This window comes from Calidris pugnax, unplaced genomic scaffold, assembly GCF_001431845.1.
Source record: "Calidris pugnax isolate Ruff unplaced genomic scaffold, ASM143184v1 scaffold24, whole genome shotgun sequence".
NCBI classification, from domain to species: domain Eukaryota; kingdom Metazoa; phylum Chordata; class Aves; order Charadriiformes; family Scolopacidae; genus Calidris; species Calidris pugnax.
Window position 1 is genome coordinate 33,375,274 of NW_015090922.1, and position 67,814 is coordinate 33,443,087.

General features: G+C 43.9%; 1 protein-coding gene across 1 annotated transcript; it reads right to left on the reverse strand.

Moving 5' to 3' along the window:
- Positions 1–651: 651 nt before the first annotated feature.
- Positions 652–41,191, reverse strand: FNDC1 (fibronectin type III domain containing 1; the record flags this gene model as incomplete). Its single annotated transcript, XM_014951188.1, has 19 exons — positions 652–2,477; positions 3,940–4,062; positions 5,137–5,298; positions 6,172–6,201; positions 8,295–8,374; positions 15,624–15,732; positions 15,913–16,143; positions 18,111–18,275; positions 19,965–20,030; positions 24,740–25,120; positions 26,078–26,189; positions 27,940–28,061; positions 29,632–31,998; positions 32,704–32,892; positions 36,182–36,289; positions 36,937–37,124; positions 37,801–37,915; positions 39,071–39,169; positions 40,900–41,191. Coding segments are annotated over 19 exons (5,055 nt in total), but the record flags the coding sequence as incomplete, so codon positions are not given.
- Positions 41,192–67,814: the final 26,623 nt, after the last annotated feature.

The following is a 67,814-nucleotide window of genomic DNA, read 5'->3' on the forward strand; positions in this document are numbered from 1 at the left end:
TGCCTCCTCTAGACTCATAAAAAGTAGCTGAATAATTTAGACTGGAATGGATCTCAGGAGTTATCACATTCAATCTGCTGTCCACAAGGACCCTCAAGTCTGCTTCTGCAAAGCTGCTCTCTGGACAGTCACTCCAGCCTGGATAGCTGCAAGGGGCTATTCCATCCCACCTGTGGGACTTCTCACTTCATGCTGAACTGCATGAGGTTCCTGGCAGCTCATTTCTCCAGCCCGTGAAAGTCCCTCTGATGAGCAGCTGTGCCCTCCAGCACATCAACCACTCCCAAGTCCCAGTTTAGTACCAGCTGCGAGCTTACTGGTGACGCACTCCATCCCATCATCCAGGTCATTAGACAGTCTTGCCCTCAGTACTGGTTCTTGTGGGTTGCAGTTGCAACCAGCTGTCATTTGGATGTTGCACTATTTTCGATCACAATCCTTTGAGCCTCACAATGCAACTAATTTTATGTTCACCTTGAGTTTCAACTACCCAAGCCATATCCCACCAGTCTGTCTACAAGCAAACACACTTCCAGTCCCCTAGAAAAAGTTGACACCTACTGCTCTCCCAAGGAAGACTTTTTGAAAACTAGCAATTTGTCACTTTTTTAGATTAGTTGACACAGATGATCAAAAAGGATGAAATAGAAATGGAACCATGTATCATAGGTTTATTAGGGAAAAAAGTTATACTTCAAGACCATATATTTGGCACTGTACTGAAGCAAAAGTATGTGAGAATAATTAAAATGTTAAAACCCAAATCACCATGAAAAATAAAATGCTCTTTTAATCATTTTCATTCCTTTTTTGTCCCCATACAATTTACAATAACTACAGGAAGCAACTGATAACGTATTAGTCCTACACTATGTGTAAGTTGGAATGAGAATGAGAAATGGAACAGAGACCAGATCCATCCCCCTGGTATGCTGCTACTCTCCCAGGCTGTGGGAGTGGGGGAGTCTTCCTAACATGAGCAAAGCCTGTTGAGATGTTACCATGAAATGGCAAGACCATGAAAGTTACTGAGTAAATAATTAATGCTAGATTTCCCAGGAGGACTACTAAAATCCTACATAATTGCAAGCTTCCAAATGCCTGCTAAAAAAATCATCATTACACCTTTCATTCATGTTAGCTTTTGCTTTCTGGTCTGGATGGAAGAGATTTTGGTAGTATTTTAAATTAACTGTATCCCAATTTGTCCCCAGGACGGATCAAAATCAAATAAGTTTCCTGCTAGTTGACTCTTCTATTGGTGGCTTGGGCTTCTTTTTGGAGGGCAAATAAGTTAAAAGCAGTTTCTAATTTGCAAGTTACTCATCCCATGCATCTGCACAGTGAAGTGGAAGATACTGACAAGGAATAAATAACATACAAAATAAGTTGTGGATTGAAGAAAAGAGTGGATTGAAGAAAAGTTGCGCTAAAACTTTAAACAGTAGAGGATAAAAGCTTAACTGATGGTGATAAACTGCTGAATATGTGGTTTTGCTGGACTATACAGTGCCACTCTAACATGGATAGAGGGGTAGATTCCCATTGAACGTCCAGTCCAAAGGCTGCCAAGGAAGTGGGACACAGGTCTTTGATCAATATTTCAAAAGTTAGATCAACAGTACTCACAAGAAGAATACAGCTCTTTCCTTGGTTAATATATTGTGCATAACAATATCTCAAAGAATTAACAGCACCTTTTACATAAAAATTCCAAACATATTTATCTAGTGAACAAGAAAAACTCAGCATCTCTAAGCAGTACTTCTGCAGATGTACAGTACTGTATTTATATAGATATAGATATAGGTACCTCAAAGTGAATTTACACTGTGATGTGGTGATTAGTCCAGCAGTGGGCAAACCCACAGGGCAAGTCTTCAGGAGCATATATTGCCTTTGGTGGGTGGCCAGTTACATGGCACGATTGCATAGGAGAGCCCCATTGGGCAGCAAAGGACAGTTCAGCATCCCATTAAGCAAGCACAGCATGCTTAGGTCGTTCCTGCAAGATATAAGAAACTTCCAAATTTTCATGGCTAATACAGTTCTAGTTTTTACAGGTCACACACGTTGCAACCACCTCTCCGTGCCTTAAAGACCCAGAGGAAGAAGGTAGGACACCAAACTTGTATCCTGTCCCTGCTTCCAAGCAGAAATCAAGCAGCACCACAGATTCAGGTTGGTAAAGTGGGAACCATGTTTGGCTTCACAGGGGTTTCTTAAGCAGCCGGTCTTCACTGGTTCGCCTCATTTTTATTTTTTATTTTTCCTTTCCAAATCAGTTGCTCACAGTCCGCTGGCAGAAATCTTTTGAAAAGGAGGGTCAGCCTGCCCTGCCTGAGACAGGAAAGCAGACTGCTACCATTTCCCTGGGATAGGCACACCGCACTCATACCAGCCCACGTAGTAGTAGGGTGTTGTGTATCCAATGCGTCCAAATGAGACAGGCTCCTGGCGGTACTGGCGGTAATACCCTGTCGGGAGAAAAAACCCCATTTGCACTTCAAAACAGAGACATAATAATTTAACAAAAGTGACAGATGCAGCAAGAGTCAATCCCGCAGCCCAAATGAAAACTTAGAAGCTGTCTGGTAGGGAGTTTTGTCAAAAGGGTATTTGCTAGCCCTGGTATTTGCTTTAGATCTTTCTTGAATGATTTCACTCTGGTCCTTTATATTTCTTGAAGTTTTGGTTCGTTTTACTGTCCAAAATTTCTTGAACTATTGTGTAATGCTGTAGTCTGCCAAAGCACTTCTGCATTTCACTCCAAAAGGTGGCTATATTTCAGCTGTGTTTATGAAGTTTGCAAGTCAGTTTAAATATATGAAGGACTCTAGGGCAAAAAATACCATCAAATCCTATTATCTCATAGGGCTCAAGAGACTATCAACAAACATCAGCTTTTCACAAAATAAAAAAGGTATCATTTCATGCAGTAAATGTGGAGTTAAGCCTTTTCTCCCTCTTCCGATAGCCTTTTTCTTCATCTGCAGAAAGAATGTGACTGCTTAAAGCATTAGGAGAGGTGCAGCATTCTTCCCTGCATAGCTCGTGCACTGGACAAAACACTCATGTCTTGTGCCAATAATATAATTTCTGTGTGCTCTCTATCTCTGCCTCCTTGTCCTAATAATACACATCTGGATTAACCATCCCTCTTTTAAACTGAGAAATGCAGTACTTCCCAGTGATATATATCAGTGGCTATTCTTCCTGGTAACACCACCATGAAAAGAGTATCAACAAACAACCTAACATAGAAACCATTAAAGCCAACTGAATAATTTAAATCAACTGACTTATTGAAAATATTGGCTGACTTTCATGATTGAGTTTGTTCTGGGGAGAAACCCATCACCCTCTTGGGTATGTGAGCTGAGCAGTTTACTCAGAGGAACTCCGTCAAGTTGAGAATTTTCACTCGGAGGAAGGTATCTACCAGGCCAGAGTGAACATCCTGCAGTCCTACCTTAAGTCCCTAGACATACTCCTGTGTGTTTTGCATTGAACAAACTGGTCAGAAACCATTTGCAAAAGCCATATTTGCAAAGATGCAGCTGGTCCTTTGTGGAAGAGTTTGCACCTCTGTTCAAAGAGATGTCTTATAATTCAGAGAGAGGTTTTACAGACCCATACAATTATTTTTTTCTGGTTTTACATTTTGTTTCTGTAAATTATCTACGTCCTATGCCCCTCCCGTTTTTTCTGCCTCTCTCTCTCTCTCAATACCCACAAGTCCTTCTCTGACTTTCAGAACCTGTCCAGCTGGGCCTGACTACAAGACCACCTCATCACCTACTGCATCAGCAGGACTCCTCAGAGAGCTGCCAGCAGCCGTGGATGAAGAGCTCCTCGCTGTGCCCTGCTCCCTACCCCTTAACCCTATGGCCAGGATGAGAGGCACCTGGCCAGCACCCAACTCCCACATCGTCATACCTCGGATGGTGGGCAGGGCTTCAACGTACGACTGAGGTCCCGTTCTTCCATCCAGGTGTGAATCCACAAACTGGCAGTGGTCCTCACCCCTTCCCCAGCTATCCCCAATGCTGTAGAAGGTGTCTGAAGGGTGATACAGACAGATTATTTGACTCAGCAATATTTTTGTTAGGAATGCTCGTTAGCACCAGGAAAACAGATGTGGGAGAAAGCAGGATAAGTGCTACAGTGACAAACACAGTATTTCCAATGAACAAACAGTGGCTGAAAAGAGGCAGAATGCCACCTTCACAGTATGGAAGGAGATATTATGGAAAAGAGAAACAGCTTATAGCTTGGTAAAGAATATTCCCCATTTTGCAAGTCCATGGACACTGCACCACAGGTAACAGGGGGAGGGAATTTCAACCAAACCAGTCATTTCAGTATGTCATGAGAAAGTAAAAACTACTCCATTTGTCAATACCATCAGCTTGACTGCAGTCTCAAATGAAAATTAAAAGCTGTGGAACTCTCTGTCTAGCAGATGAGGTGGGTCCTGCCACCCTGACTATCTCTTATTGTATATTCAAACACTGCCTTTAAACTATATAAACGCATTGCAATAAAAATAACACACCACCATAATCTGAAAAGCCATTGAGATAAACCCCAGATCAACAACACGGAAAGTTTTCTTTATTAACTTTCATCAAATACACTTGTGTAAGAGCTAGTTATAACCCCTAGGATACTGCTAGTACCCAGTCACTGTAATACCAGTTTTTCCTCCACCATTCCCCACTTCCATCTGCCCTGGGGCTCTTTAGGGTTTGTTGCTCTGTCTGACCAAGTGCAGTTGGGGCTCATCTGCCCACGGAGCAAGCGTGGGACTTCCAAGGGAGAGGTGTGGGGAGCAGAACTTTGTTCTCACAGCACAAATCACTTTGTGCTTTCTCAGGATACAAATCCACACAGGCTTTTCAAGGGAAACTTCCTCCTGTCCTCTGTCTGAAGAGCTCTGCTTGAAAGCTAATGCCAGGGTTTGAGTGAGCGTAACACAAAATCAGGGCAGCTCAGCTGTCACATCAGACCTTCTCGAGAGAAGGATTCCCAGACAGCTATCACACAATTCCTTCACAGACAAGGTGAAGAAAGCGAGAAGATGGAGATGACAAGTAATCAATCATATATCAGAAAATTAATCTCGGTGCCTACCTTTCAGGTCATCGCTGAGGTAAATCTTGTACCTTAAGGAGTTGCAAAGAACCACTCCTACAAACTTGCGGTACCAAGTTCGTTTCACGTACTGCTTGCCACTGCAGTCCGAATAGGTGGGGTCATATTTAAAAGTGAAGGGGATCCAGATAGGCTCACCACCTTGGAGAAAACAGAATTGAACATCAAGGACAGGCTTCAGCAAGGACAGCACTTCAGTCTGAGTTTTGCTGAGGTCAATATCTGATAATATGTTTTACAAGAGATGCTGCAGCAGATTAATGCATGACTTTTCTATATCCAGAAATGCTACTACAAGAACAAATATAATTAAAAAAAAAAACTAAAAAGCAAGGGACTTGATTAAATCCCTTCTAGGTAGTAGAAAACAATAAGTGTTCAAATTATAAACAAATATGATTTCATGCACCGAACCACAGTTTTAAGTAAACAAATACTCTCATTGTTTTTTGTAAGACATCTTCTCTACCTCATGATACTCAGCTTCTTGATCCTAGGTCTGACAGTGACACTGCCTAAATACAGTCACTTGCATTTTAACACTAAGTACAAGACTTAAACCTTTTGCTCAAAAACAGATGTTAAAAATTCTGCGGTCAGTAACAGCCTGCGATGTGAATTAAAGTCTATTCTTGCTCTTTGGTTAAAAAGGTCAAATCAGAAATGTACTTTTCTGTTTTGTTTTCCCACACTACATCAAAACAGATGAGGTTCCAACAACAGTCAGTCGAGACCTTTCCTGGGGAACTCTGTCCAGAGCGCTGCTGCAGAGGAGACTGCTTAGCTGTATGGCAAAAGACTAAATATTCCTACTGGCTTGCCTAAATGTTTGCTTTATACTAACCAAGACAATATAATTTCTTTTGAAATCGCTGTCAGTTTACACTTTTTTTACTGTTTTTACAGTTATGTTTTACAAACAGAAAACTATATTGTTTACAAACATAAACTATACTATAACCTGTTGCACAGGTTTTATGGACATCATGAAAGAAATAGCGGAATAAGACTTACCAGGTGGTCTGACAATGAGGAGGGGATTGTCTAGAAGAATGAAAGAAATTTAAAAAATTAATATTTTGTTCCAAACCTTGTTTTATAATATGAAAGACATAGTGTCACTCAAGAAAATGTAAGTTGCAGAGTAACTACTTTTAGCTGCATTCTGAATGCAGGTTTTACACGTCTCGTCGATTTGCAGAGCTAATGAGTGTTTGTTATTCCACTGTTTTTCTCCATTGATGAAACTTGCCACAGGATTGTGTATTTAGTCTGATACTGTAAAAAAAGCTATTAAGAAGAGTATCAGAGTTTAAAGCCAACTTTGAAACAGATCTTGTCCTCTCAGAGCAGGAGGACGGTTTCCCTGTAAGCTCCTGAACGTGCAGTGTAAGTTACCCCTGCCGGCTGAACTCCCACCAGGAAACGTATCCCACCTCTTGTCTACCAATCTCGGTCTCAGATGTCCATCATGTTTAGTACAGTTGTTTCGTGGTATTCATAAATATGTGAAATTTATAATTTTAATTCTTTTTGTCATCGTGTCAGACTTTCTGCAGGAGCCCCCTGGGCAGTGCAGCGAGCACTCTCCGCTACCACAGGGGCTTCTGCTGGCTTGAAACGCTCTCCTTTTTAAAGAAAGAAGGATGGAATAGGTGTGGAGTATGGATAACAAACCAACATGACCTAATGCATTAGCTTCTCTCTTCATTACATTGCAATTTCTGTCATCTCTTAACCAGCCCTTATAGTGCACAAAATACCTGAAGAAAAAGCACGGTGCTTGTCTACCAGTGGGGAAGAAAATTTCCAGAGAGTTTTCCCAGTTTGATGAAAGGGAGCAACGGTTTTCTCTTCTCTTCAGTGGGTTACCAAGGGTAAGACTGGTAACACACTGAACATTTTCAGTAAGCTGCTTGATCTTATGACAGCATTCTTTATTGAATATTCTCATCAGCTCAAATCTTTCAATTGGACTCGAAGAGCACTCTGAACAAACAACTTCTGTCTCTTCTGACCTAGTCCATCACTCTAACTATACCATCTGGCTTTAGATTTAGCAACTGCTTTTGTACTTGTGCCAGCTGGAAAGCCACCTTTGGCCACATGACAAACGAAAGATCAGTGCTGCAAATAAAGCTTTAAATCTGGTGGATTTAACCTGTTAAATAAAGCTCTACAAGGTAGCAGGTTTTGGATAGGAAGACTAGGCATCCAGGTTCATATCCTGGCAGCCAGCTAATCAGCAAAACTCCCTGCAGGATACAGCATGCCTTATTTGTCCAATGTTAAACATTATGCTTGGATTTATACTTGAGCTTCTTACTCCCTTAAAAAAAAAATCTGTATATGTTACACAGGACCATTTACTTATCGTGCATTTTTGTCTCCCTTCTGCGAAGACTTATTTCCATGGTTCTTAATGGAGCTTCTGAAGCAAGCACTATGGGTTGAAGCCAAATGAGCAAAGGCAGAGACTGCGTAAACCCCATGTTGTCCAAAGGGCAACATTTGCATGAGACAACAGATATTTTACTCAAGTAAAGACTGAATAATTTGCCTTTTATTATTCAGTGGAGTCATTGGCCTCTGGCTCAATGGAAGAAGAAGAAGAAGAAATGAGTAAAAATACCTCATTTAATGTGCTATTTTTAGAAAGGGGTGCTGCTCTTGAACACACTGTTAGCCCTATAACAGAGAAGCATGCCTTGTCAAAAAAAGAACGGAGAACTTTGCCCGTCTGATGGAACAATTGTTTCCTGTATTTCTTCCAGAGACAACTGCTTCCAATTGTTCAGCTGTTCACAATTAGGAAGCTAATTTACAAAATGTTTGGTCAATCTATCAAAGACATTAAACTTCCCATTGCTTCTGTATTGTTGAACATTAGTAGTCTTTTGTATTTTAAATTTAACTTCCTGTTCCCCTGAAGCTCATTTTAATGTCACTTATAATTTCATAGTGGCATATTATTTTCCTAGCTTTACTGAAAAAAAATAATTAACCTAAAAACAAATATCTCAAAAGCAGCAAGTTCAGGATAATCCCCACTGTTACCATGCTGGTTTCAGTCATTGCCCTGCCACATCTGTTACTAGGCATTCAGTTTTGAGATGAAAATAAAAAGCAAAGCATACCAGATTCTGTGATAAATGAGACCGAAGAGCTTACAGGTCCATAACCAAAGGGATTCTTTGCTTGGACTTTAAAATAATACCTGAAACAAAAAAGATAGGAAAAATAAGATTAAAACATTTATTCCACTGCAATTGCTTTATTATAAATAATACTAAAACACGGTGAGAATCAAACCAGCAGAACTCCACTGAGTTTAGGTGTCCTTTCCATTAATAAATGGAGTTGGATACTCAGCCAGGGTATGAGCTGGCTGTTACAGATTTTTTTCTTTTTGGAATTGCTCACATGCATATTTTTGGATCATTTATTTTTATCACCCCGCTTCCAAAAAATACACACAGCTACATCCACTTAATATGAAACAACCTATAGCAATAGACTAAAAGGACAAGTTGCAAGGAAATTAACTTCTGATCTTAGGAACAGTTTTAAACCAGATTAACTCACAGAATCACAGAACGGTAGGGGTTGGAAGGGACCTTTGGAGATCATCTAGTCCAACTACAAGTCCTACAAAAGCAGTGGTATGAACTGCAAACTAAAACTAGATCAGTTTTCTAAGAGATCAGAAGCTAAGTTTTTGACCTTTCTGTAAAAAACTCTAGCAGCGTTAAGATCACAATACTTGAGTAATATGAGAAAGTTTCACATGTTGCCTTATTGATTCCCCAAAGTATTTAAATCACATGCTTAACTCAAAGCACATGACTCGCCAATAGAAGTCCATTCTTTGCTCGATCGAAGCAAAATTATTATCACTCTTAGAGAAGAATGTGCAAGCACATTTTTATTTCATTTCCAAATACAATGATTTTTATTTGATGCCTATCCGGACATTTTTTCTCCAGATTAATGTTTTCTTCTTTCCTTTTTTCCTTTGTATCCAGTCCAGCAGAAACCAATTAGAACGGAAGATTACTGTAAAAAGTTCCAGCACAGCATTTTTAAAGTGCCTGAGTTTAGGTTTTTCTTTCTTGCCTGCTTGCTCAATTTCATTCTTGTAAAGAAATTAATAAAAAAAATGACCACATCTCTCTAATATCCACATAGCATTTGGGTCTTGATTTAGCCTCTCATCCAAAAGCAGGTATCTCCAAAAGCACCATACAAGACCCACATAACAGGGTGAGCGTTTACAGGTGCCATCAAATGGACTACCTCCCACAGCAATGTCCCACCTGGGTGGCAGGCCTGATGCTCCTGGTGAAAGCGAGCCTGCCCCATTAAAAACATCAGGCTGCTCTTGATGGCAAAGCTCTCCTCATCCTGCACAGAAACCCGCTTGCATGGACCACACTGGGTTGAGACAACACGGTTTACAGCAAATGTGGTCTGACATCCCCTGGAAGCTGTTGCCACCTGGCACAGTTTATGCACCAAGTGTGGACACCATCCACATTAAGAACTTGTCTCTCTTTTCTCCCCTTCTGTCCACAAGAAATGACAGTAGCCCTTGCAATGGTTTAATGCCACGTAAGATGCTCATGCTTTACAGCCTCCCAGGCAGCAGGCAAATTCAACACGATCCTGTTACAGGAACTTTGTCATTTGCAGTCTGCCACTCAATTTTCACCGGGTGCATTTTCCTACACCATGAGACGTATCTGCTCCTCCAGGACTGAGCCAGAGAGCAGGGTCTGGAGGTCGCTCCTGAAAGGAACCTCTTTGGCCTAACCACCACAAAGCACATACAAAACTATTCACAGTGAGAAACCAGAGGGGACTTATTTGAAGCAGCCCTTTGGCAAAGGTGACTCTCTTTTTCCATCAAAAAGAATGTTTTTTTCCATGTAAAGTGGACTGCTCTGTGTCAAAATCAAACTGATCCCTATGAAAAGACGTGCAAACACCACCCACTTCTTCAGCAGAAGGGGGGTAGTCAAGTGAACACAGGATTTTGCCATGAAACAAGCTGGTTATCTCCCCAGTACACATCAGATCATCTTCTTGTTCACTCCGTAAAAACTAGAGACATGTCCTTTAGGCAAGATCAACATGGAAGCTCCAGGAATTGATCTTTTCGGGGCTTCATCTGTGGCACGAGATTTACCTCAGATCTGTGCCAGACCTGGAGCACAGGCATGGTCAGACCCTCTGTGGGACACGGTCCCACCCCAGCACGGGGAACATGTCCCCCGTCCCTGCTGCATCCCACAGCTGACAACAGAAACCAGCTCCCCTCCTGCTTTCTGCAGCCAGTTCTGCCCGTAATTCAGGGCTACGCCACGCTCACCAAGGACTTGCAGTTTTCTCTTAAAAGAAGACACACACACAGTCTGGCAAAAAGAAGCCACGTTAAGTAGTGACATTTAGCAAGGCTGTGTCTTTTGCTCATTCCTAGCATAATCCTCTTTCTGGCAGAAATATATGCCAGTGGTTTTAAACATTGGCCTTGATTTCTCGTCTGCAGCTTGTGAGCTGGAGAAAGAGGAGAGGGGAGGTGAAAAGCCTCCCCTGTGCTCCTCTGATTCTGGCCACCCGAGCAAGCACGGCAGCCTGAGCACTGCTTTAATCCCCCGAGCTGCCAGTGCTCCCACGGGACACCTGCCTCCACCCACACCTCCTTCACCCATCCTCACCACCTTCTCCACTCGGGTTGGGACAGGGACCGGTGGCACAAGGCTGACCACAGGGACAGGACACAGGGCAGCAAATCTTCACACTGGCTGCCAAAACGGCCGCAATCCAGCACCAAACTGGACTGGCTCAGCCCAGCACTTGGCGTGACTATTTCAGAAGAGCAGGAGAAAAATGTTTTCCATCCTGCATCTTACCTACGATTACCGAGGCAATCAGGGCAACTGTCCATTCAAGTGCCCTGTTGTGTACATAAAAGCCCATCTGGGACACATGATTGTTCAAGATGCCTGCCCAACTGTCTGGAAAAAGCAGCAATGAAGTTATGAGTACATTTTTTCTTCGCTAAATTGGAAAATTAGTTCCTAAGCCTTTATATATACAAGAAGCCTTTAGTAATGTCAGAAAGAGAGCCAGGTCTCATGATTTGCTGACCTGTGATTTAAACATAGACAATGCTATGATTGCTGTATTAAGAACGTCAATAAAGTAATGCAGTCAGGATATATTTCTTTCTCAGACATGACAAATAGAATAGAAATTGCCAAAGCCCTCCTAGGTCCCGGCATCTGACATTTTCATTAGTCAGAATCCTTCAGCTGATGAATTTGCCAGGAAACCTCAAACCAGTATAACTCAACTGTTCTTCACCACATAAATACATGAAAAAAACTTGCAATATATAAGTTGATTGTGATTTGATTACACTTTGCTTAGGCAGAACTGCAACAAATTGTTACCAACAGGCACAGAAGAATCGCAACTGCAAGAGATGCAATACTGTTTGTTCATTTTCAATACAGACAAGAAAAAAGATTTTCCTCCTAAGAATAAATCTCCTTAGAGATTTTATATACCATTTCTACTGACATGTCAAAAAAGGACACAATAGACTGCAACGGGGCACTGAATATGCAATATTTTTATTCATTTAGACTATATGACTAATCGTATCACCATACCTGTCACTTCGTGCAAAATCATTTTATGACTTAATTCAAGGTGTCTCCCTTCTGTTGGAATTAAAGAGCTGGCACTCGCAGCCGCAAAGTGAGATAATCACTCAGCAAGCTAATTAAGGAAACAGCTGCTTTTTTAAAAAAAATTGTTCACCACAGAAACCTTTTTCCCACCTCTCCGAAGGGATGGGCCCCCAGACCCACTCCCCATCCAGGAGCAAGCTGAGATGGTGGGACCCACAGCAGCACCATCTGCAAGTGACAGGGCAGGATCCACAGCACCGTGGCCACATGCCAGCCATGGGGATGGTGGGATGGCTGCTGCTGGACCTCCTGGGTCAGCACACAGGTGGTGAAAGTGCAGAGGCACCCGTGTGCTGCCCAGGAAGGGGAGGGGGATGAGCTGTCATGACAGCACCCCACAGACCCACCGCCCAGCAGGATGGGTGGATGAGGAGGAAAAGAGGCTGGGAGGGGGCCAGGAAGGACAGGCAGGCTTCCTCTCACGAGCAAATTGAGAGGACAGCTGGGGCTGAAACCCTCCTCCAGCAACTGCACCATCACTCCAGAAGAAAAACACATAAATCAACTGAGTGCAGGGTCACAGGCTAGTGCAAAGAGTCTTCCTCCATCAAAATTGGCCTAGCACTACATCCACCATAAATGTTTACAACTAATATTATAATAAGGCATAAAAGCAGAGCTGGAAGAGGAGCTTCCTACACAGCTGGTAGGAGGTAGCTATGTGCCACACAGGTTTACTGTTTGCACAGGACAAGGGTTTCGTTGAGATCTTACCTCTTTCATGCCATCTGGTGATACCCAACAGCCAGCTGTGGCTGCCGCTACTTGTTGGACCTACTGCAGCTTTGCTTTAATGGAGATACAGAAAGGAAATGGAAATTCTCGCTCTATCCAGGCTCTGTTTGCAGTTGTGAGCCCTGAGTAAATGTTTGAAAGCCTCCTGTGAAATGCTCTGTACAACACTGGAATCGGTAGCAAGTACTGTGGGATCAAAATGTCCCTGGAAGGAACAAAAACTGAGTGGACAGGAAGATGATCTGATGAGACATGGAGACATGGTGGTAAAGGACAATGTTTTAAATCATGAGACTATCTAGCCAGACCCATCAGGCATTGACACAGCTTTTCCACAGAAAGGCAGGAAAAAGCCTAACCATGCTCAAGAAAGAGATCGAAATGTTTATGACAAGGATTATAATGTTTGTGACTGCAGGAGACTGGATTTAGTGGTTGAGCAGATGCTGTCCAGCTCTTTGCATCAGTCTTCTCTGACAGCTGAGAATTAAGGTTAGGGAAGGGAGATTGTCAAGACTGCTGTTTTTAAGATTTAATAAGGTTTAAAGTAATTTCAGTGTTTATATTCACATGTCACAAGGAAGCAGCTCCTGCGCCCACTGATGCCGACCAGAGTTTTGCTAACGGAAAAACTTCCACTTCTCAAATGGAGGTCAGACCAGGCTTTGGAAGAAAACTTATGGCAGGGGTTAAACATAGACTTCCGTTTTGTTTGTAAAACCTAAACACCAGGCAGATATTTTCCAGGATGTGTTGACAGCTTCAAACCTTCTCCGGGGCTGACTTCTGCCAAGATGCCAACCCGTCTCTGATACACTGTGGACGCTGCAAGACTGCACCACCCATAGCCCCTCATGGGACACCCGGCAGTCAATAGCATCGGCACACAGTAAAACTCACTTAATCACAGATTTCTCATAAAAGGCACTAACAATGCAAACACAAAATTTTTAGACTAACTTCAGATTTCGTGCCACATTTTCTTAGTTAGGCATGGGGTCTTTTCCCAGTGGTTAGGGAGTTATTTTTAAGACAAAAAATATGCAATCAATTCAGCCTGTGGATTTGGAGAACATAAATGAAATTGGCCAATACTCACAATTTCCCTGTCATAAAGAACCTTCCTTCTCCACCACAGACCCCACATGAAGCCTTTATTGCCTCCACAGAGCGTATAACAGAGGCCAATGGATTATACCATTCTTCAGTGAGATGCTGGGGAAATAATATGCTTAAAACAAATAGCACTTGCTTGAACCCCCCTACTTCTGAAACAGAATCTTAGCATGGGACAGGGGAGTTCTAGGTTCATGGAAATGCATGAACCTATAACCTTGCTGTTTCTATAAAACTCCATTCAGATACAGCTGAATTGTGACCTTCCAAAGCCTGGAGTTAAGGTGCATCTTGGCAGATGTACCACAGTTTGGCAGCTCAGGTCCCATCAGTTCCCCTGCACCAAGCACAGCCAGGACAGTGCCTGCGGGGCTCCTGGGGGGCTTTCACTGCAACTGCTCTTTCTGGTGACCTGGAGTCCTTGAGATGTTGGGAACCAGAAGCAGAGAGCTATCGCTGGCCTTCAACACTGTCCTCGGGGCAGCAGGAGAGGGAAACTGGACTGAAAGACAGCGAAGAGATGAGAAGCTGGGGCTGGGAGTTGGAAACGGCAGAGAAGCCAGAGATGTAGGAGCCTGGCCAGGAGAAGCTGGGGCATGCAGGCAATGCCTCCCAGGCCTGCGTGGGGGACAGGGTGAGAGTGGGAAAGCAGAGGAGAGACTATGGAAAACCAGTGAAGGGGAAAAAGGCTGACCAAGAGTAATGCTTGGTCATATTTGAGACCCAAATGCTACACTGCAGTGACTTTTCTTACTTTACTTATTTTATCTTTTTAAATAATTTAATCTATTAAGGTTTTAGATGAAGGCCATGCTCAAACAATTCTTCTTTGTTTTCTAGCTTGAAGTTCTCAATTAACTGCTTTTAACCTGCAGAACCTTCCCTTCATCTATAAATTGTCTTGGAAAGAAAAGATACTTTAGGTGACACCGTTTCTCTCTTCTGTGTGGCCCTGGCACAAACCCTATGTGCCTGTCCTAGGAGTGGGTGCTCCAATCTGCAGTTCCTTATGAAGCGAGGCGTGTTAGTCCTAGTCCAAAATGCCAGTGCATCTCCCACGTCACCACATACAGGAGCAACATCTGCCACCAGTGTCTGGTGAGAGACTGTAGGCATCATCATGTGAAGAGCAATCACCTAGCCTGAGGCAGAACCAAAAGTATTTCAGATTCAGAATCTAAGAGAAAAGTATGACAGTCACTGAACATCTGTCAAAAGAAGTAATTTTAATGTAGTCCCTTTGTGGCCGTTTACTTCCCACCCAATTGCCATGAATTACTCCAATATCATGCCCAGCATGGATTCTTGTTCGGCCATTTCAGTGAGATTTTCTGCAAGAGAAAGACCTAAAACTCCTGCCAAACTAACTTCTGAGCAATCTCCACAGCCTCATTATATACCACCACCTCTTCCAGCACAACTCATGTGAACAGAGAGCAAAAACAGACCAGAGAGCAGCATCTTTCCTCAGCAGCCCTTGGGTATGTGAGAATATCCACATCACATCACACCAAGGGCATACTTCAGCATACTCTTTCCCCCCGGCAAAACTCAATTCAGTTATGTATAAGACTAGAAAATGCATTTTAAAAATAACATTTTCTCTGTTGCTGATGCATATTGTTATATACACAAACATATATGCATGTACACACAGTCATCTGCCCCAGCGTTAATATGGTAAAGATACCACATAAGTACTTGTGCAGTTTGTAAAACAATTTGCTGTCAAACAGAATGAGTAAAATTTAGATCAGATGTAAACATTTATACTAAGGCCAAGAAAAACAATCGACAATTCTCAAAATTTGTTTTACTTCCCTAAAAGAACTGAAAAAGAGTGGATCAAATCCTTACCGTGTGTTGGGCTTCAGGTTCTCAATTGGCAAATGAGTAGTCCCCGCAGTCCTGGTTGACCACTTGTTCTTTAAAAAGTCATCGTAGGATGCACTGTAAACCAGATAGCCTGTAAATGTGAAAAACAAATAGTTGTGAGGATTTTAAAGAAATTTTAAATAAATTGTATCCCTAGGTGTTGTGGTAGAACTTCACAAGTTGTTGATTCAGTTTAACGCAAAAAAGGTCCTTTATGAAAACCTTCCCCTTCCCTACTACCCCATCAGGAAAGCAATCCTCAGGAGAGTACCTGTTACCATGTCTCCTCGAGCAGGTTTGGCCCAGTCCACGATGACAAAGGAGTGACAGCCTTCAACTGCCACGACAGTGATGTTGTGAGGGGCTTTCAGGGGACGCAGATCTTTCTCTCTGAGGTCATTAGGTATGATTTCATCCAGGCTCTCCACTTGGAAGTGCTCCAGGGCCTCTGTCAAGGAGCAGGGTGCTGCTGGATCTTTATTGAGATAGGTCACATAAGGAGCTGGAAGAGACAGGGAAGGGTGGTGTTTAGTTAGCAGTTTATAGGGACCACAAAGTAGCACACAGGCTGGCAATTTTCTGAAAAGAAGAGAGTCAAGTTTTGTGATGCATTTGAAAACTCCTCCCCTTCTAGCCTAGAGACGGTTCACTGCTGCCAAGGAAGCCCAGCTCACTCTCCATCTGAGTGCAGGGGGAACGGGATGCCAATACCCAGGTCTAGCCCACACTCCCAACTGTACCCAGCTATGAAAAGACAGAAGGACCGTCTTTGCTACAAGAGGCAGAAGAGAGTGGTCTGACTGCAGGACCCTCTGGATGCTACCTCCAGCTGGAGGTGGGGTGGAAATGTCACCCAAACTTTCTGCCTCTCCACATGTGGGAACAGATCCCTGCCAGGGCATTAGGCTGACCTTTACCAGTCTTATTGGTTGGTTCTTACACAGACATCCTGCAGCTGGGGTGAAACAACAGAGAGAACAAGGAGAGTAATTCCAAGGTGATATCTAACCAGGTTAAGTGAAGAGATTATTGCTGTGGTTCCCTGGGTACTAAGGGACCAGGAGTCATGAGTTCCCACCTTCCAGACACGTGCTCCCAACCTGTAACTTTTATTTTCAAAAGCTTTATACTGACTGGAATTGCACTTCAGTTCAGGAAAAGATTAAACCACCTCTTTATTACCTTAAAAGTCACTGTAACATTGGAAGGACTATAAAACTTGCTTTGGAAATGTTTATTCAGTTGCAATAATACAATTCATTGAAATGGTAATATTATTTCCCTAGTGCCTTGAAATGTTCATAAACCAACCTTTCTTGGTTTATCTTATTGGATGTCATGCCCTGAAAGGATTTTTTCCAGATTTTGCAATGAAGTTAATTTTAGCCTCTCCAGCTAAATGAATCAAGAAGCACTGTCAGTGAGAGACCTGAATAGAAACATCAGGAAATTGTTTGGACAGGGAAACTGAAGATGCACTGGAAAAAGTCTTGGCATATATAAAAACAAATCTTTTACTCCAGCAGCAGAGCTCCACTCTAAGCCACGTGAAGCTTGTGGATATTGGAAGGAAAGGCAAGACATGAGTCAAAGCTGACTCTCCATTCCCTGAACTCCCATCTGAAATGCCAGGTGAGCCAGCAGCTGACCTGACCTCAGTTCCAATGCCAGAGGTTTGTAAAGGGCTGGACAGGTGTGTCACCACTCTGGAGTGGAGGCTGGAATGCAGTGCCCTGCCACCTCCAAACCTCTCCGGTCTGGCCCCCAGTTGCTTCTCTGACGAAGAAGCAGCACAGGCCTGAAGTCAGAGATGCAACACCTACCTACACACTTGAATGGCTCGTGTACACAGGAGCCAGCCTTATGGCTAATGTCAAGGTATTGGGGGTTCCTTCACCAAGTTCCTTCTACAGAGCAAAGATACAAATAGCAAGGACAAATTTATCTCTCTTGGTTTTACTTTTTGGAAAGCTCATATCCAACATACTATTTATTCCTTGACTTTGAAGCCCACCTTTGACATACATGCTCGTGCAAGGTCAGTGAAATCACTGGGGTTGCATGGGTCAGTCAAAAAGAATTAGGTCCCCCAGAGGACCTAACGGATACTTGCACCAATTGAGCTACTGGTGTGAACTTAAAATGATGCAGTTGAGCTGAACTGAGCACCAGAGTAGACACTCTTGCTCTGACTTCAGCTAAACCAAACACAATGCAGAATACAAAGCAGAGCACTTACACTGAAAGAGTACAAAGAGATTTGCATTGCTTCAACGAAATTGGTGTGAGTCCACACGTAGACATGCAACCATCGAAGCTATGAACAGAGCCCTGCTGGACTTACAAGGACCACACACTAATCTGTTCCACATATTTATGCAATGGTCTCAGCTTAAGGGCTGACCTGGCTAGAACAAGAATTCTTTGCAGCACGAGCAGTAAGCCACATAAACCACAGGATGTCCTTACCAGTGAACCGTTTCTTCCCAGCAATATCATACTCTGACACAGGGCCGGTGCCAACAACACTAGTCTCTGGATAGACAATTTCTGATTCTGTTGTTGTAGAAGCAGTGGTGGTGCTGACGGTGGTAGTGGTGGTTGGTGGCAAGGTACTCTCGAAAAACTCATAGTCTTCAGAGGAAACATAAGATGAAGATGTTAGCTTAATTCAAGTTATTTTGCCTTAACTATGAAAAGGGAAACATTTCTGTCACCAGCCACAGTCCCACCCTGCCCCAGCTGCCACATGCTCCTTATGGGCCTCTAAGTCAGGGTTGGTCACATTTCAGCCTTCCAAGGGTTTCTACCAATCTGATGGACAGCGAGCAGAAATCACTTCAGAATACTACTGCTGTTGACAATTAAGCCTCGCTCACATGGGTAAAATGAGTGACAATAAACAAATGTATTCATACAGCAATATCCTGAACACAGGCTGTCTGCCACCACCCCTTACACCCACCCAAAGAAAGACAGCACAGTATTTGAATCTCTGGCCACAGCCCTCAGATGCCAAAGGAAGGAGATACGGGAATGAAAAAAATGGCTTTTTAAGACAGCTCTCTGTTATTATTCTAAAATGCCAAGTCTGTTTCACACTGCTTTTAAGGCTTCCTGCAACCTAGAGATGTGGAGTCTTGTACTTGCCGTTTGTGGTCCCATTAGAGCCATGAGGGAAGGCAAACTGGCACACACGAATATCCTGATTCAGTCCTCTCTGACATTCAGTCCCATTAAATTCAGTGCTCTTTGAAAAGCTGCTGTGCTACCAGATTAACACAAAAAATGAAGGGAAAGCATTTTGCACCCCTGCTGTGTCTTCATTCAGGCTGTGGGATTCTGCTTATGGCTTTGAGTGTTAAAGTTCTGCTTAAGCTGTTAAAGCATCTGTTTTCTGCAGGTGACCTGCTCCTAAGGGGAAGCCTGGAAAAAGACCTGTGCACTGAGGACACCCCACTTTCATGGGGATTTAAGGAACGTGGGGTGCAGGACTTGGGCAGTTTTTGGTTAATCCTCTCCTCCCCACATTCTCAGCTGGCCTCAGTATGAAGCAGTCAGAATAAAAAGCAAAAAGAGTCTATGATACCTAGGCAGAAAGTGAGTGTTCCAGTAATTGAGAATTTGCATTCTCTGTGCAAACATAATTAAAAGCTGGGACTTTTAATTCTGCTTCCTCTTCTGCTAAGTTTTGTTTGTCCTGAATTGTAGTATCAAGATGGCATGAATATAACTGCAAAAATCTTTCCCTCTTCTTATCTAGTTTCAAATTCCTTTAATTTAAATTCCACATGAATTCAGCAGAATAATTATTTTATACATAGGTGATCTCATTCAGTATAAGCATATTTTTTAGTATAAATGCAGACTACACATCAAAAAAAAAAAAAAGGACAAGAAAATATAAAGACTAAAAACTCACTAAAGTATTTCAGTACTCGGATAATATTTTGGTTTTCTGTTTCAGAAGAGTTCATTGACTTTGAGTGGGCTGGAGTTAGAAGCTGTACCAGAGAAAGTAAGTCTAAGATTGAAGCATTGACTGTATGATCCGGATCTGAATGTAATTTATTTCCACAATAGGTTCCTGTTGGATTGCAGGACTAAAAGAAAGGGACCTTCACGCCCAGAAGCAGTTGCCTTTGCACCCTTGAACTTCAGATGTGAAATGGGACTCTGGAAAGCTTTTCCAGCTCACCACTACTTGCTTAAGCTCCCGTTCACCAACCTGCCCCTTCAAACACAATTCTAAAGAAAGAAGACGGGGAAAAAAACCAACCCAAAACATGCCACGTGCAATAGACTGTTAGATTTAAACAGTACCATCATCATATATCACATATGCCTCTGGAGTTGCTGTCACATCTGAATCCAGTCCTGAGAATGTATCTATTGAGGGAGAAAGAAAAAAATGCTATAAGAATTAAATGGTCTCATCCCTATCCTCCTAGTAAAATACATTTGAAATAAAATATAAAACAAAAATCTTTAGCCAGTTGATTTGTAAAGAAATAAGACAACTGCCTAGTTTCCAGATAACAGAGTGACAGCCCATTCTGCATATTTAGAATAACAGCTGAGTAGCTAACTGCAGTAGCCAGGAGTTTTGCTGGGGGGGAAACGGGTTCAGGGCTGTTACTCAAAATCAAGAGTAACATACCTTCCAGGAGCTCTGCCCCAGCCCTGGGAGCTCAGGAGCAAAGGCAGGCTGCCAGCAACCGTGTAACCCTCAGGTCAGGATCTGACAACATTTTATAGCCTTAGAAGCAGTAACTGTGAGAAATCTATAAGCAAAAAAACCCACCAAAATATTAAAATAAACTGAAAACTTCTATTCAAATATTTTTGCCAGGAAATAAAAATCAAACAACCCCCAGAGTGATGACATTTACAGACTGTGTTTATGCTAGCAAGTAACACAGCCCAAAAGGAATGGATTTGTGGAATAAATGATTCTATGAACGGATTTACAGAATAAAGTAATTGGTGCTGTATTTTGCAGGGTTTTACTCCACAATAGCTCTAGTCTGATCCTTTGGACTGAAAGCCCGTTAGAGGTTGGGGCACATACGTGTCATCCTGAAGCACAGCTTCTGTTTTAGTTTCATCCATGACACAAACAAAAGCATGGCAAGAAGTGACGATTGTGAGGTTCACATAAAAACACGCTCCTGACCCACCCCAAAACCCAGTGCAAATGCACCCACAGACTTCTCAGATGTCTATGCCTAAATATTATCTCAGTATCTCTGCAGGTCATGTATCCAGCACCAGATATATCAACCAGCAAGTACCTCATCTTGTGATTCCTGGATGCTTCCCTGCACACTCTGAGAAATGCATTTCTCCACGTGTTGTACAGAGAAGCCAAAGAGCACACAAAGCTCAGATTAGCCATGAAAAGGAATGAAAACAAAGTAAAAGCATTGGGCTGGAACCCACTGCAGCTACTATCAGAAGACTTTGATGAAATACTGGGGCTGGGGAGAGGCCAGTGCATGAACAAAGACAAGAGAAAGACAGCTTTGACCTCAGGATACTACACAGAAACTGATAATGTTCCTGTAACACTTGATATGGAAGCACCAATATTATTTTTATTAAGCCAGCTATAAGAACAATGCAAAATTTCAACTGCCAGTGTGAAATAGGTCACAAATATAATCTGAATCATGCGTATTCATTTTGCAGGGATTTTTTTTTTTATTTAGAACCAACAATTATTGTACAAGGCTAATTTTTTTTCTACTACAATAATTATCTTTTAAATACATAGTAGTGATTTTAATACAAAAGTTTTCAAAACAGAGGAGATGGTTTAATTCTTGTCACTTTCATATAGCAAAATCTGACATTCCCTCTTCAGGAGATCATCTCCTTGGAAGCCACTTGACTTCTGTGAGGGTAGTCACCGATAAAGTAAATCCTTTGTTGAATTCTACAGATCTTCTTACCACAGTTGGCCAGTATCAACCAATGTTTACAATGTACACACTCATCTTTGCCTACATTCGAGTAAACAAAAGGCTCAGATATGCAGAAATTTGGAGTCCTTCACAGGCAGATTTAAACTTCACATGTACTAGCTAGTCAGCCTTTCATCTATGTACAATCCAGCATAAACAAATTCTATTTTCTATTTTTGTGCTTGTTCAGTCTCTTCTATTTCACTTTGTTTCTTTAGTAATAGCAGTGGCATGAAGATGATGCGATGCATTCCAAAAGATCTCTCACTTTATAATTTTCTCCACGTACACCAGCTGAAGTTCTCCAGCTTGCTCCATCACCTTTCACTGCAGCTTTTCAGTGAATCCTACCAGACGAGGCTAAGTCTTGCTATGACCACTTGCCATAGTCTTTTGGCATCTCTAAGGACAGCAGACTGTGCAACCACCGCTTGATTTTATCACATTTAACAAGTGGTTAAGACTCTGCCGCCTTTTTTTTCCTTTTGAGTTCACAAAAAAAATTTTAGTTGACTTCACTGAAAAATCACGCTTTTGTTGTTAAAGTCCTTCTTGAAAGTTAAAGATTGCTGAATCTAGTGAATTGTTGACAATAAATTCTGCTGGGTCAAGCAAAAATCCTGCCAGAGAGTAAGAGAATTTGCCAAAGCTTAAGTAGAACATTTGGCGGTGGGTTTTGGCACTTGCAGCCCCTGGCTGTTTGGGAGTAAAGCACTTAGCAACAAAACAGCAAGCTTTGGCAGAGTAACTATTTCATTTAATGATCTGGAGTATTTTCCAGACTCAGATTAAAGGAAAAGACAACATAAAACTATGATTTGGAAGTGGTTAAGGGAAAACTGCATTAAATGTTTTGATAGTTTAAGTAGTAGTTGTTTATCCCTCTTGAAATAGACATTGCACTTGTTAAACAAAACCAGCCATCATTAAATAAATACCAGAAAGTTGCTTTCTTGTCAAGCAAGTTCCTCTGTGGAACAGGCAGGTTGCTTTGCTGCATTTGTCAAACGTTAAAGGCAGGTCACCATGATGCAAAAAAAGATAATGAAAAGATCAAGAAAATCCAAATAATTACTCTTCAGAGAAACTTTCAGAATTTCCAGGTAGGAATTAATATTGCTCAAGCTATACAGCAGGTACGTAAGAAGTGGAAATGCAGCACCATCTTGTCCTTTCAGTCTCTCACTCTTCCACTCCAATGTGTTTGCAGACACACTGTAGAAATGCCAGACAGTTTACAAGTGACTTATGAGCAGTTTTCATTGAACACACAGCTGGTGCAAAAAGACTAGTTTTCATTCATGCCTCTAGGAAAGCTCAAGGATCCAGCAAGCTCGTCTGGTAGAAGGCAAAAAGAAAAAAACCCAAACAAAATGTTTTTAAATGCTCATAAAGTCACATGAAAATTTCCCAGCCCACAACTCTGCTAAAAATAATACCACAAAGCTTTTTGTTGTTCAGCTTCTGGAGCCTATGCTCAGACTAAGGTCAGCCATATTTCATAAACTCTTATTGTTCTTATAATATATATTCTCAGAAAACATCCTTCAGGTATGAAATAGCACAGGCCAAAGAGAAGAACCTTTACAGGATATAAGCAACATCTAAGGTAAGCAAAAGGAGCTGGTGTGAGTGGGACTGACTCTAACCCTGCTGAAAATCATAGTCCCCTTTAGGGAACTTTGAAAATATCAGGCTGACCATATAAAAAAAATATTTGTAACACTTTGAAAACACAATTAAGAAAAATGAAAGCACCAAAGGGAAAACGAAAAATCTTCAAACAAATATTTAATGATGATGGTCATTTATATATACATATGTTTGAGTGTGTGTATACACAAATATTTATGCATATACACATGCACACTTCCAAAAATACCTACTCAAACAGGGGGCTAATGGTTAGATAAATATTAATACTAATAATCACTGTAATTCATCTATACAAGACAATAACATCTGTGACTCATTACTTACCCAGAGTAGCTCATAAGGGGATTTTCAGTCTTCTGCACCTGAGATCCTTTCCAAAGATGCCATCCTCAGACTCACTGTGAGTTGCCAAAGTCACATCTTTCCATATCTTCTGCGCTCTTCTAAGCAATAGTTCAGCTTCTCAGGCCATGGTTACATGACCCACTCATAAATCTACTTTGGCTTCAGAGATACAGGTGTATGGGGTAAAGGTAAGGGGGTTTAATTACCCATTAAAACTGATCACTGCAGCTGGCAGATGTCTGACTGCCATCCTTTTGCTTAGGTTGTGGCCATGCTTCTACTGCCCCTTTGTTTACTGAGTTGGGGATTATCTACAAATGCAAAGGATAAGGGCTGCCATGGTGCTCCCTGATCTGGTTTTGCAAAATAAGCAGCTGACTGGTTTGTAACATAACATTCCGGTGATAAAAGGGTAAAACATGGTAGGAACTGGCTCAACACCCAAAGACCAGTGCATTTAAATTTTGTTTACTTTGGATTTCAGTTTGGCACCACACATGAAGCTTGTATAACTGCAACAGGGAAATAATGACAGTTTATACTTTCAGATGAGAAAAAAAACTAGTGTACAACTCTCTGCCTTATCTGTGCAGAGCCAGAGGTATCTTTCCCCAGCTTCATCCGTGCCGTGCTACATTCCTGGTAGACAATCTCTATCTCTCAGGGCTGTCAAGAGAACAAGAATCTCATTTTGCAAGAGCCGGTCCCACTATGGCTCAAAATAGAGACTTTTCAGAATTTATTATGAGAAACAAACACAAAGTAGACAAAATATATAGTGTTTTCAGGTCCTTTCCTGGCCTGAACGGGAGTGACAACTTCACTAAGGTGAGTAATTTGACCACAAAACTACTGCCTATACTTGTGCTCACATGCATGAATATATGTGACAAGACCGGATCCAACACAAGGTGAGAATTTTGCCAAAATCAACATATTTCATGGAAAACTTCGGCTTTGAGGGAAGCTCACATTTTCCAATGAAAAATGATTTAACACCCTAATCTTCCTCCAGCTGCTCTAATCTCAACTCCTATCTTATCACATTGACAAAAACCTTCAGAGGCAGATTATTTCCCGCTGTACAAACAGCACAACCAGAGAAGTTCAAACAGCACCAAAGGAAGTTACCTTCTGCATTACACTCTGGCAGGCCATCAAATCCCAACAGCAAGTTGCCCTCATCATCATACTGTGCGTAGGTGCCCGGAGGACAGGTCGGGGGTGGCTTCTCAGTGGGCGGTTCAGTGGTGGTTGGTTCAGGAGTGGTAGTGGTGGTTGTAGCAACGGTTGTTGTAGTGGTTGTAGTAGTTGTTGTGGTAGTTGTTGTGGGTATTGTTGTAGTAGTAGTTGATGGAGTGGTTGTCTTCTTAATCATTTCAAGACCAATCAGAGGTTTCCCTCCAAGGCTTATTATTGGTTTATCTTGTGCACTTGCTACAGGTTTACTAAATCTGCCGTGTCCAAACAAAGGTAATCCATCAGGACTCACCATTGGGGCACCCTTCTCATCTAGGAGAGAGGAACGAAACCAAAAAAATCTCACCACTGATCAATTTCAGGCTTATAGCACCGTATTTATCAACAGTACATACCACACCAGAGTGTGATTAGAAATTCCTGTAACTAAGCTGACAGAAAAAATGGTTGTTATCTAGGAAAAAGCCATGGCAAAGGATGCTGCGAAATAGTTCAGAAGAACCTCAGGTAAACCACAGTGGTATTTCTCTTTTATCAGCTGTTTGATAAACACTTTTTGGGAAGACTGCAGAGAGGTTTCGCTGCAGAACCACAACGTGCAGACTGTGCCTGCATTTCATCTAAGCCGGCCTCCTAACTGTTGATGAAAGGTATGATGAACCCATATTCTGCTCCCTAATGTCAAACATGTGCAAGGAAAAACTGGGATAAGCTGGTGAGATGCAGATACATTTTTGAGCCAAGTTCTGGATACTGCAAACATTCATGGTGACAAGTTTAACAGCAGGCACTGAATTTACATTCAAAAGATCTATACAGGTGGACTGATATACAAACAGCAGTGTTTTCACAGACCACACACAGGGATTTTTATACTATTTGTGGTCAGTTTCAGAAGAAAAAATAAAATAAATCACAAACACATGGCTGGTATAGTGCTAGTGGGGGGGAATAATTATTCCTATGTATACAGAGATATAAACATCCTTATTCTGGCTCAGTTCTGCAGTCCTTTCTGCAGAATGCCGATACGAGTGAGATGGGCTCAGGTGATTCTTGCCACCCCATAGTCAGAAGCCCCACAGGAGGCCCCGAAGCCTCCCCAGGTCCTGCAATGTGCTGACTGCCTGATGGAGACCTGAAGTACAAGCAACTCCAAATGGCTTGCATGGGACCTGGAGATGCCTGAACCACTCAACAGCCCAAAGACTTGTACCATCTGCATAAAAACAATAGATTCTTTTCTGTAAGAAGGAAGCTGTCACTTACCAACAATTGTACGTCCATCCCCTCCTAATTTCACTCTGAGAGGGTTGCCTTGGGAATCTTGGAGGTATTTTCCTTCAGTGTTTAAAACTAGCCCTCGGTCAAGATCTACAATCTAAAAGCAATAGATGGACTCAAGTTTAGCTAACACAGAAGGAGGTGAAATGAAATTTCTCAGTAGCAGAAATCCTGAGGAAATTCAGGTGCTAAGTGTGATGCTCAGGAATAGCTCCAACACCCATAGACTTTTAAAAGTGAGTCACTAATTGTACAGTAATCACTGAAAAAATCACTGCTGAGAAAAGCAAATACCCAGGAGGTGGGCTCCAGTTTTGCACAGCAATCATCTTCATATCACCTACTGTAGGTCTCAATGTGCAAAGGAGCAACTCCCTTGATTTTCTTGGGGTGGGCAACTCCTATGGTGGATTCCTGTAATACTGATTTGAGTATGACCCTGAGTCCTTTAGAAGAAGGGATTTAAAAGCAAGTCTACTGCTCAAAAAAAAAACCACCAACAAAAACAAACCCCAGGTAAAATTAAACTAGTTAATTTAGATTGAAACAGCCAGTGAACACAAAGTAGCTAAGATTTGAATTGTGGTGGGAGAATGAAGAAAAGCCTCTGTCTCATAAAACAAATCTGTGTGAGACCTTGTATTGAATTCAAGAGGTAACTGTAGTTAAAATCCAGTCCTTGTTGCTATTTCAACCCAAAATAGATGAACTGCATGCTGTTTGAACCAGAAGTAACAGACACCGAGCCACAGAACATAAAGAAAGTGTTAAGTGCTGGGAGGAAACTGGGAAGAAGACATAAGCAGCAATTCCAGGTTGGTAAGACAGACTTACTTTTGGCACTGGGGAAAAGACTGTAGCAGGAGGGACAGCAGATCATGAGATCAGTCTCTGAAGGCCTCCAGGCCCCAGATGTTGACACAGATCCTCTTGCTTTACAAGGTGTTTATCCTGCTTGCAGCAATGCCCTCCTCTCATGAGGTGGAGAGAATCACCCCATGGCCTTCCAAGGACCTTCCTAGCCAACTTTCTAGAGTCTACTTAAAGGTCTTTGAGTATGCTTTTCAAAATGCCTCCCCTGAATGTGACATACCTGAATCTCCTTTTTGTGCTCCTCTAATGAAAATGGTAAGATTGAATTGGCCATAAAATAGATGTCTATGTGTCATGCAGCTTGTGAGCAGCTCTACTGATGTCAGGGAGGGCTCGGTGTTCAGGCAAACACATAGGAAACACCAGTTCCTTCCCCTGTGGTGGCTGGTTATAAATTCACTGGAAAGGCTTCTAAAGCAGGCACCTAGTGGGGTTCTATCAACGGCATCTGAGCTCTTCTGAAAATATCACTGAAATTGTGTCTATATGAACACCAAATGCTTAAAGATACCTACGTATGTACATTTAAAGCATTATAGTAACTTTACTTTTTGATACTCTTGCTCACGTGCTTCTCCCTGGAGTGTGAGGCTGGGAGAAGCATTGCTGAACACATCCTTCACAGCAGCTACCCTGGGTAGTCCCCCCTCACACTGAGCAGCAGATAAGCCCTGAGACACCGGCGAGCTTAAATTGCACTGACTTTGAAGTAAAAATTATTCACTAAATCTATGGGAGTAATGCTATAGTTGAAAATTCAAGCCATCAGGCTTTAAATCAGGCATTTAATATATTCCAATAATGAAATACAGAATTTGCAATTAGATTTCAATGGAACAGTGGAAGCTAGATAAGTATAACCTCACTTTACAGCTTCATTAACTGAGGGCACTATTCTCCTCTATTTTCTTAATGAAAAGGTAAGTACAATAAAAGGCCAAAGCATCCTGAATTTGGAGAGAAGGTCACCCTACCCACTTTGTTCCTTGAGGGCCATTGATTACTCTCTGTCCACTTGGTTTTCCATTATTACCAGGTATTATTTTTCCATTTCCATTTCCATTTTTTGTTGTAAGATTAGGTCTGCCATTGTATCCTGAAACAGAGAAGAACACACACTATTCTGAAGAAAGCTGTGCATACAACAAACCACATCTTAAAACATGAAGAAATGCATTTTCTGACCGATCTGGACATAAATGAGAGCAGAAAGAGTCCTCACCACACTCAGCAAACCAGGCATTTCATTTCTGCTTGGAGCAACTGTTGTGACACTGTCAGATTCCCATGGCTTACACAAGCATTTGAAATTATTTCTTCTGAAGAGGTTAAACAGTCATGGTTTGTTTCTACTATGTTTATTTGGTCTCTTCATTCCCTCTTGTTTTTTTTAAGAAAGTAGGGCAACATTTCTAGATGGCACTACAGCCACAAATGTTTGTGATCTCTGTAAACATTTGAGGAGTGGGGTGACGGAAGAAACCACTTGTTGAATCCTATCCTTATACAAAGCTGTAGTCAGAAACTGAAAGCAGAGGGGCTCAGAAAGAGCAGCAATTTTCACATTCTAGTTGAGAGATTTGCCTCCAGAAAAATATATATCAAAATATATACATATATTAACCAGGGAAAAAAATAGTTACTGAACATTCCTTGGCTATTAGCTTCGCAATGGCATGGTTAGCAGTAAGCTGGTGTACAACCTCCACAGAGAAATCTGTTATTCTTTCATACAATGCATCTCATCCTCCATGGTATTATCTAAGGGCCGCTCCCATCTTAAAGCTCTGCAATCTGGTGGACCTCTACACAACACTCAGTCTGACCAAAGCATAGCAAATATAATATCCCAGCTGCATGGTCCTCACTGAATAACAGTGAGGTCACATTGAACAAAACATTGTTATCTACATATGGCATAGAAGGTACTTACTAAAACACTCAGGTCACTCAATACTATTTTGGAAGTCTATGCATTGGAGGGAGAAAAAGCATTTTTACCTAGAAAAGTCACTGAGACTATCTGGGATTCTCCATAGGTGACATGGGGAATCAATAGGTGACACACCTTGACATGTAGTGGATCCTCTGTTCCACTACCCAGGGTCAGCAAATATTCTACCAGAAAGGAAGCCTCTAACATTTGGGGTAAATCACAGCCATAAAGGTAATAGAGGGCCTGACTGTGACGTGAGCAGTCCTCAATAGGAAAGTGCAATCTTGAACTGTTACTTAAAAAAGGAGGAAAGTGGCTTAAAAATTAATTACAGATAACAGAGAATGCCTGGACAGCATCAGGAAACACCTTACTGCCCAGGTGTGATCAATAACAATAATAAATAATCTACAAAGCCTTTTAGTAATCCACATGATGAAGAGCAAGATACCTGAGAGGTTGTAATATTCTGAATACAAATGTGCTTTCAGTGAAGTCATGGCTCAATAAGGAACATAGACCTTTTTCCAATCTAGTACCTAACTCTGTCATCTCCTCTGTAGATCACAGGATCCTATGCAGAGCAGACCACAGGACCAAAAGTCTGGGGCACCACTAAATAACTGAAACTGCATTCTGAAAGAGGGCATTCATCTAACTGCTCTTAGGAACACAATCTTAGGAAAACACTAGTCTAGTCAGTGAGACTACTACAACAAAGACAAAATACCTTGTCTATAAGGAGGTCTAACAACTTGCCGTTGGGAAGGGCTCCGTAGCCTGGAGTTCAGTAGTCGCTGGCGAGGGGACAAAGTGGAAGAAGAAATTGTTGGAGAAACAGTGTGTGTAGTGGTGGATGCAGAAGAACGTGGCCAGACAAAGCTTGGTTTAGATGGGGTATGCTTGTTAGAGGACTGAGTAATCCGTGACACTATGGCAGAGCTTCCTGGTGATTCAGGAGAAGATATTTTTAATGTTGGAGGTTTTTCCTTCTCTTCCTCTTCAGAGCTTACTTTGTGAGGTAGAAGAGTGTCCATAAATTTCCTTTTATTGTCATCATATGTGTTTTTGTTGCCTCTAGAAACAGAAGGGGACCATTTTGCTGCCAAAGATGTAGGTTTCTCTTTCACTTCTTTCTGATCGTATTCACTGTAATAGTCATCCTCTTCATTAGAAACTGACTGACGAGATTTAGATGAAGAGGAGGAAGGAACTCTTTGAGGAAGTTCGGGTTTGGACATTTTTGAGGGCAACAGGCCATGTTTTTTCTCTGTTTGGGACACTGTTCTTGTAACGACCATTGAGCGGGTAGGTAATGAAGGACGAGCTTGTCTCGAAGAAGTGGATGACAATCTTGGATTATACTGGTTGTCTTTTGTTGTATCACTGGCAGAACTGGAGTCTGGTTGCGTAAGTTTTGGTTTGTAGGAAGGTACCTGAGAACCTGGCTGTTGTTGCTTTGATAGAGATGAACTTGAGCTTCCCTGAGAGAAAGATGCAGGTAATCCCCTAGAAGAGGACACATCTTTAGGAAACACGGAGCGTCTGCTTGCTCTGTCACTGCCTTCTGTTGCATCCTCATCATCATCTTCCTGCAGTTCTTCATTACTCTGAGATGGAACGTGAGATGGGAGGCGCCGGCCCCTTGAATGCAGTAAGGAGGGACTCATTTGTGCTCTCTGTGGAGGCTCTGAGCGGGAGGTCTTCTCCAATGGAAGATGAGAGGGGAATGTCTTTTTAGGCAAAGATACACTTGGTTTTGATCGAGCAAGAGTTTCTTTTACTTCTTGACTGTCCTGCTCTTCAGACTTATGTTTGGAAAGAGACGATTGCAAAAGAGAATGTTTTTCTGCAGCAGCTGCTCGACTCTGTTGTTCTGCTGAGTCAGAGTGGGGTGACTTTTCACCGTGTGTCTCTCTGAGGTGAGAATCAGAATCGACCTGAGGATTTCTTCTCTTGGAATAGATTGATGAAGAAGACTGCCTGGAAGAGGGTAGAGAAGGAAATAAAGGGTTGCCATCTTGTGAGTCTTCCCTATAATTCTTATCAATATCCTTTCTGTTGGATTTGGCACTGCTGGAGGAGCGAAGGTGAGGTGAAACGTGACCAGAAACAGCAGACCTTGATGAGGCTGCCACCGCAGCTAATTTCGAATTCTTCCATGTGTGAGAACTGGAACTTGAGGGCAGCCTTGTTTGCTGTGATCTAGAACTGGTCTGTCCTGCTCTTTCCTCTTCTTCTTCACTGTCAAACTCATTATGTCTCTCACGAGCATGGGCATCTGTTGATGTGGAAGAGGGTTGATGTGAATGACCTAGAGAGCCAGACCTACTGGGATGGCTTGGGACAACATCGTGAGAGATAGCAGACTGTCGATTTGATGGCAAAGCCAGGCGACTGGGCTCTGAAGTTTTAGAGGACACTTTCACCAGCGTGGAGCCTGGCTTTCCTTCCATATTACCTGCAAGATCATTATTTTTGGCAGGCGGGGGATGGGAAGAGGTTTTAGAAGGCACATTAGTGTTGCTTTGCCTCATTTGCTTTGTTTCATTATCTGTGTATTTAGGCACAGAAGAGGCAGAAGAGCGTTGTGCTGACGACGGTGACAACCCTGGTGGCTCATGTTTCTCTGTGCTCGTCTGTTGTGACACCTCTGATGTGTGTGTTCGAACAGGGGTCCTCCCTAAGGCAAGGACAGGATGGACTGGCCGACTAGGGGACAAGGGTCTAACAATTCTCCTCTGATCCTGGGCTTTTGGTGGCATCGTTGGAGCTTCCTGGGAGGAATCATGATCGTCTGTCACTTCGGTGGATTGGAGATCAGGTTCCACCTCTCCTGTCTTTCTAGAAGGTAACTGAGATTTACTTAGGACCCCTCCTCGAGTCAATATTTTATTCTTATATTCAGAAAGAAGACTCTTTTTATCACTAACATTAGGTGTACGAACAGATGACTGCTTAGGGGAAAGTGATGGCTGGACTTTTGAAGAAAAAGAGGAAGTTTGAGAAGGAGATGAGCCAGCATTCCCAGTTTTTTTAGCTTCTGAATTATCTTGAATATTTGTTTGTTGCTGAGCAACTGAATCCTCATGAGCAGCTGGGGGGAAGAAAAAGTGTTTATTCATAACAATAGAAGCAGCACCAAAAAATGACTAAGAGAAAAAAAGCAAGCAGGTAGCAAGAACAAGACAACTTATGAGAATATGAGACAATGATTATTTCTGTATTAAGCAGCCTATGTGGAATTACTGCAACTTGGGTAAACTTAGAGCAATTAACATCAAACATCTAAAAGCAGGGACTGCAACATCGTATCAGTGGAGCCAAATGCTCAGCAGAGACTAGTCATGTTGATGGCATGGAGCTGCATTAGCCCATCTGAAGCTGTGGCCCTCTTTCTTAGTTAACTCAGCAAATCTTCTGTCCCCACAACAGCATCTTTTTGGCAAGATGCAAACAAAAGGAGTTAGTACCTGAATAAGCCAGGCAAACTGACTTTCAAGACTGGGAGATGTCAGAGATAGCACAACCAAAGAACCAAACTATTGTATTCTTTTGGCCTTTGGATAACGTGAGCACACAGTGTCTTCATGTAGGAAATAAAGTATGGTACGCATGTATTTAAAATGTGCATAAAATGTCCTTTAATATGCTGCAGTAACAGAAACAGTATTAAGGAAGTAAAATCTGATGGGTTAGATGGAACACAGAGGAAGCTGAGATAAGTTGATAAGAATGAAGATAAGTAGGACCAAAGGAAGAATGGTCAGACCATGCAATCAGTGCACGGCTTGGTGCTCACCTGCTGGGATGGCGACACTGAAGGCTTTAGACTGAGGACCTGGTCCCCTCCTGTTTGCTGCACGAATTTTGAAAATATAGCGCTCCCCGGCCTGCAGACCATCTATTATGGCTGATGTTGTAGCTCCAGAGTAGGTGATGGACTTTGCTCCAAATGGCTTGAGAGCCGGGGCGTATGAAAGAATGTATTCTGAAATGATTTGGCAGACGGTTGGAAGGAGGAAACTGAAAACAGTCCTGTTTCCAGCGGACAGACTGTATGGGTAGGATGAATTAGAATGTGCATTACTAAAATAAATACACTAGCAATGCACGCTGAGTCAACAGCTGGAGTATAAAGACACGAGAGAGAGAGAGATATACGTATATATGTAGGTAAGTTACACATTTGTTCATCTTAACAGACAAAACCAAATCACAGTGATGACCTAACGACTGAGACAGAATATGTTAGCTATACCTTTGTAAAAATACATAAGCAACAATGCCCATCAGAGTGAAGGGTCACCAACAGGAGCCGGATGAGAGTTGTGCATTCCAGAGAAGGTGCAGAGGACATGAGAAGGTTACAGCACCAACTACTGCGTGGTTTGGTGTGCTGCACCAGGAGACCTGTTTCTGTTTCTGGACACTGACTAATAAAGGGAAAGAAATGAGTCCTCTAAAAATAATCAACTGCCCTAAGTCAGAAATACCAGAGGAAGTCTACAAAGAGAAAATACACTGTAGGCAGAAAACACGTAGGAACATTGCCAGGAAAATACACACTGTGCTACTACTGGTGGAAATCTAGCCTGAAAGACTGTGCAAATGTTAGGTAGCGCAGATTGCTAAAATCAGAATGCCCATGCTGTTACGGCTGACAGACCACAAGCAGATTTTAGACTTCCCAAGAGAAAGAGAAATTATGAACTTACTGATTAGCTACCAAGATATTTGCAACCAACAACACATGATCCAGAGAACATTATTCCAAAACGTAACTGGCTCACAATGGTAGACAACACACAATTGCATTGCTGACTGCAGCTATGTCCACAGCAAATAAGAACACTAAAAAGTTTTCTTTCCCACAGAAATTATTTGGAAGAAGAACAAAATCTGTATTCACTTAATTATCATTCAAAACATCAGTATTAAAATCAGGTGACATTATGCATTAGTATTAATTACTTATCTTACATTTCCAACAGAGCTTTGACACAGCTAGAATTGCACTGTATTAAGACCCTAGTCATGCAAAAGCAGCTCTGCCAGTCCACTGTGGTGAAACTCTACCAGCTCCAAAGGCCATACACTCATTCTTCAGCAGTGCTGGAGCCTGAGGGCCATACCCATGAAAACACCAAAGCACTTACTTTAATCTTGGGAACAATATTACTGCAGTAAAATATAAGTGTTTCCAGCTGAGTCTTTGCTTACAGGGGTTTAGCTGTAATCTACAGGCCAGTAGGTAAAACTGATGCCTGAATGATTGAGGTTCTTATTTAGAAAATATACTTCTACCAGGAAATAACAAGACTGCAAGTTGCCAAATGGTAGCAATAGCCTGTTGAATGCCTGTCCAACAAAATCAAAATCGGATGCACTGTGCTTGACTACAGCTGGGGCCAAACACCACTCCAAAGAGAGCAACACAAGGTCTTCTTGCCCCTTAGGAAGCTCACCCTGCTCTCACCTTTCATTTTAGGTTTAGTGTGGTGTGCTCTGTGCTCTGTATTAACTTTCTGTATCAAGAGAAATTTCACCCCTGTAGGAACAATCATAGGCATGAAGAAGAGTCTTCCCATTACACTCCCAAGGAGTGTAGGTAAGATCTCAGTCACGTGCAGGCTTCTTTTCTTTTCAGTCTTCTGTAAGAGGCACTGATATTGGACCAAAACAGAATTTTGAAAATAAATTCCAAGGGCTGTCAGTTTTCTCTCTCTACACCAAGAAACACAAGAACACTTGAGGAGTCACAGTACCATGACGGGAAACCTCTAGAGTATAATAACACCTTTAAAAACAGAAAATTTAATTTTTTTGCTGAAAATGAGCCCATACTCATGGCGTTAAGAAATAAGACATGCATAGGTCACCAAAATCAAGAAAATAATCATCAATATTTTATATGCAAATGCATTTAATGCTCACTTGAAAAAAAAAAATCAATGTATTAGAAGGCATGGTAAACTTTGGGTTTGGGGTTTTTTGTTTTAAGATACGCAGGAGGCACTGATGTTACTGCTGGTAACTCTCAAATGGCTACTGGAAGGCATTTTTTCTCATTATTTTAATATGTGGTATAAATATATAAAATGACAGGGTTGAAAAACAAAAGGATCAAAAGACAAAAATTCCTGATTGCCATGTGTTATCAAAATGACTGTAGAGTGCTAATTCAGTGGTTTCATTTAGCCAGTATAAATGTCACTTATGCCATTTATTTAGTTGAAAAATAAGACCTCTCCTGTAATACTTCATACTCAAGGAAAACAATGATATATTAGACATATATAAGCGTTCAGCCCTTGAATATCAGGTATCATTAAAATGATTGCCTTGGATCAATCATCTCAAGATCAGCAGACAAAAATAGACAAAGGGCTACAGACTGCTCAAAATCAGGAGCAGATTTGAAATTTCAGATAGTGTTCCTGCCTGACCCTTCTTTAAGAAACAATAATTCTTGGACACAATTGCAGCTCCATTGAAGCAATTGACAAGTCCTACTGACTTCAAACAGGAAGGAATTCCACCCCTGTCCTGAAGAACACATATAAAGTAGGTCTTGTATGCAGACATGGTAGACTTCCCTCTAGGCCAAAGGTTTTTTAAATCCTGAGATGCTACAATGCTGATAATGCTCCAGCTTGTGTAAGTCAAGAATACTATCCCATCAACCATAGGAGAACTGGAGCAGCCACAAAATCAGCCTGTTCATTTTCAGAGGAAAAAAAGGAAAAAAAATAATCCCAGAAAGCTTTTTTTCCTAAAATCTTATGCAAGTAAATACCCACTGACAAATTAGCTTTATGATCATGTATGACAATGCTATAGTACGCAAGGCTATTTGCGCTTGCTTCTTAAGCTGAGGCTTTCCTTCCATCATAAACTAGAAATAAAACACAACATAAACCCACTCACTTTCTTCACAGCTACTCATCTTTTCCTTCTTCGCCTAACTATTACAAATCCTTTGGGAAACTTCCCTCCTGAGCTCCATTTTGACCTGCATATTAATGGAAGAAGAGGTATATGTGAATGCATGACACCCCAGGAAGCTCTGTGACATCCTGGGAACACGGTGATGATGGCTTCCCAGAGGCGGTGTGGAGATGCTGAGCTGGAAACAAGAAAATCCTGCACAGGTATAAGCCATTAACAAATTAAAAAATCCTGGCACAGTCAGTGGTTCCAGTTTGCTGCAGAGCGGCAGTCTGGCTTTGGGAAGACCAGCTCCTTGAAGGGGTTAAAAACCAACAGTGATGACTTACCTTTGACTTTGCCTTCACTCTCTGGGAGAGCATCCCAGGATGCTGCTACAGAGGTTGGTTTGCCCTTTAACGGCCAAACATCCAAATTCTCAGGTGCGGTGGCCGGAGCTGTGAAACAGCCACATGCAGAAGAGGCAAGTAAGAAACACAGAACACACCTTTTGCTCCTTCCCACAGCAGAAATTCCTATATGGCCATTTCAAAGGTAAACGTGAGGACCACACATGTCTCAGGTCCACGTGTGTCTGCATTACATCTCTGTATCAGACTTCTGTCGTGAAATTTTATTCTGTGCTTTTAGGAACAGGCTGCCTGTACGAGACTGCTACTGTGGCTGAGCTGGAACGATGTGGTAATCCAGTTGTCATGGACCACTTCCCTGTACCAAAGGGGCCCCATGGCTTGTCCACGGTGGTGGCAGGGTTTAAATTTGCTACAGGTGGAGAGGGTGAGCAGACATGCTGCTCCTCCCAAAGGAAGGGGAAAATCCAGCTGCAGGGGCCCAAGCTGCTGACCCGTCCCCCAGAAACACCCAAACCATCTCCCCCTGTTCTTGTCCTGCTGCAAGAGCAGCCCCAATGTGCTCTCCAGGGCACTGCTGTAGGGATGCAGGCACCAGGACCAAGGGTTTTCCCAGGTTCCCAACCCGCTGCTGCCCCAAGTAACCACTTATTCTAGTTTTCCCTCAAACCAGCCGTATTTCACAGCTTAAACCCTAAAACTTGCATCACCCCAAGGACCTTTTTAATACCTACCTGCCTCCGGAGTCCGCTGGTAAACAGACACGCTCCATTTGCCTTCTTTTTCACCCTCCAAGATTTGGACTGCAAACTCATACATGGTGTCAGGCAGCAGATTCTCCACTAGCGCCCGCCGGTTGGACACCTGCTTGTAATCCCACCTTGCCGACTCCCCCTTTTCCCGGTAGCGAACACTGTACTGCCTGGCACCAGAAACACACAGAAATAAAAATTCACAGGAGAGCCGCTTCCACAAGGAGGCTGAGAACGTCTAAAATCACCACTTCTCCTACTGTGCCCCTCGGGGTGGTTCAGTGCTGGGTTGTACACCCCTTCGCTGTTACCCAGCTGAGCAACACAGTTTGGTGTTTTGATATGCTTTGGTGTATTCCAACCCATTTCTCTGTTTATTTTGGTCTTCAACTGCCGCTGTGTGCAGGGGAGACCCTGACCTGCTCAGCCTCAGCTGCACAGGGTTTCTGGAGGGGCGATGGATGCAGGGGACATCGATGGGCATCTTTCACGTTCCAGAGTGATGTTTCCTTCACCTGCGGTATGGTTATCCCGAAGCAAAAATATCCCAGGTTGGTGCTGACCATATTTCAAAAGGGAACTAAATGCCTATAGAACTCTACATAGTAGAGGTCAGGGCACAGGGAGGAAAGGAGGGTGCGTGACCCCACATCCACCCATGTCAGGTTTCTATATCTGAAGCATCCCCTACCAGCCGCTGTCACAGGTAGGGATATGCAAATTTTTACCCCCCAAGCTAAATTATTCTCATAACTAACTGTAATAAATAAATGCAAAAGAAGGTAGTGCGTTGGCAGCAGTTCACCTACAGGATGCATTCAGAAAAGAAAACACAGGGCTAACTACCTATTCGCTGCAACCTTCTGCTTCTCATACAGTGGGTCTGTCCAAGCAACGAGCACAGACTGAGAGGACATAACGCGAACAGTTATGTCTTGTGCCACCTCCACCTCTTCCTCCTCTGAAATGGCAAAACAAAAAAGCGTATCAATAACAACAGCTGAGGTCTCATAAAAAACAGTTACTGTCTTCAGCTGACATTATAACACACATACAGCACAGATGAATAACAAATACAGCTGTAGTGGGGAATCAAGTGTGTTGATTACTGATGGTGCCCCATGGAAACAACATTTCTTCTGTTAGTTCTCTGCTTACAAGAGCAGAGTAAGAGTAGATTCTACAGTCCTTCAATACTCTATCAGACCCCAAACTGTTATTTACAGCAAACGTTTTATTAAGACACTGACATTCATCATCCCTGGCAAATTCACTGCTAGAGCTGCCTGGAGACCAGAAATTTTGCTTTAAGAAAAATCTTGAGATTTTAAAGTTTGGTTCCATTTTGAAGGGCAATAAAACCAGGGACTGTCAAATTCTTCACAAGGGAGAATTTCTGCACCTTCTACATTTTTCAGTGCTTCAAACAAGTTGTTTGAGTTCAGCTTTTCATTTTTTATGGTATGTAAGGCAAAAATAAAGAACACTGAAAGAAAAATATAATTTGAAGTGTGTTGTTTTGACAAATCAGAATATCTTATGCAAATAATATACAAAACTTTAAAATTAAGTGAAATTGATTTTTTTGAGGTTTTTAATTTTGATGAGGCTCCTTTTTCTATCTGTCAATCAGTCTTCCCAGGCTAGTCTACCTACAACCCCAAAAAGATCTGTTACTCTTCTCATTAGCATCACAGCGACCATTCCCAAGTCTCATGGAGGCACAGAATGCAGAAGGCACAACTTTCCAGCCCTAACACTGGAAAAACATTGATGTCTCAGGAAAGGAGAAGGGCCAGTGAACCAGAGTGCAATTTCATTCTCTAGGGACTCATGTGTGACTGAAATCCAGGGAAAGATTGCCCTTCTTGTCAGCGGGTGGCACGTTACTCCAGAACCCAGCACTGCCCACACAGAAGACAGGCAGCAGGGAAGCACATTTTATCATTTTACTAATACTGCTTGAATTAGAGAAGCAATCAGAGACATCCACCAAGCTCCTTAGCACACAGAGAAAAATCTAGCAGCTTTTAGAATTGCAGGCTAAAAATGACCAAGCTATCTCACTGAGCTCAAATGGCCCCATGAATTGACAGCAGATGTGAAAGAAACATACCTGTGACTTTCCTTTTAGTTAAAGATGACCTATAGACAGGCTGGCTCCGTCCCTGGGAGCTCCTTGATGGCAACGAAACCACATGAACTGATTCAGAGGCTGTACATGCAGGGAAAAAACAGAGGCTTTCCTGTAACCTTTTGCATTGCAAAAAAAAATTGTCTTTTCAGAGAGAACTCAGTTTTATTCATTTCTGAGACAGATACAAAAGGAGAAACTTCCTTGAAAGGTAATTTATTTAAATACATAGCATTTATGTCAGAGAGTTCAATATGCATGTAGTAAAAATAGTAAAGTTGGTATTTTAGAAGCAGGAAAGCAAATTATTTACATGAAAAGACCACTACAAGACCACACTGTATTCTAGGCTTGAGTTCTTCTCCTGATAATTTGATTATTTAAAAAACATTTGTTCTCCTTTTTTAAAAAAACGTACTATAAAAGTAATGAAAACAAGAAGCAGATGCTGAAAACCATGCTACGTAGTAGTTCTCATCAAGATTAAGTTTGTTGCTGAACTCCCACGAAGTCCATGTACTGCCTGGTTGGGCCCTAAACCTGCAGAGCAGTGGTACGTGCTGAGCATCACATGAAGTGAGGAGCGTCCTCCACACGTATGTGTCTCAACCCTGACACCTTGGCATAGATGCCAGAGCGGCCCCATCACGAGCAGTGTATAGAAAGATAAAAAAGTGAAGGAATACTAGAGGAGGGATGAGACGTAAGTAAGAGATTCTTGTTAGGAAAAGGTGGAATAATTGCTAAAGGTGACTGAGGAATTCTCTCTCTTTGGAGAAACAGATAAAAGACGTGCATTTAATACAAAATGCACAAAGCAGAAGGAGAAACAGATATTTACATTGCAAAGCCAGGAATTCTGGCAGCCATGTGTGAGTTTGGAATCATCACCCGATTTCTAACCCAAGACCAGCCCATCTGTGGGATGGGCTTCCAGCCTACAGGAGAGATTTTGAGAGGCAGAAGCCTGACCTCCAGCAAAAACACCCAAACAGCAAAGAGCAGCCAAAGCTTGCAGAAAGAGGATCAAAGTAGAGCTCTTGAGTGCAGACCTAGTGCTGGCTTGGGTGAGAGGAGCTCAGGCTGCAGGACAGAGACAGAGACTGGTCCGCCACGACACAGGCAGGTGACACAAATAGCACAAAGGGAAATACTCAACCTCTGGGGAAATAAAACTGTTGCAAACCCCATTGCTACCATTAGATGGGAAGTCCTTTCAATGAGGGGCAGGTCACCGAGGGCATGAGTACAAACCATCATAGCACAGCAGGACAGGGAACATGGAAGAGGCCAACCTGACTGTCTCAGGAGCCCTTAGTGACCAGGACCTCATGAAGGAACTGGAGAGAACATGGGCACATGAGTGTAACGCTCTAGTATGGAGCCCATGACACAGTTTTAACGGTAAGCATGGAGACATTTAATTAAAGCATTAATTTTTTTTCCACTGAGCTGAAATAATATATGGGCACCAACTGTAAGAGGACAATGGACTTAAGAATGGCCCCATGTGCAAGGAGAATCTGAGTTAAGCCTCTTCTCTCCAGCCTTTCCCCCTGCTATTAATATGAGTAACTCACACATGGTGTCTCTTTAACACAGCATCAAGTTTTGCTGCACTTTCTACCCTGGTCATTGTATTTTTCTGTTAAGAACACGTTACAGAATGCCATTATAGCGAGCGTTTTAATTTAAAGGAGGAAGTCGTCTTGATGGCTACACCACCAGGTGACCTGTGGTCACCTAGCAGCCACAGGGGACTACACAAGTGTGCAAGCTCAGCTAGATGTTCTCAGGGAAATCTGACTCACCCAGTTTTCTCGCTTCCTGGTTTTGTCGCTCTTGCGGCAGCGGAGCATAGCTCATCCTTCGGCTGCTCTCTCCGTACCCACGGGGGTAACCTTGGGATCTGCTGCGTGGGCCCCTGAAGCCCGCTCCATAAGGTGGTTTCCACCGAAAAGACAACCTGCCGTCTGGAGACTGGGCACGCACTCTCAGAGGTCTGTTTGGCATGTCCTTCTCTTCAAAAAAGAAGCAAACGCACACACAAAATCCATCAGAGTTATTATGAAGCATGTGACATATAGCAGCCCACATCTGTTGCAAGCACGTGTATTAAATTACATCAGAACAAAGGGCAAATTTTATATTTTTTTTTCATTTTGCTATAAAACCCAACCGCAGTAAAAACAAGTTTTCCAAGAGGGATGTACAATACTCAATAGCATCTTTTCCCAAGTTCTTCAGACAGCCTGGTGGAAGACACCAAAAATGAAAACATATCCTAATACAAGGACTCCTGCCATAAACAGGGATGTCTTGTACTTTTATTGTTTAATCTTTTCCTTTTTTTTTTTTTTTAAATCCCCTTTCCCTAGTTCAGGTGCCAAAGGTCAGTGTAAGATAAAGCACAGACCCATTTCGCTATTTTTAAACTTCCTTTTAGAAATTAATCCACATTAAAAGCAGGTTCTCTTCTCCTACACCTATCACTAATGGTTCTGCTCTCTGACAGCCTTGTATTTAACAAGTCTGTTCTGCACATGCTTCAACTCTTGACTTCCCAAACTCCCATTATATGATCCCTTGAGCCCAGTGCTGTAACAGGTACCGTATGCGAGTCATTTATTTTTACATTTGCTGGCAAGTGAGCCGCGCTCTTTGAAAGGTGACGTTGATGCAAGGATTACTCAAGCAACCAGTCTGGTTGCTTGGAGCAGCATCTCCAGTTTGCCTGGCATTCTCTATCGCATATGACCTGCATCATGCCAGGGAGCAGGCTGCAAGCAGAGCAGAGAGCAGGAAGACAGTCCTCAGCCAGGACTGAGATTTCCCATGCTATAAGTGATTTTTTGGCTCTTATCTTTCATATTTTGCATGTAAAGTGTGTTTCTCTCACTCTCTTCTAGCAATGCCATTCCACCAAGCACAAGGTTGCGTGAAGCTACCAGCACTGAGGTTATATGCTGTGTTCGAACCTTCTCACTCACTGGCTCAGCCAGTCACTGCAACCACAGCAATGTTGAGAGAACAAGAGGCTGGGACAGCAACAGCTGCCAGAGACGTGGACACACCACAAAAGAGGACTCACCAAAGTACACCCTATCAGAGTGAGTGAGATCCCCTTACCAGCACCAGTTCAGGAGCTCATATTTATTCATGACAGCACTTAAATATGTTACTTCAAGTATGTACTGATGTTTGCATGTCCCTTAAATAAACCAAAAGCGGATCCTTTTCCTATATTTCTACTCAGTGACACCTTCTATAACCAAACTGTTGACTGGTCTTGATCTGCTGACAAGGTTGCATCTTCTTACACATTCCCAACAAATGTTCTTCTATTAAATTACCCTTTGGAAGGGATCACAGTGACTCTTAAAGCTGTTTGCAGATTTTGTCTTGAAATCCCTGCGGGAAACGCAAGGTTTCAGTGTTGATGAGGCATACAACATATGCAGAGAACTGCACACCCCCAGGGAACTCTGCTTTTCTACTGAAACGCTGGGCAGCAGCTCAGCATGGTAAACCTTGCCTTTTTATTTTGCCTACGGAGAGACAGATCATCATTTTAAACACATCGACTTCAGCAGCTTCTCTCTTCTGGCTGCTCCTCACCACCCCAGCAAAACAAAGCAGCTATAAATCCAGATTAATCAGCAAATTAAGCTGGGCTTAGAGGCACTTTGTGTTGCCAGAGCAGTGTATATTAGCTGGATCACAGCAGTGGATCTGGTCATAAGTGTTTAACAAATACTAAATGTTTTTTGCTATACAATAAATATGGTTGCTTTCATGAGGCTCCCTGACCACTTTTCAAGGAATGTTCTCACTTATGCACTCTATTAAAAAAAACCACCTGCTCCCACACAGTTTCTTTTTCATGCTCTCCTGAGCAGTTGCTCAACACAGATTTCAAAAGCTCATTAGTCACTGATCATATAGGCATGCAGCGTTCATTCACAGCACCACCATGGAGAACTGAAAGAGGGCAAAATTCCAGTTGGAAGGGACCCCTGGAGGTCTCTTCTCAACTTCCTGCTCAAAGACAAACCACCTCCAACACTGTCTGAGGCCAGCTCTGGTTTTCCCTAGCTCAGTCATCAAAACCTCACAGGATGGAGACAGCACAACCTCCCTGTGGCCCTGCTCCAGTGCTGCACCAGCTGCCTAGGCTGAAAGCTTTCCTAATGCCCAACCCAAGCGTCCCAAACAGCAACTTGTGGCTACTGCCCAGCGTTAAGTGTGGCCTGCCATCACCAAAAGTGGCTTCCTTGCAGCCCTCAAACAAGTAGCAGTTGGCTGCTGTGGGATGTCCCCCTACCCTCTCCTCTTTGCCAGCCTGGGCCAGCCCTGTACCTGCAGCTTCTCCTTGTAGCCCACATGCCATAGTCCTCTGGGCTCCTGCAGCTTGTCAAGCTGTGGTGCGAGCACACCATTTGGGTTTCCTCTCAGTGGCCCTGTGTGTCACTAAGCACCGAGAGCCCGCTGGCCTAGGGTACATTTCCACCACTTCCCTGGGCTGCAGTCCACTCCTGCCAGGCGTCTCACCCCACCTTTTGTAATGGACTGAACTTGGGCAGGTCGCCCGAATCCTCAGTGGAAGATGGCCCTAACGGGTCCCAAGGCAAGATTTTGGATGAGCATGAAAGCTGCACAGCTGACAGCTACTACAGGGCCTGTGGTTTCTCCTATCAGAGACAAGAGATATGACCTTCATGAAAGCATATAGGACTGCAGCTGTCTGTTCCCCATTTAACACCTACTCTGGCGCACCAGGAACTCAACTGGATTTCAGCAAGCTCTGGATGAGGTCCCAAATCAGTAGCAATGAAAAAGCTAAGTCTTGAGATGCATTCATTTCCAACCCTTTTTTTTCTAATAAATTTTGGGAACAGCTACTTTGGGAACAGTTACTAATGCTTGATTGAACTAAAGGTTAGGTCTTCCCCATCTCCCCTCTATTTGCCCCCATAAATATCACTTAAGTTTTTTTTCACTTTTGGTTCCGAAACTGATTTAATAGTTTTCTGGACCTCTGCTCTGGCCAAACTAAATCAACTGGTAAACAATTAACACAAAATCAAATCCTTTTCTATGTTCTGGAAAATGAGAAAGGGTCACTCCCTTGTGCTCTCTTCAGTGTAGAAATCCAACATTACCTACAGCTGCAAGAATCTGTGTATAGTATCTTGGCCCCAAAAATGCAGCGCTGATTAAAGCCTTGGTATTGACTTTTCACAGTTGAAACGTCCACTAGTATTGCCAAAGTTTCTGTGCATGTCAGGACTGTGGGAGAACATTTTACACATGATGTAAACCCAGAGCATGAGGTCTAAGCTGAGGGTAAAACATCCTCTAAACAACCACAGAAGGAGGCAGCTTGCACTTGCCAAATCACATAGATTCTTCAGAGGGCCTCATCAATTATCTAGAAAAAGAAAACACAAAACAGCTCCAGAAGAAAAGGGAAGTACTGACCCCTACTAATCAATCTGTAACTGTGGGGAAAAATATCCCAAGCAACTCACACCTACTCAGATGTAAGCGCAACAAAGTAGCTGAAATACGAGGTCACAAAAAATCAGGTGCTTCAATTTACCACCACAAGTTTAGGTACAAAATGTTTGCTTTTGCCTTCCCTAGTCAGCAAAAACTTTTCTGCGTTTTCCTTCTATGTGCCATTACTTCAGAACTGGAAAACCAGACCTATAAAATGTGTTCTGCTGGCACATATTTGGCACAGTGATGTAGTCTATAAACATCTACCACCCCCTCTTTTCACTTCAGGCAGAAGTTTGGGAAGCTAAGCACACTGACCCAGCCGTGGGCGAAGTAACAGCTTAAGGAGAGAAGTTGCAGCTGCTTAGAGATAACAAACTCATCAGAAAGTGATCAAATGCCTTTATCAGAAAAGGACAAAAATGCCAGCTAGCAAATGAAGTCCCATCATGGGCAACTTGACTAAAAATCATTATAGTCTACACTACAACAGCAAACTGGTGGGATTTTTTGTTTATTTTGGGTTTTGTTTTTTTTGGGGGGGCGGATTTTGGGGTTTTCTTCTTATTTTTATTATAAAATTAAGTTCTAAGCATCAAATGAGACTGATTGACTTGAAACCCTGGATTTGAAATTACTGCTGCTTACTAGACAAAAGAGTATAGAAGAATAAATAAAATGTGCCAAACTGCTCAGTCCATTCACTCTCTTCAAAGAATAGATCCTTGTCCTAAGAAGTCTTTAACTGCTCCCTAACCACAACTAATTGTCCTCTGAGATAATAACCTTGCACCACTGCCAATTTTCAAGAGCCACTCCGTTTCAGAGCTGAGCAACTCAGTTTACAAACACTCCCTTCCCAAAACCCACCACCAGGGCTAGAAAAATGCCTCAGCCAGCTGTGGCTCCCAGATCTCTGCACTATTTATTTAAGATAAAACACTCCTGTATGCCATGCACTCTCGTAAGTGTCTGAGCCCTCCCACCATGGAGGTATCAGCTGCACTTGCAGCAAAAAAATGATAGTGAGTAAGCGTACAGGAAAAAACAGACACTCCATTTTGATTCTTCAGCTGGCAACTCTAAAATTGATTCAATTAGTAAGACCCTTTATAAAACATCCGTACTCCTAAAACCTAGTGTGTCGGCCTCTCCTAAATGTAACTGCTTGAGGGGTGACACCCGAGTTCATAGCACACGTGGCAAACACATCCTAGGGCACCTCTACAATTGCCCTTGTTTGGCAACTTGTGAAACCAAGACAGGCATCTGCCCAGGGGTGCAGAAAGACTAAGGGACACCAGCCTCACAGGACACACCAGGGAAGCCTGGGGAGGGCAAGCCCCCAGCTCAGGCAGCAGTGTTTGTGCACCATGGGCTGTACTATGGCCAGCCCTTTGCCAGGAAAAGGAGTTTATTGATTTCAAAAATACTTTGCAATGTGATTGTCCATCCCTTCTTCATGTCTGTAATGGGCTTTGTTTTCCACATGGTGCTCTAGCATCTTCCAGCAGGAAATCACTTTGTGCATTGGCTTTAAGTCGAACAATTCCGATACACCATTTTACTTTTTCACCCGATTTGAAATATATTATGGAACAGAGTGTATTTGAAAAAGGAGAAAGCAGAGCTTTACTAGCAGAGCCAGGTGTCTAAAGCTCTGTAGTCCTTTGTACAACTCAAGGCTTTCAATCCAGTTGTTATTCATGAATAGCAAAAGACAAATGGCATTTTACCATCACTGAGAGGCACATGGGAAAGAGAACATCCCAATTTCTTATCCAACAATCCACACAGGGACAGCCGCTTTGCTCCTTGCCTTCAGATACTCTCACTGTTACCTATCTCCATACCGCCATCCCAAAGCCACATCAGCAGGAAAGTAGAGGACAGACAAAATACCACGGGAAGATACTTGTTTTCCACCCAAAAATTAATCCACCGTGTCACTTTGGCAAAGTATTACTGAATTTCTGGTTGTTTTTTTTTTTTTTAAGTTGATGGTTTGATCCAAGCCTCTGTTGATAAAATGGGAGCGATTCCACCAGCTTCAATGAGGGCTGGATCAGGGCCATCCTGAGAAGAGTTCACTCTGCAAAGATATTTCCTGCAGTCGGTGAGCCAGCTCAAACAGTGCTGATGTGGCCCTCTAAATCGAGATGTGCTGACTGCTCTAACTCCAGAAGACTCTGGGCTCGATGATTTACTCCAGACCAGCCGTGGCACAGAGTGTAGCACTAAGTCCAGCGGGGCTCTTTGTAGCACTGGAGCAGTTAACACGTGTAAAAGCTTGAGTATACGATCAGAGAAAGCAGGACTGAAATGGGAGAACAAATCTAGCCCCAGATTTACCAGGTTGGTAGGCCCCCAACATTTTAAAACGCAGTGTCAACCTTGCCCCTATGTGGGCTGAACAACTCTTTTAATGCCACTAATTTATACACTCAGCATCAGATCTCCTCCTGGAAACAAGCCAATCAGTTAAAACAGTGGAGACAAGTGACACATAAATCCTTTGTTTCTCGCAGAAAAAAAAACAAACCAAACTCTCAGCACATTTCCACACACTCCTGCTTGGCGCAGAAAGCAGGGACTGGAACGCTTTAGTTCCTGCAAAGCACAATGGAAAGTGCGCCATAATTCACCAGGCTCCAGCCAGGAGTTTTGGGCAGAGGACCAGTATCCAATGGTAATGCCTGATTTAAGCAAAGCGATTCATTATACATCTGTAGAGGAGTTACCTGGCATCCAGAGGACATTCTTTAAATTGACAGCGTTAACAGAAGTTTCCAGTGCTCCCTTTGAAGAGCCTTCTGAATGCTAAGTACAGTAGGACTAGGGCATTTTCCAAACTCAACAACGTATTTCTACACGTTTAATGCATCTATTATGAGTTAAGAACAACCAACAGTGAGTTATTGAAGGCTTCACGTTCTCCAGTTGATGTCCACAATGAGGTTTCCTTCTGTGTCAGCACCATTTGAAGGAAGCCTGCTGAACCTCCTCTCTCATGCCCACTGCCTTTGGACATGTCCTCTCCAGGATCCTCCAGTGACCAAACCACTGTGGTGGTAAAACTCCCCAGCAATCTCAAGGGGGCTATGAGAGAAAACTGCAGCCATGTCCCTGGCCTGCAAGTGGCCATGTGGGGTGTTGTCCAACTCTTTACTGAGTTGGAAGAAAAGTGGTACTGGAGGGACGTCACCTTTGGGGGCTCCTTGCGGGGACAGAGAAGACAAAAACAGCCGGTAAAGTTGCAGGGCTGCCCTGACCGTGGCCGACCTCACCACTGGGGCTGAACCATGGGATTAAGAAGCACTTCTGCCACAGGGGCAGGAGGGCAAAGGGGCTACAAACAGTTTATTTCAAAATTGCAGATTCCCTTCTCATATCTCAACTTGGGTCATTACCTCCATTCATCCCACACATGGCAGAGCAATCATGTTCAAAGTCAAAACCACTCTGTGTCCTCCTCTGCAAGCTTCACATCTCCATTGTCAAATGCATGCCCTAAAATGAGACATTTTCCTAATGGCTCAACATCAATAAGCTTAGAGGACAAGGCAGAAGACCTGCTAGTGGTAGGGGCCTGTGGGACACCATGGCATCTGTACAGCTTCATCCCTGTCTTTCCTGATGAACCCAAAACAATAGATGTACATACTTCTACTGTGATCGCATCTAACAGCAAAAATCATTCCAAGTACTATTCCAGACCATGAAAAAGAGCCTGGTAGCTGGTCCATAAATCATATTAACAATTTAACATTTACCCTCAACTGACTTTTTACTTAACTAACCAACCACATGAACAGGCTTCCACGAGCTCTGCTGCAGCAACGGCGCAGGGCTGCTCCCTCTAATGCAGGCAGAGGACTCCATGCTCCCAGCTCCTCTGCGACAGACCTCAGCACTGCTGTGGGGACAAAACTGCAACTTTAACACTGAGTTTCCTGAATTTCTATTATTTAAGGCTTTTCACACTAACATTTGTGAAAAATAAAGAGATACATATAATAATATAGACACTCTAGTAATATGTATGTGCTTGCAGGCTTAACATTTTCCTGTGGTTATATATACATGGATAAAAAACACAGATATATAACTCACAGATGAAATTTAGAAGAGACAACATGCATTAGGAAAATCAAAAAAAAGACACCACAAAAGTAAACACAAAATGGAGAGTATCATGCAAAGCAGTAGCATTCAAGACAAAGATCTGGTGGCTGTAGTTGCTTGCAGGTTAACGAAAATAACAGTGTGATGTCATAAAAAAAAATCAATATAATTCTGGTTGGATCATTTGGAGATTTCTTTACACTACTGTGCAGTGAAAACTCACTGCTATAAAAACTGTGTCCCAGTAGACAGCCACTTTGTTTTAAGAAAGATATGGGCCCAGTGAGAAAAATCAAGAGTTATAAACACGGTGAGAGATCTAGAAAACATGACCTCAGAGCTAGAAGAAAGGAGAAACATTACAGCACCCAGGGACTGAGGCACTATGGGCTATCTCTGAAAACGTAATGTCAAGTAGATGCTGGAGTTCTCACAAGGTGCACTGGCAAAATTTTTGCAAAGAGCACTTCCTATTGAACCCACTTATTTTCTGAGGAGTTACCAGCAGCCTTCTGCTCTATACAACACACCCTATTCCTTAGACCTCCTACATAATGCAATGCATTCAGGAAGTTACAAAAAAAAAAAATCTTTCTTCTTCAACTCCTCGTGTTTTGATTCCATATTATCTATCGACTATAAGTTCCACAGATACCCCATGCATTGTATAAAATCTTAAGTCTTCTCATGTGTTCCAAAAATACACTTTTCCACTTAAAGAGCTGGTCTTCTTCTTGTGTTGTACAGGGGTAGTTAAATACAAATTATTTAGTTATGACCTTTTCAATATCTGCCATTGGTGACTCTAAGCCTCTTCATTTCTTTCCTTGGCAATTTTTTGGGAGATTTGCCCTTTTCCCTCTGGAAATTTTCTGCTTAAAGATTATAGCTTTCTGGGCTTACTGAAGACAGTCTGTACTTCAAGATGAACATGATTGTCTCCTGATTAACTACTAGCACCTCTTTGAGCTGACAAAAACAAGTTGGATCCCATGGGACAAGCACAAGAGGTGTCAGTTTGCTTTTCTATCCTACACCCTGCAGGGACCTGGAACTGACTTATAGCTGGTGACAGAGAAGACACTCCTTTCCATTGATTTATTGGGTTTTGCCTATCTGTTGTCCCTGAAGACTGTGCTGTTGGTATCATGTTCCCAATCACGATGCTGCTCACTGAATTCTGCTAGTATATTTTACAACCAAAAATGTTAAACTGCAAGAAGAAACCAGTGACAGTGTTGCCCACCAGGCAGGTACAGGCCTGATGATACAGATACTATGAAGAACACACCAGCACCAAAACAATGAAGTGCACAGTCAACTGCAATCACACCAGAAATGACAGGTATCTGCTTTGCACACTCCTTGGCTGGACATCCTCCTCTTGTCAGTCGCCACGAGGACAGAGCTGCCCTCTGAACCTGCTGCCTGGTAGGTCTGGCTGGTTGGCTTGAATTGTCATTGCAGATGAAAAAGCTTCATTTGTACCAATGTGGCCATCCAGACCATACCCTTTGGGAAGGGCTCGTCAGCTGAGACTCCCAGACAAGAACAAAGACGTACCAAGCACAGAAACACAGGGGTGGATTAAAGCCCACCATCGGTTACATACAGAATGGCAACTAAGAAAGGCATTGATAATGTCTCACACACAGCCATTGACAACGGGGTAAAAACATGACAGTCAGCAGGGGAGAACTGAGACTCAATAAAACGTTGCTCTTTGCTGCATACCAAAACTAAGTAACAGAAAAAAATCATGGAAACAGTTCCTCCAACTGGGCCCAGAACAGTAACAGCAAAAGCCATACATTCTGAGCCACACAGCTCCTGGATTCACCACTGTTACAATTTTAAAAAAGCAAAACTCGTTTTTTTTCAACCTTTCCACACTCTTTCAAGAGATGCTATAGAGTAACCTATCCCTTAAGAAAAGCCCCTTTGATTTATTTTACATAATTGTGTCACTATAGGATGTATATTTCATTTATGGTTATCACTTGGATACTGGCGTTTGTCTCATGAGCACTTAAAAATATCCCTCACTGCGTGCATTTGAGTTCTTTGATTCAAGACTTCACTCAAAGCTCTTTGGTGCACTCCCAGCTGAAACCCTGGTAGGGTAGCACCTTCTGTCTCCAGCTTATTTTGAAACCTACTCCCACTCTGGAGGGAGAGGGGGAGGCAGCAAGTCATTGCTCCTTCAGGACCATCGAGACAACAAAAAACCCACCCCGACAGTCCAGAAGAATTGAGCAGGAGGGTCACGAGCTCTCCTGGCTGCACAGCTCCGGCCCCCGGGGCTCCCTGCTGCCACACACACAAAGTGCACAGACCGGGATCCAAAACACATGGTTTACATCAGGCCACCGTTTCAGATCCTGGAGAACTGCAGCCCACTGTTCGCTGCAGCAGCCACTTCTGGGAGAATAAAACATGAAACCCAGTCCAACACCAGGCCTCCCGAAAGCTCCCAAGCATAAGGCAGTGAGATGGAGATGGATGGATACAGCACAGACCGTAAAATCAGGTATGGTATGTAGAGCTGTAACCCTTCTACAATAAAATCCTCAATTGCTAAGAGAAAATGGAGTGACATTTAGTGAAGAATGTACTTTTTATGTCATAAAAACTTTAATTATTCTCCACTCCCTAATAAACAAAAAATGGGAAAAGCTGAAAATTTGGCACACCCATTTCAAAAGTGTTTTTAAAACCAGCTACTTCAAAAGCAGCATTGGAAGGTGGATTTTAAACCTGCCACTTGAACTATCCCTTTGTATAGGTACATCTCCTCCAGCTGGCTGTCTAATACTAACTCACATTGGGATTATTCTATGTTTTCCTTGCTAGAATGGCTCTTTTCAATTTTGCTTCGGAATTCTCTTCATCTCTGCATCAATTCTCTTCATCTCTGCATCTTTCAAGGTCCTGATGTTATTAGCTTGCTTACATTTGAAATACTTTATGTTCTTCATCTCGCAAAGCCAGTTGTATTTCTGGTGTACTCTTCTCTTTGACATCGCTCAACTAAATATCGGCTGGAACGACTGACAACATCAGGATTTGGCTTCCCATGCAGGACAGAGCCACAATTCTGACTCCTGCTATTCCTCCAGAATCCTGCAAACAGTCGCAGGACGGGAGCACAGCTGGATTAGGTGGCACCATCAGCAGAATTAGGCTTACAGCCTTTAAGCTTCTGTTAACAAATAAATGTCAAATCTGTAATATTTGAGTGAGTTTCAATTGTATATGCAGGTATCCTTTAAAACTTTGAAGTCTAATCTTTTCTGGGCTTAAAAATGGAACGGGGTAAAGAGGGACTCAACCTCTGTGGTATTCCAGCTTTGACCCAAAGCTCCCTGGCTTCAGTGGGAACCTCTCCTTTATCATGCCTGTCGCTGGAAATTTGGTTCGCAAGGGGGACTCATTGACTTAACAGAAAAACAAGTTTATGGCAAAGCTAATCTATTTCTTTTACATCATCCATACAACAAAGAGGAATAGCATGAGCTGCCAACGGGCCTCGTAAAGCCATTGATCCCAACTGGTTCCTCCATGTACATCTGTTCAGTCCCCTGTCCTCAGGAAGGAGGGAATATTAGTGCTTCTCCCCCGAGATGCACCTGAGGTTTTGCAGTGCCGACAGTCCACCGCTCCACAGGACTCCTGGCTGTCTCAGCTGGCGGCTCCCGAGACGCTCAGACCCTTCCTATTGGGCAAGAAACTCACATTCCTTGGCTTTGGTGGATATCCAGCTGCAGAAATAGCTCAAATATCAACTTACAGCATCTAAAGCCCTGTTCCCGAGACAAATCAGAGCCTAAGGGTGCTTTCAGTGCTGAAGCCTGAATTTAATCTGACTGCAATCACAAACGTGACAAAAGCACAGGATAAAGTTAACTGAGCTTGTTTTCTTCTAGATAATCTTCATATAGGCTGTTCTCTAGCCCTAGTCAGAAGTTCAGTGATTGGAAGGAAACCTGCCTGAGAAAATCAGAATGTGAAACCACACAGAGCAACTAATACTGGGGCAAGACATTATCTGGAACAAAATAACACCCAACTTCAAAGCTTGTGTCTTTCCATGCTGTGTTCATGACGGTAGTCTCCATATTATTTTCACCTCCAATTTGTTCTTGTTTTTATGTTTTCATTATTTACTCAAAAGTGAAGTAACTTCTGTGTTTCTGACAGTTGAAAATCAAGCAAAACCCTGTCAGGAAAGTAAACAGCAGACATAACATTGCTACAAAACTAACTGACCTGCAGTTTTGGTTAGTCTCCTCTTTAAAATCGGGGTCGCTTGACTCCTACTGCTTTTTTATGCATATTTTGCTGTCAAATCAGGCTTTGAAAATACACTGCCCATTGAAGAGAAGAGGTGGGCACCACAGAAGGGAAATCCGCAAGCAGTGATGAACAGTTGGAAGCCCCATCTTTCCTGGGATGTCCCTTAGTTCCACCCTCATGCGTGGACCATCCTTACGCACTTCTCACAGCCGCCTCTACAGAGCCTGGGGTCTGTAAGCGCACTGGCCCTGGATGCATGGTTTACTTGACGTTAAAGCACCCCACTGGTATCACAGGAGGTAACACTTTCCTGCGTGGAGAGAAAGTGGCTTTCAGCCCACTTCATATTTCTCTGGAGCCCAGGCAGGATTTTGGCTGCACAACCCGTGATGAGCAGCAACACTCTCATTCTCCTCTAACAACCTGGCACACTTGTCCATGACAATAGGAGAAGAAGGCTTGAAGACAGTACAAAGCTTGCACCAGGATGGTTTTTATCCCTCTTATAAAATAGACTCTGAGCTGATGCTTCTGAGCCATAATCTCTCCATGTGTTTCTACGGGAGAGAACTCACCCCCGTTACAAACACACATGGTGAAATCCACCATGGCAGCAGGAAGAAATGACATCACCTGCTAACACTGCTCCATTTATCTGAAATTCCTGGCGGTTTCATCCTGAAAATATGAAATAAAACACAGAATTCACTCAGAGTGACTTAATCTCAGTGACTTTCTCATGCTCTGTGAAGCTACCACCAAGGAAAAGCTTTCTTTAGAGTTTTCCACGTAAGGGAACAAAAGTGGAGCTTTGCTTAAGTTGAAGATGAAAATAGCACTTCTCTACCCACAGCTGATGCCCACACTGGTATGGCTAGATGGGAAGGGTAATCCAGCTCTGTGCAGAAGCACAAGCCCAAGGATGCCCTTCTCTCCAGCCCTTACTCCAGCATGGATCTTGCATGATGCCGCTGTGCCCAGTCTTGACAGGGGACCAGGGTCTGGGAGTCACGACATTGCAGCCTACCCACATTTCTCCTCGCTTGCAGGTGAACCAGTCTACTCCCCTCTAGGTGGGCCTCCAATGATGTCCACAGGCGAGGCACTACAAGAGAGAGAGCATTGTTTCTAGGCTGTCATGCATCCCTTCCACCACTGCTCCCCCTCCTCACATCCCAGTAGCCTGAGCTAGCTTTGAAGTGGGTTGGCAGGGGACATGAGCCAGGGTGAGAGTGTGCACTCCTGTGAGCCAACCTCTGTCCTGCTCCCTGCAGGAATGGCCATAGATCTCCAGGGAGAAAAACCACACCTACTAAAATTGCACCGCTTATTAGGAGGCTAACTAAACCGTGGCAGCATCTTTGTGCTGTGCACCTGGATTACTTGTTACGAACCTAAATCTTCACTCCATTGCTCTGCTTTCACATTGGTGCAGTCTTATAAAAACCAACGGCACATTACAGAGGCAGTCAAGTGAAGAACAAGGCCCTGCATCTTTCAAAGGCTGAAGAAAACATTGTGTGTAATTATCCTGATGGGAAACATGGACTAGGCTTATGGAAATTCACAGCAGGCAGCACAGTTCTCTCTCTGCACCAGCTTTCACTCCAACCTCATCAAGCAGTGGTTACCCACATCCATAAAGCACAGAGTTTTATATGCTTAGTTCGTATTATTCACTTCATACGCTTAGTTTCATTTAATGAAATACTCCTATTCAAACACCTAATTCCCTTCCAAACCTTGCTCAGCTTTGGGCTGCTGGGACATTTTACGGCAGATCCTCCAAGCAGGAGACAAATGCTAAACTCCTCCGTACTGATCAGGTGTTGGGGGGGGGAACTGAAAACTCTCAGCCACCTTTATATCCCCACTCTTCAGAGCCTCGGGAAAACCCATTCATCTTGGGCACTTTAACACCCACCAAAAGGATTAGGTTTTTTGTAAGTTACTTGTGGAAATAGTGACAAATGGCAACCAAGCCACAACTAGCCACAACCTCATGGTTTCAAATGTTCTTTAGGTACCTAAACTGGGATTTTCACACACACACACACACACACAGAGGAAAAAGAACAGGGGGGGTGGGAAAGGAGGCAGGGTGTCAGCGAGACATTTCTGAAGCAAAGATTGGCTTTGGATCCAAAGCACTGGCAATTTGGATGGTGTGGCTCTGGTTTTGGTTCATTCCTTTATGCATATCATAGACTTCACCAAATCATCATCCCTAAAGGCTCTAGATTACCTGCAGGGGTGGTGGTGGTTTATTCCTCTCTCTAAAACAATCTCAATATATCTAAACCTGCTCCCTTACCCTGTAAAGTAGCACAGATTTTTTAATCTACCGGAGATTCACATGTTTATGTAAAGTCTTTCCATTCCATCTCTAGCTGAAGCGCACGTTCAACTTTCCACTAGAAACTGCCAAAAATGCCTGAGACTCCTAAAGTCAGAGAGTAGGAATTCAGGTTTCATCATGCGTTGAATGAAAAAAAAAGTTAAGATTCTTCATTTTTATTTCACATTGCAGACCTTTCATAAATCAGAAAAGTTTGAGAGTACAGGTTTGCTAAGAACAAAACACTGGCTCAGCTTTAGTCTCTGCTCTTTCATTAGCAGCTCTCAGAGATTAAGCTTCTTCATAGGGATTGGAAAAAGTACATCCAAAATAACACAGTCTTTGCTTCTTCCTCTACAGCAAAAATGCAAATAAAACCCACTAAAACATTATTTATCTACCTGTAATATAGTTCACAGTTCACTTCTTGAAATAGCACCAGCCCTGATTCTTTTCAATAACGTTATTCCACATTATTTATCGTTAAAGATCTTTCAACAAGTACACACATAGCTTTATATCCTGGAAAGGGAAGCTGGCAGTACACACTCCACGTCTCCCAAAATTCAAAACTCATAGAGAGCAGATAAAACACACGCCAAGGAAACAGCCAGAATAGTATTGCTATTCTTGGGAGCTCTGCAGTAGGTTAGGCTCAGATAAGAAATGGACAGACACAAATATTCATTATTGATAAACAACTGCCTTGTCTAATTTAATTTTCAAAAAGGAAACCTCTGCAGACGTATTCAAAGCAGCATCTTCATGCAAAGCCCCGGGCTGTATTACACAGCACTCCATAACCAGTGCTATCGTCGCTGCACAGACACGACTGAGGCAAATGGCAGAAGCGACCTGCAATCACCACATCAGTGTACACATCATGGTCTGTCAACTGCTAGCTGGGGTGGTCAGCAAAGATTCTACCCAATTAATACCCTAAAAGATGCACTCACCACTCTGAAAGTTTGTCAAAGAGAATCCATGCCACCTTCCTTGGTTTAGCCCAGGGATATCTAGAACTGAAAATACAAGTATCTACAAAGCAACTGATATTTTGGCCTCCAATGTTGAGGTGCAAAACTTGCAGCTTTTCCCCACGCAGCACAGAGCACCCCTGACCAGTGGGATATACAGCAAGAGAGACATCTGGGGAAGAAAATCAACCCTTCGTGTCAACAAAGCCTCTGTAAAAGTCAGGAGAGCAAACCTCGGGAAGGACCACGGTGGACTTCCAGAGTCTTTAACATGCTATAGCTAGCAGCCTGCCAGAGCCATAGGCTAGCAGTGCGCATGGACTCCTATTGTGTTACTCATGTATGCTTGGTTGAATACCCGAAATGGGACATTTGGAAAGAGAGCTGGAGTAAAAGAGTGTACTGATGCACTAGGTGACCCTCTGACACTGAACTGGCACCAGTGCTGTTCAGAAGCAATGAAGTTTTTATATACTAAAACACTGATTCAGCATCGCCCACTTTGATTGTGAGCTCTGAACATCCCACCACCAACGTTGACCAGTTCCTATAAGGAGCTTCTGCTGAAAATCAACCCTTATTTCTAGGACAGTTAACATCTACCATCACAGTGCTTTGACTAGACTTGCACACCATACAAGGAGATGTTGCTCAACATAGTTATGGGAAGCCTGGACCTGGATCTTCTGCATGGACAACACTGGGGAAGCAGCCCTACAGTGACAGCAGACAAAGCCCCCAAACCAAGGCTAGCTGCTACTAGTGAGGCACAGAAATTTGCACTCCTTTAGAAGTAGCTTAAGCAACTTGCTACCACCTTCTGGGTTGGCCATCTGCTACCGTTCAGAAGCACAAACATTTTCCTAGAGCAGCAAAGCTTCCTGAAACACAAGTGATTTTCCTTCCATACAAAAGGGGCCCCAAATTACTCAAAAGCTCCTGCTGACATTTCAAAGTTTCACTGTTTGCCTTCTCAGTTTTTACAAGGACTGCTTGTAACCATAATAAAACTGGTTTTTCTTAAAAATATATATGTTTATACAGCACAAGCAGCTTAAAATATATATATATATTTTGCAAGAGGCCCCTCTTTCTGCAAAAGCCAAATGGCTCCTTTCTCATTGCCTGTAGTCTTGCAAACCCTATGGCTAATTTTATGGAGGCTCTCATGTTTGGATTCATAGGACCCGTTTCTGCCACCCTTACTGCAATTATTAGCAGCTCGTTCTGCTTGAGACCATCTTAAGAAAAAACTTACCTGCTAGAAAGAATCCCCTCTCTCTTAACACACACCTTCCTCTTTCAGAAACATCCATACTAACTCATCAGCTACTCTGACGCTTAACCCCACCAGACCCCACCAGAACCCACCAGTTACCTGAGCTCTTGCTTCACCTCTCTCCACTGGGCTGACATCCTTCCCCTCTCCCTGCTGTTCCTAGAGAAAAACTCCTTTTCTCTTTCATTTCCTCCCGCCCCCCTGATACACACATGGACGGTTGCCTCCCTCCATTCCCAGTGGGGAGCGTGGAAACCATCTTCTCCCGGTTGCACTCCCAGCACACAACTGTGCAGATGGAGCTGTGCCCACACCAGCCCTCCTTGGTGGCACCGTGCCAGTGCCACGTGGGACGGCCATTACTTAGGCCAATAAAAAGCCATTTCTCTTTTAACTTTACTAAAGTGGTGGTCTGAAATCTCTTTCCACACCTCCAAGTTTTCACGTTCATTCCCGTGTCACATCATCAGCTGCAGGTTTCCAGCCCAACCTGCACAGCGTGGTACCAAACACCAGCAGAACCCCATGATGTTTCATAGCACTCATCATCCCTCCCTGAGAGCAATTTAAACACCTGTTTTTGCAGAGGAAAGCGATTGCGTTTGCAGAGGTGTCTGGCCCTCAGCAATCAGCACTTCCATGGGCATTGCACGTCCTGCGCTGGCGACTGAACTGCTGCGAGGGCAGCTGAGGAGCACGTATGGTCTGAGACATCTGGTGGCAATAAACAGGTATTACTTTGCACTCAGCAACTGAAACCCAGCAGCTCTGATCCTGGCTGGGAAGGGCTTTGATGAAGACCCACCCGGTAGCGGCTGAGCGGTCCCCTGACACCGATTTAAGCAGGTTCTCCAGACCTGGGAGCACCAACTCGCCTTATGGTAGCCCTAGAGAGTGAAGAACAGGTACTCAGTGCTCTAGCACAGCAACCGTCGCATGCCAAACAAAAAAAGCATATTAATATAAACATCTAACAAGAAAATTTGGCTTGCTAATATTGCTATTTAAGGTTTAGAGTTTCTAGATTTTCAATAGTGTGGATGTGCCATCACAGAAGAGCTTATTTTTCTGTTTTATTTCATTTTTTTGTTGGGTTTGTTTTTTTGGGAAACAGCAATTTATTCTGTGTCTGCAAGCACCAGATACTTCAAAGTGTGGATGTCATTCAGCACTTTCTTGGTGGGCCATCATGGAGGGAAAAGATATTCCCGTCTTTACAACCACACACTCCAAGTGCAGCTCCTCCCCTCTCCTCTGCGTACATACAGCTTTGGACCTTGGACTTGGGAGCAGGGCTCCAGCACCACCGAAGCTGCTCTAAGATCCTACAACACAGCAAGTAGCTAGATTGATAGTAAACCATTTCACTCTCAAAGCTACAGACGCAGAAGTCAACAAAAAGCAGGAATTAAAAGTCATTTTCTAAACAGTCCCAAGTAGACTTTGAAGTTTAGGGACTGGAATGAAGCTGGGATACTCTACATTTTCAGGCTCTCCAAGCCTGTGCTCACAGCGTCTTTCACCAGGGAAACATGGCCTGATCACTAAGCTGAATTTATCCTCAAGCACCTCTCTGTGGTACAGCTGGATTAACATCCCCAGGTTGGAGAGGCAGACGCCAAGCCACAGCGATTTGCAGGTTTGATCCAACAAAATAATATGGATGTACTTCCTTCAGCTGTGCCCAGTAATTCCAGGGAGTGGCACCACACACAGCAGATAAGCACATCACAGCACAATACACAAGAGACAAGAGGGGGTCTAGAGCAAGGACAGCATCAGAACTTGTGTCCTGAGTTGCAGAGAGGAACTTGAGCCCCTGCACCCCTCTCCACCTCAGGGGACAGTCAGCTCACTGCTTTGCCAGGGATGCAACGTGTGATGACAGTACAAACCCAACAGTGTCTTACTGCAGTTTGATAAAACCCTGCCGAGATATTACTGAGGATCTCACAAAAGATTTCAGCCATAACTTCTCATCTGGAAAGTTTCAACTAGAAAAGAACAGCAGCTTAGGTTGGGCGGTTCTCCGGCACCAGAGCGTGGAAAAAGCATTCAACTCATTTTCAAAACAGTGCCAATGGAGCCCAGGAAAGGTGAGATGTCACTCTGATGTCTCTCTATGAATGAAACTAGGTCTTCTGATCCCCAGCCCACCTCCCCCGGAATAAGATCTCATCCACATGCCAAATAAATATATTAAACATAGACGCAACCCAAAATCAGGCTGAAGTCTCAGTCCAGCCGAGCCAGGTGGAGCCTTTCCATCACTGCCATTCGCTCTTAAACTGTTTATAACACATTTACTTTGGGAGAGCAGAAATGTCAAACCAATGGCACCGCTAGGAGAGAAGCCGAAGCGCAGCTCTGCCGACGCAGACAGTGAGGCTGAGAACACGTAGCCCAGAGCAGCCCCTCCTGCAAAGTCCACCAAGTCCTTCTGCCAAGTCCCGGGACTGCTGTCAGCCTCACAGCCTCCCCGTGCCTGAGCTCCGGGGCCATCTGCAAAGCATTCCACGCTGAAGACCACACAGTTACGTCACCAAACGGCACGGCTTCAAGAGGTGATGAAAGGGAAAGACATTCGGACTATGTGAAAGTCATGCAGGGCCAGATTCTGATGCCGTTGGGTATTTCGGCGGGGCTGCCCTCGTGAAGTCGCTGCCCAGCAGGAATAACAGCACCTAAATCCAGCCCTCCCCCTACCTGGCCACAGCTTGCGGGCTGTGGTGCTCTCAGAGCTGGCCCAAGGACCTCAGCAGCACAGGTAAAACTAAACGCCGGCTTCCCGAGGCTGAAAACACAAGGTTTGGCTACTTCTCGGGCTGCAGGGGTGGGCACGGGACGCTGCATCCCATCCCACTTGGCAGTGGGAGCGTGGTGGGGCTCTGTGAGGGCTGCCCACACAGGTGGCAGGGCTTGGGCTGGACACCGGGCATCACAAAGCCACCAGCCACAGCAGCACGGTTTGTCAGTCACATCCACTGCCTTCTGTCACAGGAGTTTTAAGGTACTAACTAAACCCCTTCCCACCATGTACACCCTTCCAAGGATGCCACTGAGACAGGAGGGATAAAGCACTTCATTACAGAATAGCACAACAAATTACACTAACTAGTCAATTTCTCTTATTTTTGTCTCCTTTTCGCAGACAAGGAAAAACTAACATTCCAGCTCCAGCAGTTCTGCACTTTTTCCCAAAAAAAAAAAAAAAAAAAAAAAAAAAAAGGCAAACCACACAATCTGGCACAGCATAGTAACATATAACTCCTTTCATAGATTTTTCCCTTCCACAGGGAAGGGGAAACTGGAAGCTGGCCAAGGGATGAGGTGGCATTCTTCACAGACCTCTTCACTGCCACTTCAGCTGCCACATGCAAGAATGGGAGTGATGTTTGTTTTACCCTCTGGCACATTTCCTAAGTGTGTTAAATTCAACTAGTTATTCAAAGATACTCAATAACAACACTATTGAGACCTTAGAAAGCCATAATGGTTTCTTCAAGTGACAAGCACTATGAACAATGGCAGCATCGCAATGTTAGGTTGCAAGCAACTGCAGTAAAGCACATCCAGGAAAGAAAAAAAAAAAAAGAATTGGTCTCAAAGATCCTTGTTTTCTTGCTGCTCAGTAAGAGACAGGAAATACCATTTTAAAGTCTTTTACTTTTAGGTTAACAAAGCACTGTATTTGACAAATGCCCCTTGAAAGGTGGATGCTTTAACTGTCCAGTCAACAGTACTGTGCGAAGATATTCCTATATATTGGAGAGAATTTTTACTTGCATATAATTTATGGAATCACCAGAGTTAACCTTTCTTCAGTAATGAAGGCATACTTAAAAAACACCCTGTTGCGTGGGTTGGTAAAAGCTTTGTACATGACGGTTTTGTGACAAAGCAGAAGCCTTGCAACAGCTTTGAAGCAGAAGTTTGGCAGTGCTTCAAAGCTAAGAGAGATGGCACAGCATAAAGAATTTTTCCCCCTTTTCCCCATATTGAAAATAAAAACTAAGGCAGAAAGTTGTGGTTAAATGGAGGAAAGATTAAAACTGGTTTTGTGAAGCAGGTAAAACATGAAAAAAACAAAAAAAAAAAAAAAAAAAAAGAGTTTCAGCCAAAATATTGCAGCCAACCATACAGTAAACATGACGACAAATAACCATTTGAAGGGTTGCCTCTTATTTTACAGCAGATGTATATATATTAAGAACGACTGACTTGTCCAGTGGAAAAATAATCAGTTTAATGCCAGAAGAATACAACAGTCGGAAAGATTTGCTGGAACCGGGACCACTGCAAGATGCCCAAGAGGGCTTGACGACTGAGTAACAGTGAAATAGCTGCACTGGAACAAGGAAATACGAACACACTCCACAGTCCTCAAAGGGCAATTTTCTCTGTTTAATGAAGAGCTGATTTGATGATCAGGTTACTCAGTGAAGAGGGGTGATTTAAAATGCACACTTCTCCAGACCACTTTCTAATCCATACGTAGTTAAATTTGGATGTACCTTTTAGGTTTTCTTCCAGGGCAAGGAGAAGCTTGGACTGACTTCCTTACAGCAGGACTTCAGTATTTCATCTGATGTAACTAACAATTTCTCTCTGTTTAGAGCACACCATTTCTACACGACTTGGGTCTTTCTTCCACCTCTCCTTGCTTCTCCACTTCTCGGGGCTACGTGCTTTCAATATCGACCAACCCTGCCAAAATGCAAGCGCCTACACCGAAATGGAGCCACACAGGCAGACCGATTTCAGCAGCACTGAAGCACGTCCAGCTCTTACCACAGCACGGGGGTGTGACACAGCCAGGACAGGAGCTGGCACACGGGAAGAGCTCCCACGTCCCACTGTGCAGGTGTCACGTATGAAGAGCTAACGGCGGGTCAGAGGCTATGAGTCCCATGGGAGGGAGGTACGGGCACTGCTGCTCAGCAAACACACAATATAACCTACACAGATTTTAACTGTCCCGAAAATGCTGTGAATGGTACAAAACATGCTGAAGTTTGAACATGCATTTGCGGAAACTCTGGGGGGCAGAGGAGGAGAGAAGACCTTACATTACATCCCGGAGAGCAGTCCCGGGGAACAGGGGAGGAGGAATCAGTGTCTGCAGAGCTACCTGTGTCAGAAACCCAGAAGCCAAGTGCCTTAGGAAGGCAGGACATGGGACAAGAGGTCTGGAGAGAGGTGGGTACCAGGATCCCTTCCAGGACGAAGGAAGCAGAGGGAGCTCAGCAGCCTGTACAGGTCTTGCTGGGGACCAGAGATACATGAGGTGCCAGCACAACCTCCCATCTCCCCAGGCAAGCCAAGACCATGCAATGAAGGAGCAACCATGTAAACACTGTTTGATGTTGCTCCTGTTAACTCTGCTACCAGTGTAGTAGTTAAGCACTCAACCGTGTGGTCCACTGTAGAAAAAGCTCCTTTTCATCACAAGCTCGTCTAAAGCTTAAAGAGGAACCAGGGAAACCTGACACTTTCCAGGTGCTTGTATGTGCCCAAAGGAAATGAATCCAACTAAAGAGGTGCTGAAGGCAAAGGCTGCTGGTGCCTGCAAGTAAGAATAAATGCTAGAGGTGGGATGAAAGCATCAGGAGTCCATCTAACCAGGTACAGAGTCAGTGCAAAATCCTCTCCCTGGTATAAGGGCCCCTTTGGTAAGAGGCAGGCGGTGGAGATGCAGCCTAAACCACGCTGTCCCTCTAAAACCCTAGACATCCAGGGTGTGGAGGAAACCTTAGAAACATGTGTCCCAGAGACTCAGAGAACAGACAGCAAAGCAAAATATCTCAGCAGTTCTTGTTTTTTACATCTTGGGCTTTTTAAGCCACTGTCTTGATCTTGGCAGTGCTTATTTTGGCACTGCAGTTTGTGAACATTCAACACAGACTGTGCGTTTTGCAGCCAACAGCGCAGCAGAGTAAGCAGCAGTATAGCAAACACGTATAAGAAAATGTAAATCTGAGATCAAAGGCTTTATACTGGGTCACGCACAGCGAAGGATCTTCCAAACAACCTCCCATTTCTTCAAGAGACCCATCACTCCTTTATTGCCCTGAAGACATAAGCCTTACCTCTCCTTAGAAGCTACAATGTCAGTGCAAACATAAAAATACATGTTCCCAGCCCACGTGGAAGCAAAACATTTGGGCTCTTCATGAGCCAGAGAGAAAGGATCTCCCCAACTTCCAGACCTGCTGCTCCCCTCTGGATGTCACTGCCTCACACCCAGGTGGTTCATTCCTCTCTCCCATGCTGGGCAGGGGCACAGGCTGCCGAGGTGAAGCGATCTCTCATCTTGGGGAAAAACTAAACCACTCATAGTTCCAAGCAAATAAAACTTCACTCAGAGTAATAAAAGCAATCCTGTAGTGCAAGACACCAGGGAAACCGTTGCTGCTTTAGGGGGCTGTAAAACAGAGATGAGAAGTGGTGATTTCAGGGCAGAGAAAAGCAGAAGAGGGAGTGCTGGTACCTGCCCAAGGGATGAAGGATGCAGGGCTGGGAGTGCCCTCTCAAGGCTGCTCAAGAGCACGGTCCTTCTGCAGCCTCAGGGAGAAGAGAGCAGCTGGGGGCTTCCTGAGAGGAAGGCACATCAATGTCTACGCCATTCCCTCTGGAGAAGTGACCACTTCACCTGCTGAGTGCATCAGCAGTCTCCAGGAGGCAGAGCTAAACATCCCCGCTCCCTCCTCCCCCGCAGCAGAAATCACACGCACAACAAATGGTAAATGTTCCCTTGGTACACACATGCACCTACTCACCAATGGTTCCCTTGGGCAGGCAAGGAGGGGAGGTAAGGAATACTAATTTGTGAAGACAGGTAATTCAATTAAACAACATTAGTGGATCCTGACATTTCAAAACTAGGAAAAATAATTTTTAAAAAACCTGCTTGTTTGGCTGCAGGTTATTGAGTATTTGGGATCACACTCAGGCTACCAAACTCGGGCTCACTCATAGGGCTTTGGTCAGGAAAAGGTTCCAGTCCTGGTCCCAGTCCTTGAACTGTGACAGTGTAAATTTAAAAGACCCAATGCCTGATGCCAGCACATCCCAACGCCACCTTAGCACACACCTGAGCACTTCCCCAGGGATGGAGAGAGCTGGGTGGCACAATGACACAGCTGCCAGCTGGCGAAACCATGAGTTCTGTAAGAGCACCAGAAATTGAGCCTAGTTAAAATACTGCTTTGCTTCATTGATCTGAAGATAATGGACCACCTGCAGAAGGCTACAGACAACCTGCAGCAGCCATGAAGTCCAACCTCAGTTATCTTGAGACTCAGAAGCCACACCTACCATTTCAGTGTCCTGCATGAGAAATGTCCATGTCACTCAAGGATGGAATGTGTCTGAGGAGACAGCTGTATTTTTGGGGTGTATAAATACTCACTCAATGCACTGGATCATATAAACAAGATCCCATTCCCTCTGCAGGCAGAAAGCAAGCATGCCATGTCTTTATTTTTCTCCATGATCAATTCTTTCTCTAAAGCTCAGCTTCTGAAAGGATCTTTGCAACAACATGTCCAGCCAACCTTGGTCCGTGTGCTGTCTGAAGAGCTGGAATTACAACTTGGACAGCAGAAGGGCTTTCATACCTCTGGCACACCCAGAGGCTGGTACAGAGCTATACAGTTAAGACCATTACAGATTTGTCCTAAATAACTGAGAAGATACATTCCTTAGAGCTAAATGAAGTGGCAAATTCCCTTGGAGATCCTTTTGCTTTCTCTATTTATGTCACACAGGCTAGACAAGGAGGGAAAATGAGAGTTAGTGCTGCTTTCAACAAGGCTCTTGTTCTGAGCTCAGCCTCTTCCTAACATTCCTCCCAAACTTCTCCCACTGGCCACAGGTGGTGCTTGAATATTGTTTGTATAACAGCAACGGAGGAGGGTTTCTATAGGAGGGCTGCTTTCCACTGTCAGTACGTGCTCCACATCCTTCCACACACAGGATCTGGCTGCAAGCAACAAAAATCTCTCTTGGCAAACCACAAATGGGATCTGTCCCTAAACTGGCTCCAGCACAACACCCTTCTCTTACACTTCCTTGGCCCAAGAGACTGCTCACAGGAATCCCGGGCACAGGCTTCACGCTGACTTTCCATTTTGATAAACAGAAGCAAAGTCAATGAGAGTACCAGCCCAATGCCAGACCCTCACTGGGGAAAAATCTTTTCTTTCTTTCCACGGACAAAAAATGAAGGGCTCTTTCATTTCATTTGTCAAAGCCCCTCCACTGAGCCAAGGCAGCCTCTCTGTCTCCCAGACACAGCACTCAGGCAAAGGTTCCAAACTGCAGAGTGAGTTTGGGACAGGTCACCTAGACAAAGGATGTGCTGGAAAGGTGAAGAAAGCAGAACAGGAAGGGACCATTTGAAACATAGCTAGAAGCAGGGCCAAGGGCAGTGCACGCACTCAGCAATAGCTTTTAACCTCTGAGAAAGGCCTCCAGCACCCACTAGCCCTCCTGCCTGAGACTGCGCTTCTTCAGGGCATGGTCTGGATTTAGTGGCTTAAAAACAACTCTTTAGACTGCAGAAGGAAAGTGATGTCCACTCCGTGTGGCCAGCACACCACCAGGGACAAGGAACACACGTGCAGCTCACACTCAAGTCCTGCACAGCCCTTCTGGTGGTAAACACCACAATGTTCCCACTCCAGCAGGTTTGGTGTGCTCCAGAGGTCCGTAGCTGGGAAGCACACAGCACTCTGCGCAATGCTATGCCAAGACATTTGGGTTTGTTCAGAAATTGGCTTGGTTTTACATCACATTGGTGTGGGGCTGCAAAACGAAGAAAGACCGTACTGCAAATTTTGGATGAAAGATCCCTAAAGTTTCAGACTCCCCGAGAATCACTTTCGACGTTACAGAGTCAGAGAAGCAAAAGCCTGCCTGTCCTCAACAGCCAACACTCTTCCTCACAGGCTGTGACACTTCCCACGGGTGTCACCCACGCTATCAGCACACAAACTCCCCTGCTCCCTTCCCTTCTTGGACTCGATGATCTTGGAGGTCTCTTCCAACCACTAAGATTCTGTGATTCCTTCTCTCACTTGCCAGCAGGCAGCCCCAGGGACAGCAGACCCGGTTCCCCCTCCATTCCCCACCACCACCAAGCGGTGCTTCTGCAAACCCTCTTCCAGGAGGCTCACCCTGGATTGGCACAGCACGTCACAGACAGACAGACAGCAGTGGATATATGGGCACCTGCCCCCAGAGCTGTGCTCACTCAGCCTCCTGCAAACACAGTCTGCACCCTGCGAGCCACGCACCTCCAGCAGCTCACAGAGAGGGCTGCACCAGGGTCTTCAAACCAGGCTTGAAGATCTTTTCCTTGTAAAACGCACCAGGAGCCAGGGTGACGTTAGGTCCTGCCCAGCCCTGAGCTGCCGCGGGGTGAGATGTTACCATCCTTGACTGGCTCCTCAGCATCGGACTGAAGGTGAGACACCCACTGCCTCCAGAGCCCGGGAGCAGGTGTCCCTGGCCGCTGTAACCCCAGCAGTTAAGATTTGGTGCTGAGATGCCTCCATACCTCCCTCCACACCCTGCCTCCAGCCGTGCTCCAGTGCAAAGACCATGCGAGCACCAGCTGGGGCAGACCCGGGGTGCAGCATCGCCCCGGGTGCGGACCCTGCCGCGGGGGCTGCAGCCAAGGACGGGGATGTTCTACCACCCCATACCCCACCCCACCACCCGACCTCCAGGGCAGCTAAAGCAGAGGCCGAGCGCCGGGGGAATCCTGGCAGCAGCCCCAGCCTCGCCCGGGAGAATCCAGGCTCCGATCCACAGGGCTCCGGCGGCGGGAATGAAGGAAAAAAAGAAGGATCTCCCCCGACTTGCGGAAAAGATGCTCCGCGCGGGGGCTGCCCTGTTCTCCACGCCGCTACCGGAGTCGGCGGGGCTCGACGGGGCGAAGGGGCCCGGTGCCAGCGGGAATAAGGCAGCCAGGGGCTAGAGGGCAAGGGGGAAGCGGCCCTCCCTCGCCCGCGGCTCACGGCTGGCCGGGAGCGCCTTTGCGGGCTGCAGCCCCGGGAGCTACCCCCAAGCGCCGCCGAACCGCAGCGGGCTGACCGGCGGAGGGTCCCGCTCCCCCAGACCCCCGGTGATCCCCCAGACCCCCGGTGATCCCCCAGACCCCCGGTGCCGGGGCTTGCCCCGACTCTGCGATCCCCCCTCCCC